Genomic DNA, 71,476 nt, shown 5'->3' on the forward strand with positions numbered 1-71,476 from the left:
TCCAAACTTGTTATATTTTCCAATGACCGCAGATCACCTGTTACATATTTTCTCGTGGGACTTTTGGCCAGGCTGTTAGGATCAAAGGAAAAAGAGGGAGTGAACTAAGTTTGATTGAGTGTGTTGCTTTGACAAATGTGTGCAACAGTGAAGGCATTTTAGGTATGTTACTGATCTGCTGCTATTTTGACAGAATGGGGCTGTTTTGGACTAAATTATTCTAATCTATTTAAAGAGTTTTAGGCTGCTGGGAAACTTGAAAGAGTGAGTGGAAGTCGGTGGTTTGTGGTTTTTTTTGATTGAGTCTGAGGTGACTTCCTGTCCTTTAGCGTTCTGGAGCTGTTTCCTGTCAGTAAGAGCCCCCTGCTGAGGGGCCATGTTGGTTTAAGGACGTCAGGGTCCGGTTGAAATACTGTACACATGTCAAGACACACTCGTCATGTTGTGACACAGTTTACCTCACTCCTCTCGGCGCCCCCGTGTCCGATCACCGACTGACTTCAAATATCTAAGCTAACATGTGATCAAAGGTTTTGGCAAACACGTCTAACCTAATTTCCTCTGTTATTCAACAGTATAAAAGTCATAGAAAAAACACTATTTATAAATGATCATTCATGCAAGAAATACAGTTCAATGTCTATATGGCAAAATCCTGTTTTCATGCATTGTTCTTATATTAAACCATAAACAATAGACTGCAATATCTGTGCTTTTCCCCCTGTTGTTTAACTTGTTGTCTTTGAACAATGACATTAAACTGTTTTTGTAATCTAAACAGTAAGCTATAAGGGACCACCCATGTAGACAATTTCCTCTCCCCTCCCTGTATCCCAGTTGCGTCTTTGTGCACAATACAGCTCTCTAGTATGCATACAGTGATTAAATCATAAATAAAGATGTAATCAAGCTAAGCAACACATATGAACATTACTATTGCAATAGAGATAGTTTCTGTTTTATTGTCCACAAAAATTCAGGATGTCAATCAAGCATTCCTTTGGTCTTCTGTGTAATGCACAAAATGTTCCCCTGGAATTTACAAAAAAAACTGAAGTAGGTTGAACATTATTTCACATGTGAATTTACACAAATATCAATAGAGCTTATGTTCTTTTAACGAAAATATACATCGGCTGTCTATGCTGTTTTCACGCATTAAAAATCACAGATCTATGAAATCTTGTACGCAAGATAACCGCACAAATGCCTGTGGCAAGGTTGTCTTTTTTTTTGAGACCAAGCAGTCATTTGAGTGTGAGGGTCAGACACAGGTAGATATGTTAATGACATATCCTGTTTACCCCGCTGCTGTTGGGTGTGATCGGACTGTTTTACCAGCTGTGGAGGCCAGAACAGGAACATGCAGTGTGGCCATCAAGGCACAGATAAAAAAAAGGGTGCAGTGGTATCTTTTTTTCACCAAAACATATATTTATATGCATTTGCTGATTCAAACTGTGACAATCTAAGAAAATAGATTTCTACTTGAGAACACATGATGGATTTTTTTTTTTCGGTCTTCACATTATCACTCTTGCATTTGAAGGCCTATTTAAAATGCAGAATCAAAAACAGCTTTCAGCAACACTTGAGGAGAAGTAACCCATGGGACAGAAGGAAGGAGACAGAGAGAGGCAGCCACAGCACCTTCCTGCTTAATCACCCCCTGTCCCTCCCTGTCTGTTGTTCCTGATCGTCAGAGCAGCACTGCAGTATTTCTATCAGATGATCTCTCCCTCCTCGTCTGCGGCCCTTATGTTTATGAAAATGATACTCCACAGGAATGCCTCCTGCATGCCAAGATGTCACTGTCTTTCCTCATCGCTTGCATCTACGTGCATGTACGAGTGTGTTTGAGGAGGGGATGGGGGTTGGTGTCATAACTGACTGACTAGCTTTATTTATAATTGCGTGGGGGGTGTATTTGACGTAGCGTATCTTAAGGTGAAGTGTGTGTTTCTGCTGCGGAGCCTTGTTTTCTGCAGCTTTTGTGTTATTGTGAATGTGTTATTGCTATTTCTGTGTGAGCCGTGACTGAGATGTTGATTGTGCGAAAGTGCACCTCCTACCCTTCTTCTTACCCCCCCTTACACCCCACCCGTAGGAATCAATCATGGAACCTAATGATTCTTGTCTTTCCCCACATGGCATCAGCTCACTTTATCAAAACATGAACACATACACACACACACACTCTTTCTTTCTCATATACACAGGCGCTAAACTCATACATTGGCTCTACACCATATGCTATGATTTTAGTTAAGACTTCAATCTGGGAGTATTGTTGTATCTAAATCCTCTTCTTTTTGTATTCTATGGGAGCCTCTATACTCCCATCACCTTTTATTAGCTTGATAAATCACCTCTGTTGTCAGTCAAGCCAGGGAGAATAATTGGATGTGGTTGTCGCCCTGTGTGATGGATTATCAGTCATTGGGGATTAAATTAACAGATAGTGCTCAGACATAATGGTTTTTGTTTTGCATTTTAAATTGCCTGGGAGCATGGCTAGACTATGTAGGTTTTATAGCAGGTGCTTTTGGACTTCTCTCCCCCTCACTAATGACAAATGAACAATAACCTATAGGGCCGCAGCTCTATTATCATGAAATGTAAAACATTTACGACTAAGTTAAGGCACAGAAAGATAGAGAGCCCTCGGAAGGTTTACGAATGTGATAACGTGACGTGAAATTGGATATGGCAATAGTTTGATGAAATAGCGTGACAATGTGAAGAAATATGTGGAGTAAGAGAAAGGTGACCTGACAACTTGGTCAAGCGGTGTGCCATGCTAGCCTGATGCAAGCTGACATCCGTGACCAGCTAGTCAGGGCGAAAAACACATTAACCATCCCATCCTGTCTGGATTTCCTCTTTCAAATGAGAGTCTGACACGAATACCTTCCAGAGGAGAACCAGAAGAGAGAGTAAAGGAAAGAGGGTGTGGGCAGCCGCTTGAGCGCTGGTAGCAGGGAGATATCTCCCTTGCGTGTTTGCCCGAGCGTAAGCGATTTACTTCCTCGCCCCTTCTCCATCCTCCCAGACCCCTCCCTCCTCCCCTCCACGTCCACATTATCATAATTGTGTCCAGAACATGAGGGGCTGGGGAAGTGATCATGTCATTTTATTTACACCCTGCTTGGCCTTTTTTACAAACGACATGCCACTGACTGCCAAGCGGACTGGAGCCCGACGACATCTTTTGATCAGGGCTGTCTGGGCCTATCAGCGGAGAATGGCAGGTAATGGATACCCAGTGACAAACCAAATCTCCGGGAGGACGGAGAGTGGGCTGCACCTGCCAGGTCTCCATTAGGCTGGCCTCTCAGTGAGGCTGCCTGCTGACTGTACCCCCAGGGCCCAAATCAGACCAGCGCCAGCCGCATGGCTGCCTAGAGATTGGCTGTTAGCACTGGAAATGAGAGTTATTTCAGCTATGACATTTTTGTTTAGACTGGACGTGAGTGCGTGGAGCAGGGGGGGGAATGAAAGATTTAGTCAGTGTGTGTATCTGTGTGGCAAGCTCCTCTGAGTATGAGTGCCAAAACTATTAAAGCTTATACCTACAGCTTCTTTCTGTTGCATTTGTCTTAGTTTACAATAATGTCATGTAATGGCCGCAGAACTGTCCACAGGCCATCCGCTATTTTCAGAGATTATTTGTTTTTCCTTAAATTGAGCGGTTTCTTGAGTGAGGTGGACAGGAAATGAGGGAGGGGGGATGATGACACTGCGGAAGACGGGGTTGAGTGGTGGGTGTGTCGGCTCTGGGTGCGTGGATAAAGGAGTTTCTTTTTTTTTTTTGTGTTTCGGGGGGCTAAGAAACACACATGCACACACACACTTATCATATCTCTCCATGTAAACAGTGGGCGCCAACATGCAAAGGGACAGATTTCATATGCATTTCCATCACGTTGATGCTCCGCATTCTCACCTCGCCTTCTTTATCTCTCTTTTCCAAACGTCTCGTTTTTGCCCTCCCTTTTTTAGTTCATTTATTTTGTATGATCATTGAAATGTGTATAATTGCATGACATTTAACACCTTGCTGGAGATCTTCTCTTAGAATTTAGCTTGAGCCTAGTATTGATTGTATTCTAAATATTAATAAACTAATGAACCCACTTCAGTTCAGATGACAAAGTAGGATTTCTATTCAACATGTCAACTTTTCTTCAACAAGAGACATCCTTTTCTTAAAATTCTTCAAGATAGCTCTTTGCCTGTGTGCGCATGTCTGTGCGATTGTGTGTCTGTATGTATGTGTGTGCAATCATAGAAGAGGCAGATGAAGAGGCGTCAGACATATTAACTGACAGATGGAGGTTGATCCAACTCATTTATTACCCCAGAGGAGAATGCCACAGTGAGATTGGGCTTCATTAATTTCAGATTTAGTTTTCATTTCAAGCTGTTGCGCCCTGAGATAAATAAAATGGCGCATTATGTTTTTGCCAAGATATTTCTTTTTTGTTTTCCTCCAATAGAAGGAGTGAAAAGAGGGGAGGCATAAGTTCCGTGTGGCTGGGGTAGTATATAAATACAGGCTCGCCTAGAGGAAAATAACACCTCAACGGTTGATGAGGTGAAATGGGATGACTGTAATTTCTCAGCTCAGCTTTAAAGGCTCCCACACAGATGGCTCATTTATCCCTGGGAGTCCTCGGGCACACATAGCAGGGAAACTTTTTCTCCAGTTATTCTAACATCGCGTGTTCACTCCCTGCAATTCAACTCATCTCTTTCTTTCTCTCTTTGTCTCCATTCTCCTTGCAGCCTATTCTCCCGAGGAGCTGGCAATGCAAACTGTGGTGGAGGAAGACGAGGAGGAGGAAGCAGAAGACCTGGCCTCAGCCCCTCGGGATGACCTTCTAGTGAAAGATGAGTTTGCAGAGCAGAGCGCAGCACCTGCCAAAGAACAGACATCTCACCAGGAATCAGCTGGGGCTGCAGAGCTCTCAGGACAAGAGATGGACAGTGATTCGCATGTCAGCGAGACCAGTGACCGCCTCTCAGACTTCGAGAGCCCCTCAACAAAAGCCGAGGTCAACTTGGTCACAGCACCTGTGAATGGTGGCACTATAACACCTCCAATAGCCATGGACACCTTAGAGCAAATGAAGGTTATCTACTCCAGCTTCATGACCAACCCCCTGTGGTCACCACTGAACTTTAATCCCACACCTCCACAGGTGCAGACAACGGCTCCTTCAGAGAAGCCGGCTCGCAGCAACAGCACTAGTAGCAGCAGTAGCTGCAGCAGCGGTAGCTACGACTGGCACCAGTCTGCAGTGGCCAAGTCTCTACAGCAGCATCCTCCCCAGAGCCGTCACCATGCACATTCTGAGCCCAGCCTCTTTAGCACAGTCCAGCTCCACAGGCAAAACCCAAAGCTGTTTGGCTCCATCTTCACTGGGGCCAGTAAGTTCCGTTGTAAGGGCTGCAGTGCTGCTTATGACACCCTGGTGGACCTGACAGTTCACATGAATGACACAGGCCACTATCGCGATGACAACCACGACAAGGCCGGCAGCGGCTCAAAGCGCTGGTCTAAACCACGAAAGAGATCCCTGATGGAGATGGAGGGCAAGGAGGATGCCCAGAAAGTTTTGAAGTGCATGTATTGTGGCCACTCATTCGAATCGCTCCAAGATCTCAGTGTCCACATGATCAAGACCAAACATTACCAGAAAGTGCCTCTGAAGGAGCCCATTGCCCCTGTGGCAGCCAAAATCATGTCTTCTAAGAAAAGGGGACTCGTAGGGTTGGACCTCGCTGCCTTGCCACGTTCTCGAGAAGGAACCCCCAAATCTAAGCACTCACAGTCAGGCCTGAACGATCACTCACAGAAACCCTCTTCCAGCCCTTACACCACCCCTAATAACCGCTATGGCCACCAGAACGGCGCGAGCTATACTTGGCAGTTTGAATCCAACAAACTTCAAATCCTCAAGTGCATGGAGTGTGGGAGTTCGCATAATACACTGCAAGAGCTGAGAACTCACATGATGGTGACAGGGCACTTCCTGAGGGTGACAAGCTCTGTGGGGAAGAGAATAAAAACACTTCCTGAGGCCACCTCCCCCAACCCGGTTAGGGTCAGCACACCCACTGAACAGAGGGTCCAGTCCGTCCCTCTGGCACCCTCCACCTTCTCTCCTCCACCTCTATCGACTACGACGACTCCCCCCGCTACTTCCCCTCCCCTTAAAGAGATAAAAAAGGAGGAGGTAGAGGAGGAGTGCTCTCAGCAGGAGGCTGTTGGAAATGAGAGGCAAGCTGCCGCATCAGTCGGGAAAGAGGAGGATGCTGAGAAGGAGGAAAAATATGACATCTCAAAGTATAGCTATCTTACTGAAGAGGACTTGAAGGAGAGCCCTAAAGGGGGCTTTGATATTCTCAAATCACTGGAAAACACTGTGGCATCCGCCATCAACAAGGCACAGAGTGGAAATCCAAGCTGGGGGGGCTATCCGAGCATCCATGCTGCCTACCAGTTCCCCAGTGCCCTTAAGCTCCAACAGGGAGGCATGGACAAGATTTCCCCAATGAAGTTCTTGTTCAATGGAGGGGATGGAATACTGTCCGCCCTCGCCAAGAACCGGCCCCTTATTTCCCCACCTCTGAGCCAGTCCTCCCCTTTCCCCAGCAACAACTTCCAGGCAATGGAGGATCTAGTGAAAAAGGTGACTGAGAAAGTAGCAAAAGTAGAGCAAAGGGAGAAGCAGTTGTCTCCCAAGATGGAGAACCACCTCTCTCCCTGTAGTAGTGAGGCTGGAGAATCGCACAGGGGAGGAGAGGCTGACTCACCTCGGGAATGGAGGGCAGTCACCCCAGCCAATAGCGACAGGGGAAGCCATAGCGACAGAGCATCCCCGGCAACAGAACCCAGGAGAGAGTTGACAGTCAAATCCCCGCTCGCCTCTACGCTTAGAAGCAGTACAGCCATTATCACCGGCCATACTCCTCCAGAGCAACCCTTTGTCAACCCTTTAAGTGCTCTTCAGTCAGTAATGAACATTCATTTGGGGAAAGCAGCCAAGCCCTCCATGCCAAACCAAGATCCCCTGAGCCTGCTCTCCAGACTCAGCCAGAGCATGGCTGAGAGGGCTGCTGTGGCCGCCCCCCCCTCACAGACCAAAAAGCCAGAGAGTGTAGTTGATAATAGCTTTGGCCAGCCTAGTGATGATCAGCCCATGGACCTCACAAAGGGGAAAAGCGATAGAGGGGGATCTATTGGCTCGGCCCCCCTAACCCCTTCATCCACAGCCTCGTCTATCTCCCCCTCCTCCCTTGTTACCCCCGCAAAGCTAACAGTTGTCTCTCCCTACACATCCAGCAGCCCTCTGCATGAAAACGCATTGTCGGATATCTCAGACATGCTTAGGAACCTGACGCAATCCCACCATGTCCCAAAGCCCCCCTCACGGTCCCGGGTCGCAGACAAAGCCGAGATCGTGGGCTCCACTCATGACGAAGATGACGCGTCCCTGCATGGACACAAACGTAAAGGCCGTCACTCCAACTGGAACCCCCAGCACCTCCTACTCCTGCAGGCACACTTTGCCTCGAGCCTGAAGCAGACGTCAGAGGGGAAGTACATCATCAACGATCTCAGCCCGCAGGAAAGAATGCATGTGTCCCGTTTCACAAGCCTCTCCATGACCACCATCAGCCACTGGCTAGCTAACGTCAAGTACCAGCTACGGAGAACTGGCAGAACCAAGTTCCTCAAGAACCTAGACTCTGGTCAACCTATATTCTTCTGTAGTGACTGTGCATCACAGATTCGCTCTCCAGCAGCGTATGTATGCCACCTGGAAGCCCACCTAGGGTTCAGAATCAGGGACCTGGCCAAGCTGTCCCCCAAACAGACTGTAAGGGACTCTCACACTCTCACGGAGAAAATCGTGCCCCTGGAGTCTTTCCTTTCTCCACAATCACAAGATGACTCCAGTAGTAATGGGGCAGTGTTTCGCTGCCAACTCTGCGTCCGTAAATTTGCCACTAAGCACGCCATCAAGCTTCACCTCAGCAAGAGCCATGGGAAGTCTCCAGAGGACCATCTGCTATTTGTGAGCGAAGTAGAGAAACACTAAGTTACTCTCAGCAGCAGACGTACTGGGAAACATTTACAGAAAGGCTATTTAAAACAAAAAAACATAGACTTTGAAAGTGTGGTAATGCACAAAGAAGGCATGAACTACTGTTAAAAATGTCAGCACAAGGTGTTTACATCTATTTGGCCAATAAACATTTCTGATTTCTGCGTATTTCAAAAAACATTTATTTCACATAAAAATATAATGTAGGTCAAAGATTTTAAGCCTGATTTTTCGTAAGCTTTGTTGTCTGCCTCACTCTATGTAAACTTTTGTTAATATGAGACAACAGAAGACAGATAATTTCATGGTCATGGTGAATTTCTTGACTAGAAGGTCAGCTAATAACTTGAAATGTATTAATTGTATTTATTTTTGTGAGTTGGATTTTGATTTGCTGGTAGACTGCATGTTCAACACGTTTAACTTTCTACAGTCCTGTCCTGTCCAGATTTTAAAATGCCCTTTCAAAATGGTCATTTTTGTAACACTTTCAAACAGCCAAATGCCTGGTGAAGCTTCTTAAAAAAATCTGCTAAACAGCAAAAGTTCATTGCTTGTTTGTATAGTTTTCTCTGTACAGCCTATTGATTTTCTTGCTGATTGTAAAAGCTGCCTTGTTCTTTATCATTGAGTGAGGGGCACTTAAAATCCAGGTCTGTGTAAAAATGTATATAAAGTGTATAAGCTTACAACTTGCTGTTTAAATTATGCATACTTGTTATATTTCCTAATTTAAGAGGACTATGACTATCCACTGGTGCAGAGCCTTTGAAGAAGATTGAAAAGGACATTGTTTTGCACAATAGTTTTATAAATGTTATTTGATTAAAAAAAAAACACTACAAATATGTTAATGCCTTGTGCTTCTATGATTAAATTGAATTAACTGCTGCATAAAACATTTGTTTTTTTTGTATTATAGAAATGTGTAGATCGTGGTGCAATATGAATTGCTAAATGTAAGTTATAATCTCTAAGACATTCCAAAGAATAACCGACAATGTAAGCATTTCTGGGAAGTTGGATTGTATTTATCCCATTTATGGCCAAAGTGCCACCAAAGAGAATCTGAAAATGAGATTCAAGATTGTTATTTATATAATATGCTAATGAAGAAAAATAACTCAAACATCACAGTTAAGCTCAACATGTAATTCTATCTAATGTCATCTAGTTGTATAACTGGTTTATGGGAAATCCAGACATTTTAAATAATTCCCCCCCTTTCCAATTGTTTTCCCACATTCTGATGACCAAGCAATTACAAATCAGCTGACAAGATAGCCCACAAGGCTACATTTGCAGAAACACTGAGCAGAACTTAAAAACCATCAGCATGTTACCGCTGCAGTTGTCTGCAGCCACAATTTGTCTAGATATTTCTGGTGATTCCTGTGTCGTCGCATTGTTGTGTGGCGGACTGGGGAGGTGCGACGGTGCCACTGCCTGCGAGGCGTCTGGCAGGTGGTGTGTGCTGCATGTAAACCACCAGATGTTTCTGAAATGAGCCACTGGAGGAGGAGGAGGCAGGCGGGAAGCAACAGCAGGCAGAGTGGGCTGATTACCACGGGGGCTTGGATGCCATCAGGAGCCCTGGGCACAGACAGCAGATCTGGCACACACCTGGACCACAAGACTGTCCCTTGGAAAAAATAAAGCAGATCCTATATACGCGCGCTGAGACAGGCTGACAGTGGTGCAGAATGCACAGACAGGTGCTATTCCCTCAAAGCAGGCTTTTGGATCTAACAATATTACTGGCAGGTGTTGATGCTATCAGAGTAGTCACAAATCAGGCTCAGTGCCATGTAATGAGAAAGTTTTTTGTTATGGTTTTCAGTATGCATGATAAAGCCTCACACACATATACTTCTCAGAGTCCACACCATCTACTTCTGTCTTATTTGAAGAAGCCCGGGGACACCATGTTCTCTCTGTTTGATGTTCCCAGGCTCTGCCTGTCATGACTGACTGACTGAGTGACTTGGGGACGGGGAAGTTATCTGGTTACTATGGTGACGGCCATTTGCCCAGCCTCTAACCCTGCTCGCTCACTCAACAGAGGACAGCTCGAGTGCAGCACACCCATTTACTCTCTTAAATCTCATCATCTCGCTTCAGTTCCTCCCACCCGGGAACAGATTAATTAACACACACACACTGTGTCCTGACCCCGTCTTCTCACACAAACTCATTACCGCCTCAGACTCGCTCCCGGCCCTCCGACGTTTAGGATACATTGGGCTAACGTTGTGGGAGAACCCAGTGATGACTCACATCTGACAAGCAGAATAAAGCCCTTAACAAAGGATGATAATTGAAAGATGGGATTCAGACCGGTAGCCATTGATAATGCAAATGAAAAAGGCTGAGCTGCCTTATTGAATATCTTGTTGCGTTTACAGAGCTTACTGAGTCCTCGCAGATATAAAATTATCTCTTGGACATGATCAATTTTTTTCCCAACACTGTATGTGTTGATGAATGCTTTAGGCTTATGGACTCGGGTGAGGGTGGTTGGGGGAGTTAATGAGATAGTTGACACTTTGGGGGTTAATGAGGGGCTGGAGGGAGAGGGCTAAATGATTGGACTTCTGCTTGGATGAGCATTATAGTGGCTGCTGGATGAGAGCAATGTTGAAGTTGTGGTTCTGCTGTAGCCAATTATTTAACATGAACGACACAAAACTCCTCTCGATTGTATTTTTGTGCGATAATAAAGAGGAGATTAGATGTGTTATCCATTGTTCTTTTGTCTTGACTATCCTTGAGGGCTGGGTAGTTATAGACGCCGATGCGCCTCAATGCTCCTAAAACAAAGTCAGCAGTGAAGGGGGAAGAAAGGAGGCGGACAGGACAGGGATAGGATAGGAGGAGAATGAGTCCCCCCACTCCTCCACTCCACAGATCTCCCATCAGCTCTTGTCATCCCTCTAATGAATATCAGTTAAATTGCTCTGTGGATCTGAGGAGTTTGGATGTCAATGTGATTTGTGTGAGTGTGGCGGATGGAGGGGCCCAGACTAATGAAAGGCGAGCCTGGCTTGACAGAGTGATGAGCATCAAGCCCATCAGACCAATCACACAAGAGTGGCTGACAGCACCGACAGACCGACAGCTGAGGAGAAGAGGCTATGTATTTAGGAAAACAAAATGGCTGCCAAAATAGCGGTGGATGTCTTTAGAGCGCATTGAAATATATTACTTCTGTCTCGGCGCTTGTCCAGTGGTGTAAACTGATATGGGCAGCTGTGTTTGTCACATGCAGATATGTGGTTCTGGAAATACATAAATTGTGATTTCAGTGAGATTTATAGCAGCCAGCACGCTCGTGTGGTTTAATGCTTGGTGTTAATCAGACAAAGTCTTAAAAATATCAACAGGTTAAGGGGATAAAATGGGTAAATTGCTATTAAAAAAAGAAACAACAAATCAAATATTCCTCTAAGTGTCTCTGGCTTGACGCTGAATTTGATAAACAACAAACCGTGTCGTGGGCTACAAATGAGCTTCTCCCTAAAACCCTTGCATGCCAAGATGGAAGACAATGTAAGAAGTGTTGTCCACTCAAGCAGCCTCCATAGGAAAGGTGACATGATGACTTCTGACAGCAGTGAGGGAGTCATGGGTAGAGCCAAGTTAGCTTCACCTTGGACCTCTGACCCCTGTCTCTAATGTATGGGAGGAGTCACAAACATATATGACAGCCAATTTAAAGGTCACTGGCCTGTTTCTATTTACTACAGACAGAAAATATCGCCTCTAATATCATTTATATAATTGGCAGATAATATTTAAGCCAACAATAAAATGCAGGGATTCGTGCTTGGCAAGTGGAAAAGAGACGGAAACAGAGATCCCGAGAGGAAGAGACAGAAAGGTAAGGCGGTCTGATTTCCAAAAAGGCGCCTTCACTAGTGAGTGCAGGTTTTCGTGCTGCTGTGTTGCAGAGTGCTGCCGCTGCCTGAGATAGCTGTCAGAGGTATTTTGGTGTGATATCTGACAGATTTGCTAAAGACACTCGTCTCAGGGCACTACTCTATATATCGTTAGTTTAATGCACAATGACATGACCAATTATAGCGAGCTCCATGCTCAAATAGCATGTCAAAACCTGTGTATCAATCCATTAGATCCTGTCTCCCGTCACATTAAGTGGTACCTTTAGCTATCTGTTCGGCACGTAAAGGAAAATGCTGACGGAATGGAAAACTTGCCTCTGCTGTTCACAGAGCTGATGTCTTTTGGAGAGGGAGGTTTCTCCCCCTCTCGTCCTCTTCTCTCTGCTTCCTTGTCTTTCCTTCTTTGTTGCTCACTTGCTCATCCCAACCACGAGGCGAAAAAATGCATAAACAATACATCTAGATAATGGCCCGCATTGTTTACTTAGCTCTGAAAATGTGTTTGTGCAAAACTCTAAAATGCATTTAGGAGGAATCATTCACTGCTTGTTTAAAGCCTTGGTGACATTGCGGTGTTCTCAAAAAGCAGGGGAAGTGTCATAACAATGTCATATATCACCATATCAATTGGAATAAGAGGATGAGATAAGTATTTATTGGAGCGAACCAGTGGAATCGACCAGTAGCCCATATGCCTCTCCCAGTATTTCTGCATCAACCTGCTTTGTCGGCCATGACAGTGGGTGGGAGGAGGTGTGTGATTTAGTGCGGTTGGTCCTAACGACCCCTCTGTCCTTGTGACGAGGACACACAGCCTCGGGGCGCTGGCATGGAGGATGTGCCTTGGACCGCCTGGCACCTCGCCTGGCACCACGCCTGGCACCACGCGTGGCAACACGTCCACAGTCTGCCGCCGCTCTGATGGATTGGCCTGTCTCTGGTGCCACCTTCATGAAATCACTTTTTGATTTGTTGTCATGTTTTTCTCCTTTTTTTCCTGCTTCTTGGGTTTTTCACGGGTAAGAACACCCTCTGGTCAGGTATTACAAGAGTGATTAAATTAACCTTCAATAAATCAGCATAATAGAGCATTACCTGTGAGCGTGCCTGCCTTCCCAACGGTACGAAGGCGTGCGATCAGGAGGTCAACATCAAATGTCCATCCATGACGACTGTATAACACAGACGCCCCGTGGCTGAAGCTGCTCTTTCCGATGTGCCATTTCACAGGAAACACATCAATAAGGCGCGATTACAAGGCTGACAAAATTAATCTCAACTGTCATTTCATAGAGCTCCGGTTTGAGAGTGCTCTGATCAAGTTACATTAGTGGGAAGCTACTGAATGATTTGGAAGGGAATCAAAATCCATTTGACTTCCCTTTTGTTTGCCAAGGGCTTATTATCATCAAGAATCATTTCTTATCAGAAACAAATGACATTTATGAGTGCATTTTAATCTAAGTTGCTGAATTTAATTCATATAATGTTATAACAGTGGATCTTGGTTTTATCAGCCAGTGTAGGAAATGACATTTGGAGACGAGAATCTGTATGACTTTTCAAGTGTGGGTGAACACAAGCTTTCAATAAAAATAAGAGTCGAATCCAAGCTAAAATATGATGGAAGGGATTTTTTACCTTCAAAAATGTAAAACTATCACATTGTGAGGATGTTATATAACACGTTAAAGTCCTGAGTAACTAGATATGGTACGTATTCAGCTTAACTGTTTTCTGAATTGCTAACGTAATGTTTTATGTGGTTTCGAACTGATTTGTTATTGTCACCAGTAACCACGTGTGTCCCTTCAACCAGCTTAACAACTTTAGGTACAAGTATTTATCTAAATAATTATCTGCTCATCCTGCAAAATAAAACCTTACAAATTGGTTGATTATAATAAATATTATTTAAATGTTGTAGCATCTAAATGTTTTGGATATCTTTTTTAAATAATATGAACTGATGCATCATATAAAATCTCAATCTGAAAGCAGTTATAGCAGTGGAAAAAACAGTATGTACCTATGAATTATAAAGTAACATGACATTGAAATACTTAAAGATCACATATTGAAAAAGTCAGTCTTTTTTTATTATAAGATCTAAGGTGAATTTGCTATATAATTACTGTGAACCGAAACAATAAATCCATAAAGAAAAGCACACTGACTTATTTAGAAACAGTGCCTTTAAACGAGCCGCCAGGACTTCCGTAAGGTTATACACTATATAATATTGAATTTTGAATATAAATGTATATTTGACTATATTTTTACCTTTTTTAAATGTCCTTTTGTTGGTTAATACATAGATTAATATGCTTTCAGTAAAAATGGTTATGCCGTACAATGAAGCAGTTCCCAAACAAGCTGAGTTGGCAGACCTGTTTTTCGCAGAGGAACATTGTTCAAGAAGACTGAGAATTCAGCTGTGTGATTTGTAAAGATGAATAAATCCTGAAACATAAAAATCCAACAACTCAGTGCTGTTTCTCATCATACGAGTCATTCCTGACAGAGAAACAAGTTCAACCTCAGACAACTCATTCTTTCCATCTGCGCTGTCTTCAGTGTCCTTCACGAGCAAATCTCTCTGTCTGACAGCTCTGTCCAGAAGAGGAAGGCAAACTCAGGACATCTGCTTCTCTGCTTCACGGAGACGTGGAGGGGATTTTGACACAGGGTGTCAGGGTAATCTGACAAGACAAGCTTCATGTTATATCGGAGCGTTCAGAAATGTGCTGTCGTCGCTCTGGCTCGTGTCTTCCGTACATCATTCTGTCTTCTCCTTGAATGTTATGCATTGCGTAGGTGGCCTTGAAATGGAATGTCCTGTAAAGCAGACAAAACAGGGAAGAGAAGGAAAGATTGGGAAAGAGAGGGAGAGAAAAAAAAGGAGTCCCAACCGTGACCTCTTCGGCCGCGCGATGTGTCTGGAGCTGGCAGGGGACGCAATTGAGAGTGACACTCCTGGTTGGAGCTGCCAAACTGCCACTTCCTGTCCTCTTTATTCACACATAGCAGGAGGACGTTTGAAGAGCAGGGAACAGACATGTGTCTCCTTGTAAAGCATCGCTTCTGACTGTCATTATTGTGGTTCACGACCACTCCATCAACATCACAGTCGTACACCCATCAGTGGAACAAGGTTTGGAAATTGGGGGAAATAGAAGGAAAGCAATGGGTCAAGATATGAGTTTTTTCCCCTCATAGACAGAAATATAAAACTTTCTCTGTCACCATTGCTCCCTTCGTGCAAGTCTTTATGCCTCTTCTGGTGCATCATTGGATTTGGGAGTCCTCAGTGGCTCAGCGCGATCAAATTGCCGTAGAATTGGAGAAATTGGACTCATAATTTTGATGTTTTGTGTTGAATAACCCTTTAACTTTGTTAGGATCAAGTTTGTCACTCTCCCTCTCCTGCTCTCTCCTTTAATGGCTTTGTTTTTCTCCTTTCCAGCATCCCTAATAATGCTTTCGCCTGAGATGGGTCACTTTCACCAATACAAATAAGATTCAAAGTCATGTGTCCAGCTCCAGGTTTTCATTGAATTCTGTCCCCTCAGGTCAAGTTTGTTTTATTTCTCTGATATTGTTGTATTTCATGCCTTTGTCTTACCCCGATATCCATCTTTGTTTCTTCTCTTTTTCTCTTTTGTCTCATTCCCTCTCTGCACAGGCACACACACCCTCACTTGCACACATTATCCTTGGGCTATTACCAGGATAAGTCAATTTGATCCATCCAAGGCAGTGGATGTCATTTTATTCATATATTTTCAAGCCTAGTGACTTTATTAAAGGCTACTGCTTCAATCTATCCTGAATGGATGAATGCACCCACTGATGAAACACAGGAAAAAACGAGGCCCACACAGCCTGAAATGACCACAGCCAATCAGCCTGTCATTTTCAAACATGTTCTCAAATGCTGTGTTTTATATGCAATCGAAAACAGCTTGGTGATTCCGATGCTTTTGGCACAATGTTTTCTATTCATCTGTGAGTGAAGAGACAGAGAGCTGCCTGCCCGCCTTTCAATGACAAGAGAATGGCTGTTGAGACTTCCAGCTTGGGGGAGAAATTAGATGTTACAGTCAGTGGAGGGACAGAGCAGAGAAAGTTGGAGACGAGACAAAAATGTGTCTATTCATGCCAACTGGTGTCCTGACCCTCCTCCAGGCTGCCATTGCCTTCTGTCAGGAACGGGAATTAAAGGGCCATTCTCCAGACTCTTCCACAGGCCACGTCCAGTCCCTCTCACCCTGCTCTCCACTCGCAGGTCAACTCTAGTAAGTGGTACTGACTGAGGAAACTTCCCATCGAGGTTCATTCAAGGGGAAAAAGGATGGTTCTGTCTCTTTAAGGTGAGTGTGGACGGCCAACTAGTCTTCCAGAGCAGAGGGGAAGGTCATACAGAGTTCAGAGTGAAAGGGATGACTGATGGCTGTAGGGACTTTGGTGTCTGCTGCTGCACCTTAAAGACCAGGCTTCACTCACTGGGACCGGACCAAGGACAGCCAGGACTGAACTCAGGTCACAGTGCATTCAGACGGACATTAACTGGACCAACAACTAATGGAGAGCCAGTGTTTTCTCTGCTGAGAAATCAACATTAAAAAGTCCTAGCCATCAGTGACTCAGCTTTTAAAAGTTGATCTGAAAGTTGAAATATACTCAACCTCAGTCAATCCACTTTCACATACTATTTCCAGATAAAAAGTTTATATTCTAGTAAACCTTCCTCTCAAGAAATGTCTCAGGAAAAGTTGGCACTGGCAATAGCAATTTTACTTAAAGGGACACTCAACTAATTTGACAAACGTAAAGTTCGATTCACTCATCACAAACAGAACTATTCAGCCTGAGGAAACGGTTGTGTATTGTCCTCAGTGGCTCTGTAGGGAGCTTTCTAAAGTTAGAAAACATATGATGTCATTAGTGTTTTTGCAGCTTGATACATATTACAGACTGATATCAGGATATCTCTACCTTTGATTATGACCATTCTTTTTTATGTGTCCCTACGGGAACTTTAAGAAGTTCAATACTAAATCATTTGAGGGCCCCTTTAAAGATAATTTTGCTATTTGTAAACTTTTCGTCAGCTTTTGCTTCTGTCTGGTTCATTTGCTAATTAATCATAAATAAGTTCATAAGAAACCTGAACACTAAGCAACAAAAAATAGGATTTTTTTTCCTGCGCAGCAAGGTTTGTTTTTCTGAACTTTGGCATTGGTAATAAAGTCATCAACCAATCACAATGTATGGAACAGATGAATGTACACTATAGTAGTGTAGCGTATATATTTATGAGGATTATAAAACAACAGCACGGAGGCTCTGTGGTCTGAATCAAGATGGACAACTTTATTACTCTTTTTAAGCTTTACAACAACAGCGCATACATGATTCACTTTTTCCCTTATTACCAATCACACAAAACGCCCATGAACAGTGTGGAATTGGAATGTTTTATGATTATTATGATTATTATGATTATTATGATTATTATTATTATTATTATTATTATTATTATTATTATAATGATTATTATTATTATATTTTTGTTTCATTACATTTTATTACCTAAATATGTTGCAGAGATTTAGGAAACGCTAACAAGGAAACAGCAATGTTGATTTGATCAAGAAAAGATTCACCATGACTTCATGTGAGAATTTTGGGCTCTACAAACTGTCCACAGTTTAGGAGGATTTTTAAGTGTTGTATAAAGCTAAAAGAATGAATCTGTTTAAAACCTCTTAAGCACGGCGGTCCTCCCAGTGGACCTCACCCCCACAGTTTTTTTTCGAGACTGTGTCTCAGGGCTTTTTAACATTTTTGAAACTATTAATGTGTAGCACCAGATTAACGGGACGAATCTCAGCTAACTGAAGATATGAACAATTTTTACCAAAACAAAACACAAGGATAATACCAAGCCTCTGAATTAGCACTAAGCAAAAAAATGCTAACGCACTTTAGCACAGAATTCAAAATAAAGATACCCTTATTACTTATCGAAACTGCACATACAATATATCCAATTAAAGCTGAGACTCCACAGATTGTTTAAGTATAGTTTCATCACTAAGTGATCCGAACTCGCGACAGGGGAAGCAAACACAGACATCACAACACGTACCTTTACGGAGCTTCTACGGGAGATAGTCTCACCGTAGCTGTCAATCTGATCAAAAGACGTGTTCAATGGCATTAAAACGAGAAACAATGCGGAATCAATGCTGAATCGGTTGATCCATAGGTTAATAATGTATCTGTGGCTTTGAAGCAATTGTTTATAATCCATAATTCCATTTTTATGTAAAAATCGGAGCAAAAAAGTTAGCTGATGGTAGCCACCAGAGTGTATGCAGCTTCCGGTTTTGGCTACGCTTCACTCTCACTCCTTATTTGTTCATGTGTTGGTGTGTGTAGAACTTCCCCTCGATTCCATTGGCTCTAGCGGTTATAAAGAGATTTCATTCGTCAACATCGACCAAGGGGGGCCAGAGATATGGAAAATCCACCCAAATGACCCCAGAAGTGTTTTTTTTGTTGCTAAATCTCTCTAAAAAGGTCAAATTTCACTTGTTTTGCATCAATCTTGATACACGGTACTTGTTATATGGTGTAATTTGGATTCCTAAAGCTTTTAGTCTACTAACTAACCCATCATCCAAGGGTAGTTTTCACTTTAAGTACAACATCATTTTTGGACGGACACTATAATTTACAGTTTTTTACTATGTTCAATCTGAATTTTCTTTCAAATAAAAAACATCTATATTGATTCTGACTTCTCTACATCCAACTCACAGGTTTATCATTACTTTGAGAAAAAATATTATTAATGTAAACCTTTTAGAAGGGAAGATATGGTCTGTTTTGTTCTGGGAATGTCATTTTCGAGCCTGAGACCTGAAAAACAGGCTCAGTGCTTAACAGGACATGGGGCATTCTACCGAATTAGTACAAAGTGCGGTCCCACAACAAGAAAAACTATTTAACAAAACAATTAAGTATTCAGACATAGATATTTACAAAAAATATGTTATGGTCTATTTCAACTTAAGGCATTACATTAGACAGTGATAAGCTTAATATATACAAAAACATCATGTATAGGGTACTTTCTATTGGGAAGTAGCTGTCCCCAACCCTGACATCTAAATGTCAATTTCTGTAAATAACACTTAAAACATTTTTTAAAATGTTGTTCAATGATCTTTATGATTACATTCAAACAGAAGTTGGAATATTTAGATTTATTGTGGGTATCATTTCTTTATGAAAAAAACTATACTCAAAAAATCATGTCCCCAGTTTTCATGTCACTACCGAAAGGGGTTTTTGTCCAATGGCTGAGCCTGGTTTTTAGCCACACCCCTGCACTTTTGACAAGGCAGTGACACTGCATCCCTGTCCCTCATGGCTGAATGGCATGTAGCTATATCCCATACTTTTGATATAAATCTGTTCCGAATTCTGAAATCGTCGTGTAACCTTAAGAATTGTCAACACATATTATCTTCAATTAAGTAAACTTTTTTGGGGTTTTATGCAAAGTATTAGGTTTTTATGTGTGTAAACCTCTTTAAAAAAGTGTATGCTGGCCATGTGCTTGCTAGCATTTCTTTGCTAGAATCGTCACTACCGAGACAGTCAATACCGAAACATATGGTTAAGTTTCGGTAATTGACATGATCGTTTCGGTAGTGACAAAATGGAATGGTAAGCAGGTCAATCCCACCATTTTGAAATAAATGTGTTTTAAAGTCTGAAAATCAGTGTGTTACTTTAAAGGTCTCTTATTATACTATTGTTAGGCAGATATTATAGGTCTCAGTCAGATATATAAAAAACATGTCTATGAAGTGTTTTGCTCAAATACCAAACAGATCATGCCTTCTAGCCTCATTCCCCTCTATTTCAGCTTGTTACTAAAGTGCTGATTCTGGGTCAGTAGCTTCAAGCATTCACACTTCAACATAAGGCATGTTATGAGTCGGTTGAGGGAATATGAAACAACCTTGAGAACAAAATACTGTGGTCACTACCAAAACACTGGATGTTTTGTAAAAAGTAAAGTATATTGACTTAAAATGATATGATACTGATTGGTTTAATTTAATGTATGTTCAATTTCAACAATCATCAACTCTGGAATCAATATGATCAGTATTATGCATTCTACAAAGAAAGTTTACATTATGGTTTTTATGAATTGTATAAATTGAACTTTGACATTTGATTAAAAATGTACTTATATTAATTTAATTGTGAAAACCCTCAAGAAATATTTGTTAAAATACTATTTAGAGAAGGGAAGGTAAAACAATCTTAACAGGTTAATATAATAATAATTGTATCTACTATTTTTGGTAGAGGAAGAACATTCCAATACAGTCTGAAAATACGATATAAAAATATATGATTCTTTTACTAGATTTGTGTAATTTAGATACGGTACAAAAATATATATGGACAACGTTTTGGGAAGAAAACATACAAAATGTCAAAACATTTCTAACCTGACTTTGGTCCAATTCGGCAGAATGGCAAATCACAAATCCTAAGTGATGGTAAAATGATAAAAAAATCTGAAAATAAGTATTTTTGTATACAAAATAAAACTATATTGACTTAAGAGAGGATTGATATGAACATTTTAAAAGGATTTGTAGAGATCAAACAGCTAACCATGGCTGATGCTTTAAGTGAGGCTCTTTACTTTATTGTTTGTAAGTTGTTTCCAAAAGTAAAGTCAAAGCATTTGTTGTCATATGTACAGTTTGTGTCAAATACACAAAGGATAAGGAATGCTGCAAGGAACTGAACTTTAAAGTTCTGCACCATCCACAAAATGTACTGTGAAAGATAAGAAGTGGAAGTGGAGACACATCACACAAATGTTTGCATCCACAGGGTAACACAGATCACATCAAGCTTTGACGACGTCCTGTGGTCTTCTCACTGCTTTCTGTTTGACTTAACAACACCGAGCGAAAAACCAGCGGCTCCCACAGCTGTATAGAGGAAAGATATGTGCAAACGTGGGCTGTGTGTGACAGTTGCGGAATCAAAATTCATCCCCTCTTGCCTCCGAAAGCCTCCTGCAGCCCTCCGCCACCCCTCTCCACCCTCCTCAACTATCAGAGCTGTATCGTTTTGCAAACCTCTGCGGTGATGTTGTCAGGCTTCTTTCTGTGAAGTGGCCCCAGCCATAAAACAACAGTGACGTGAGTGATTGATCCAGCAATGAAGATGGCAATACTCCTCTGCATCAATATGAAGGCAGCCTGCGGGACTGGAGCCCTTTCAGACAGCTCTCTGTTTCTCCTCAGAGGAAAAATCCATACACAATTGATGGCAGTTCAAAGAGAGGCTTTATTGTGGGATATCAAATAAAACATCAGAGAACACAGAGAGCGGGAGAGAGAGAAATAGAATGAACGAGTACATGTGAGTGAGGGAGAGAGTATGGGTGTGAAAGAGGGGGAGACAGAAAGAGCGATCTGCATTTTTGCTTTATCTCCTTTTTGCACCTGAATGGTAATGAACTGGCTTAGATGAAATGGAGAGACTTCATCGTTTCCGCAGGACTTGAAAACAGCAAGTGGATGTCAACAGTATCTATGGCACAATTACACTATATGATCCTACACAAAAGCGGTATGCAGATACTGGGTGATTTTGTGCGAATGAAGACAGCCCAGATAGGCTGGTAAAGGTGTTAAGTATTTATAGGGTTATTTCAGGGTATAACAGAGAAGTGTAGGTAAGAGAGAGCCATATCAGTCGTTTCCTGTCTGTTCTGTGCAGCCTGGCCTCCGGCAAACCCCGTTATGATTTCATCAGCACTGCTTCTAATCCACTTACTTAATGAAATACATAATTAACACTGCTTAATTGTGGTAGGGACAGTTTTGACTGAAATAATTTCCTGTTCAGAATGTTGCTGTAATTGAATGTGTTTTTCACACTCCATCAAGACCTTTGGGTTTATAAAGAGGTTTGTTGGTTTTCCCTTAATATGCTTTGTTGTCTAATTGTGTATTTGTTGCAAAGCAGTCAGACTTTAGTGATTACATTTTGATTCATGTGTTGATCAATTGCAAAAACAATTACACCGATTGATCAAGGACATTATTTCTTTAATTTGCATGTTTGGCTTTTATTGCTATAATGCCTCATACTCTTTTGCAGTAGCCGAATCTTGGGGGAATTTCTTCCAATTTGGAACAAACATCCACTTGGACTCCAGGCTGAACTGATGATAATGTAGTGGTGAAAAGTCTCACTTCTCTGTGACTTCACACAATACCATATCTCTTGAATATATACACAGATTTTAACTGATTCAAACAATTGTCTCATTGCCTAATTTGATGAAGTATAATATTTTTGACAGTGTTTCGTAACAGCTGATCAGATTTTGACATATCAGTTTTAATTATACTAAACAATCCAGAAAGGAATCCAAAATGACAAGTTAAAACAAGGTGATATAATGAGTCATAATTCCTTCATAGAGCGTTTGATGTATCCTTCGATTGTTTCCACTCCGAATCGCTCCTCTCCCGCTCTCTTTCTCCGTCTCTCTTTTGCTCTTTGGGTCATGATTGATCGATGTGTCAGGTGTGATGGGGCATCATGGCGTTAGAGCGGGTTTGCAGCTCAGTCATGTGACTGCAGCAGATGGCACAGCTGAGTATTAGAGTGGGTTCACCTGCTGTTTGCTCTCCTGCTTCCTGCTTTACTGCTATCAAATACCACCTAGGGAGTGAAGGAGGGAAGGAAGAAGCAAGGGAGGGAAAAGTTGCATTCCAGCCAGGGAGGGAGAGCAGGTTCAACAAAGAAGGAGCAAGAGAGGGGACGAATGGGAGGGATTGAGAAAGAAAAGAGGGAGATAAGATAAAGAGATGATCAGTTAGGATAAGGGAGAGATGTGTGACTGTAAACACAAGGGGTGAAAAACAAGCAGGTGCACTCAAAATGAACGTGCTGTCAATGATTCTCTTATTCTTAATTACCCTCTGCGTTGTTCTCCCTCGTTTCGCTCTCAGCTCAAATCATAAGCTCCTAATGACGGGATGCAGACTAGGATTCATTTAACACCCGTTCCAGACCAGTGGATGAGTGCAGATAGAGGGGCTTAAGAGACACACAGAGTAACTATGACTGATAGCCGAGCCTGGTGACTCCAAGGGACATCCTCTTTGTAATTCTCTTAGTGTAGCATAATATAATTTATCCCACAAATAGACACGTGACCCTGCCGTGCCTGTGTCACTCAGAGTTCAGACCCGGGGAGTGCACTCGAAGGACAGGACACACACTCATAATCACACACGCATAACACACATGCCTGCGCTCGACACAAATGATGCTGCATGAGCACAACTGCACACACACACCGATAAGAAACAACACATACACACATGCTCATTACATATGCATAACCAGCACACAGCGTTGGGGCATTGCTGACTAATAGAAGCACTCTATTGGGCCTGCAAACATAAGCGTGTTATCAATGATGAATTCCACCACACCTTCACAGCAGTCCTCGGCTGCTATCTGCCCTCTACAGCCCTGCTCCCGGGCTGTTTGGGAGTGAGTGGCAGGTGTGTGTAAATGCTGGTGCCGATATGTCACAGGCACCAATCTGCAGTCCCCGGGGATCTACTGGGAGTTCAGCCCAAGTATCACACCGAGGAGAAAACAATTTCTGCTGCCAATACTCCCGCGCGGATGAGAAATGTTTTAATATTTGCCGCTGCTTTATGGCCGCGGCTGTGACAGTGATGGAGAAAATGTCAGCTTTTCCCACCCTTAAATGCCACTCTTTGTCTCAGTCTGTTTCTTTTCATTGATCTCTGCCTCTGCCGCGGAATCAATAAGGTCCACCAAACAGTCGCTAGTCTGAGAATGCATTGCTGCTCTCAAACCTTTCAGCCATACAGGATTTCACACTTAACTCTCTTTGCCTAATTAGTTACCCAATATGGGCCCAGCTTGTGTAAAGCAACATGTACAAAAGGGAGAAAAGAGCACTGTAATTCCACAGCTTATTTAGTTGTCAGTCACTGGAATGTGTGCCCCCCCCTTAAACCACCGGAGAATAGGATAATGCAGACATTTCGGGGGGATTTGTACATTCAATTTAATGTATTTAGCTTTGAGTTGTGTGTTTTGTCTAACTTCAGTAACATTTACTTCAGTAATAGCAGCACAATAAAAGGACAGCAATCCTCTGTTCTCCCCTGCAGCTACTCCAGAGCTCGGCAGAAGCTTGTCGATAGTAACTGACCCAAACTTGCACCCTCATGGGGTGAAGGGTAATTCAGTCAGTGTCGCCAGTCAGCTGCAGTCCCTCTTCAGCTCTCCCCTCTGGTGCTGCCGCAAAGAGGGAAGAACAAAAGAGATAGAGCAGTCACAGTTTAAGGCTCGAACAGGATGGTGGATGTTCTCCATCGACCGTGGCCCTTAGGAGCAGACTGCTGCTGGAGCCCGTGTCAATCCCGATCGGATATCAGTGATGCCAGTTAAATAGAAGCAGGAAGTGATTTAAACAGACGTTGTATCTTTTTTTTCTTTTAAGCCGCATACATATTTCATCAGATGACTGAAAGGTTAGGATGAAAATGTGTGCAACAATAGGTCCATTCAGCTGAATCGTTGATTCTGGGGTCATTCAGGGGACGTCAGGGAGAGTGATGATATAATATAACGCATCACTTCCCTTACATGTCGACAGGACGGACAATTAAAGGTCTGTACTCACAAGAAATGTCTTCCATTCCTGAGGGTTAGAGGAGGAGGAAGAGGACGGGAAATGAAACTGATCCCTCCTGAGACATGCCGGACAATGTATTGTCATTATAGACATGTGTCGATACGTACACACACACACACACATTCAGGGTTCATACTGTATGGCACACACAGAGAATTCATTAGCTAAGAACATGTAACAATAGCGCTACAGTAGGTCCTGTAATTCATCCTTCATTATGAAAGGAAACAGAGGTACAATACCTGGAAGCACCAAATGTTATGGTATGCATGCTGCAGGCAGTCACAGGTTAATGTTTAAAGCATACACACCACTTTAGGGGTTTACAGCTCACTTTAACAATTGCCATGTTTTCCCTATGGTCTACTACAGTTCAATCAATGGTTACAACATGAGCAGCTGTCTCCCAAATCCCTTTTCTGACCTTTCATGTTATCCTGATTGTCAAACTGTACAAGCTAACAAGTACTACCTCTGTAATGACAAAGAGAGGGCTTTTTAACAATAAATGGCTGGCTGGTTTAGAGAGCCAGTGGAGTTTTATACCTAATAAACTTTAGTTTTACCCTTTAAGGAAAGGAATCCTTCTACCGTACATTCACAAAATCCTTTTAAATGAATAATTTGCCTTAAAATAACTGTTTGTATATCAATTATTCACAAAACAGCAAAACTATATCAAAACATCCTGTAATAAACTCTCTTACAACTTGAGCAGTACAATCCAGGTCTCATTTATCAAGCTGTATGCTAACTATTCCGTACACATGTATTTTTGCTAAAATGGTACTATTATATATTTTTTAGATTGGTCTGGAGTCGAACAGATGAATCCCAATGAACTCATCAAGAAAGAGCTTTTTCTACAAGCATACCCATTTACCTTTTAACTTTTCATATTAGTATCAGGAAAGTTATACTTAGTTCAAGCAAGGTGGTCAAAGGTTGTTGCTAGGTCCAAACAAATCTTTAAGACTAATGACCCCACGGGGTCACCATCTCCATATTTCTAATTGATTCTCAATAGAGTAACACAGACGTGGACAAATGACTTAATCTGCTGACAATATGGCTCAATTGAAAGCGAATTGGCCATATCTTATGTGGATGTCCAATTAGTGTTGATGGTAAATGTAGTCGATTGATTTGCAAAATGTAATCCTCCCGCATCCAGGACGTGACATTTGATGTAACTGTGATGTAGTTGGCTGCATGGAAGAACAAAGGTCCTTTCAGACAGGATTTTTAAGCTCTGGGCAGCTATTGAGCGCACTTACTCAAAATTCTGCTCAAAAACAGAGCTTCCTATATTGCTATAAGATCCATTGATAGTTACGAACAACACAAACCCATCATTTCCTTGCTTTCTTAGCTTTTAATACAAACTAGCTTCAATTGTCCAACCGCAAAAATTACTACATTTACCATCAACACTGATTGGACATCTACATGAAAGGTAACACACTTTCAATTCGCTTTTATGGATGTTTCTGATTCTACTGCTTAAATCTGGATACAAAAATTACTCTAAATCTGTTTTTTTATGAATTGATATCATTATAAATTATACTAGTCCTACCTGACTTAAAGGGAGTATGACAGGCAAACACAAAGCCCCAGAGACACACTGCAACATGAGACAACTCCTGGAGAAAACATGAGTAAGAGAAACTGTTGGTGTGTGTACTGGAGTTCTTCAGAACACTTCAGCTGAGGTGCTGCAGCCTGTCACAGCAGCCCAGTGTCAGGTGACAAGGCATCACGCCGCCTCAGACAGAAGTGGCCCAGTAATGTCTCAGCCAATGAACCAAAGGCCGCAGCTTTGTCCCTCCATCACAGCTGAGTCCAAACAGCAGCCTGCTGCTGTCACTGTCTGTTAATGTGTCTCCACATAAACACCTGCCTTTAGCCGCGTCAATGCTTCACTTTCATGTGACCCGTTATCGTTATCGCTTCGTTCCAGCTTTGTTTGGGATCTAACTTTGTGATTTTGATCGGAGTAAATCAATATTAAAATACATATATTCATTCAATTTTTTTATAATTAAAGCTAGAAAGGGGCTCTTCTACATGCATTTTTACTTTTGATACTCAAGTACATTTCTGCTGTTACTTACATATCATTTTGACTACTTACTTGTTAAATGTGTTACATTTTACACATTGTAACATTGCTGAATTATTGAAGTAAAATATCTGAATACTTCTCGGCCAACTACTCGTCATGTTAATTGCTTGGATCAACTTGGTGACGACGCTTTAGGAAGTCCTCTGGGACAAGAAATGCAGCTGTCTGACCATCAGTAAGATTTGTTACAAAACCCACAAGGTTAGCCATATTTATTTGAAAGAGGAAACAAACCGTAAATGATTACTCAAACTGTCTATAAACATCCCTTACAGATTACAGAATGATTTTCAGACGCATCATTGACCCACTCTTCTTGCCGTTGTTAAGACATGTAAATCAGTTCCCTGTAAAATTAAGGGATTTTACTGGCACTCCTGGTGCCCTCATTTTCACTTTTAATTCCTAAAAAGTAAATAGCTGTAAAAAATCTGTTGTGTTGCAGACTATTTGTGTTACGATATGGAATTTAAAAAAAAAATGATCCTCAAAGATAATGACATGTAGGTGGTCTGTCTGTAGACCCTAAAGCAGTTTTTGTTGGGTGTCATCATGACTTGATAGCTCACACACACACACACACAAACACACACACACACACACACACACACACACACACACACACACACACGCACACACACACACACACACACACACACACACACACACACACACACACACACACATAACATAACTATATACACTATGAATGACAATATATTTCATGGATTTAGAAGCTAGAACAAAAGAAGACAAATGCGATCTAGTTGAATCTGATCGAGCAAACAAATCATCTTTTGGAGAAAAGACTAGTTAAATTGGATTGAATGCTGGCATTGTACAACATGCTCTCCTTTGCCACACATCTTCATAGTATTCTGCCTAATCCTCTTTTCCACAGTCTGAAAAAGGCCTTTCAGTCTGTGGCCTAAGGGACATGAATAATTGTTGATACAGAGGCTGTTTCATAAACTCCTAACACTGTAATCACACTCTGACAGATGTAGGCCTACACACACACACACACACACACACACACACACACACACACACACACACACACACACACACACACACACACACACACACACACACACACACACACACACACACACACACACACACACACACACACACACACACACACACACACACACACACACACACACACACACACACAACGACTCAGATTTAACCCCCTTTTTTCTTTTCCCAGTGACTCACTGCTCATATCATCATAATGACCGCAGACTGATCAAGCCCACAGGGGCTGAAGTTTGGAGCAACACTGGGTTCTGAATAAACAATGAATGACGTGTGCGGAGGGGATGGATCTTGCCGTAAACTATAGTCTGCACTAAGTAAAAGGATACTCATAGTCCACAGACCCTGATTTAGAGACAGGCCTGCTGTTGATTATGAGACTGGTCTGATTCTATGTTTTCACATGAAGAGCTATCATTAACAGCATCAGCTGAGGATTATGAAATGAATGACATGTGACCAAATGCAGAACAATAACTGGCAACCTAACCTTTTGTCCCTTGCTAAGTGGCAGTATCCTGGTATAGATTCTGCGACGATGAAGCATGAATAGTAAGTGTTTACCTGCAGTTGGTACAATGTCAACAGACTAATCCATCACATACACCCTGTCTACTTATTTATAGACAAGGGGAATAAATCAGGCGAGTGGATGAAAGTTGAAAAGACAAACACAAGGACACAAATAGGAGTCCCATAGATAATCCTTTAAACATTTTTAATCAAGACGTCAGCTACAGGAAAGATGAATGGAGCATCCATCTATGTGTAATTAAACTTGTGCATCATCATAATGTAGATATAATGTGATAAACAGCCTGACGGTGATATACTGATACTAATAGTGTGGTGAGTGATTTGAGCTTCATCCTCTCTTGAGGTTTGCATTGTAGTGCTGAAGGTAAATAATTTGAGCTATATTGGCATTATGTGTTTACATTGTGAAACTGCGTGCGGATAGATACACACTGTATATCTTATGTATAATTTGGCAGTGGATTATTTTAATGATCAACACAAAATTAACTTTTTGATGAAGCCCAGGCAAACTGCTCCTACCGTATCAATATGATAGACAGTTATCATTAGGATTTTCTTCTGTAAATACATCCTTAATTATTTGGAAGGAAATCAACTGATTGCATCATCCCATCAATGTGAATCAACACTTTACTGGAAAAAGATGTCATAAAATATTCCCAGGATTCAGAAGAAACAGTTATCTCTGTCTGCTACATGTTTATCTTGTGATCCCTCGGACGCCTCACCGTATTGCCTTCCTTGCACACTCAATCTATCATTTACTGGAGAAAAAAATCCCCCTTCATTTGTTTATACACAAGAGATAAGAAAACACTTTGAGTACTTATGAGAAAATCCAGCGTGCATCAATATTTTTCACATGAGCCTCATTTAAAAAATGTAGGAGACATGCTTTGTGTCACTCTCTTTGCGTCTCCCACACACTTTGCTGTCAGAAGGTATTCTCACCCATGTCTTTTTCATCAAATTCAAGGAACAGGAGACGGCACACAACACCTTCCGACACTCAGATGCGCAGTATGACGGCTGGAGAAGGAATGCGAAGAGACAGGAAAACAAACAAAAAATATGGTTAATCTCTGCCAAGTGTGTTTCCTTCACTGCAGATTTAAGGTGATGGGCCTGATTCTATCTGCTCCAAAAAACTCCCTGTACAATACTAACTTCCAATGTCATCGGATTTGCCTGCGTGTTAGGAGGAGGGCGGGGTTGGGGGTAAGGGGTGTGGGTGAGGGTGGGGGGCTGAGATTACAGTGAATGTCACCCTACCTCCTCTCTCAATCATCCACTTTCAATCCATCGCCGTCCCGGGGTTTGCGAGACAGCTTGGCGATGATGCCAGTAAAATGGGATCAATAGCATAGGGAAAAACGGACCAGACAATCTCTTACCCCCTTGAACTTCTGTACCCGTGATTGATTTGTCCCCTGCCACAGCAGAGGAGACATTAGAGACACGGAACATGTGTGTGGCTGCACATGTGTGTGTGTGTGTGAGTGTGTGTGAGTGTGTGTGTGTGTGTGTGTGTGTGTGCACCTGTGTACGTGTGTTGAAAGCATGTTTTTGTACAAATGGGACGTGTGTGTGTGTGTGTGTGTGTGTGTGTGTGTGTGTGTGTGTGTGTGTGTGTGTGTGTGTGTGTGTGTGTGTGTGTGTGTGTGCCAGGTGATTGATGATCTGAAGCACACACACATCATCAGCAAGGCATTTGCGAGGTGTGTGAGTCAGGAGCTGTCATCCCCCTCAGTCTCCCCAAGCAGAGGCCTCGGCTGCTGATTTATAGTAAATCATTAAAATCTGCTTATTATTGCAGCAGCTCATCACCCGCCCCCCCTCTTCCTTTAGTCCCCATAACCGGCCCCTCCCCCACCAAAAACTTGCCACGCCACTGCGGAGACACACAGAGAGGAGATTTCTTTTGACCAGCTCAGCGACAATAACTTAAACACCCAGGTGATGGTCAGCAGGTTCTAGCACATTAAATCCATTTCTGACGCGCGTTTGAAAATAAATATACCAGATGTCTTGTTTCATAAACGTCGGCTGAAGAAGCCAATGAAAGAATCTGGCTGTGTTCCTGAACAACAGCTGGAGCACAGAGGAAAAATAGGATAAAGAAACTTTCTTATGGGCACTCGTGCTCACATGTACATAAACACACACACACACACACACACACACACACACACACACACACACACACACACACACACACACACACACACACACACACACACACACACACACACACACCACACACACACCACACACACACACACACACACACACACACACACACACATACACACACACACACACACATACACACACACACACACACACACACACACACACACACACGCATACACACACACACACACACACACACACCTGCACACCTCTACTGTCTTCTGTCTATGAAACTGAAAATGTGATGTGACTTGAACAATGACAGGTGTGTTTGTCAAGGATGTGGCTGTCACTTCAAATAAATGGACGGGAGCATCTTCCCAGGAGACACTTCTTAGGGTTTGTCTGGTTACACAGCGCTTCAGTACAAGCTGGAGAACAGTAAGTTGTCAAAGTGGCATTCAGGGAACCCCGCTTAGGTGTCATCAAAATCAAAAAAGAGAATCCAAAAGTAGTTGAGGCTTTCATTTCATCAGGAGTATACTAGCCGTTAAATAGTGTCTCGTGTTGTGAGAAAGAAAGTCATTATCAGGGCGTCTATCCATCTGAAGATCGTTAGCATGAACAAATCCGAGGATCAGTGTTTTGGAGACGTACTATTCAAGCAAGTTGTACAGGGCACAGAATAAAATGATGATAATCATTTCCACTGAATAACTCAAGTGAGAATCACAGCTTGTCTATTGTCGCTTTGCGGTGCGTGGTTTGTCAAATGCTTTTCAATTACAGCCTTTAACTTGAGGCACTAGCACATCCCCATGAAGTGATTTTAATGGAGTTTGGTGCAATTGTTTGTTATGCAAGACAGGTCTTACGCTCGAAAGCAGAAGAGCGAGAAAGAGAGGATGCTTAAAACTCAAATGAACTTCGAGTGATAACACGGCACAAGATGCTGAGCAGGGGTGTAGTTGTGGGCTTAAATCTAGTCATTCTTGTCACTGGTGTTTAACTGAACATGTGTATTGTACAATATGAGGGGGGCTGCCCTCTTACATGTACTAAAACTCAAAACATGGGAGCTGGCATCTGATTTGGCAATTACAGAATGGACCTGATTGTCTCCAACACCCCAAATGAGTCTTATAATGTCCCACTTTCCTCTTTCAAACCTCCTCTATCCCCTAATAGTGCAGCCCCTCCCTGACACGTACAGTAAAACAACCTCCTCCCTCCATTCTCCTTCTAAAGCTCCTGGATCCTCGGAGCACAGGTGCAGGACTGCGGGGCTACAGCCCACAGGCCCTGGATGCCGAAACAGGAGAGGCGAGCCGGCACACATGCAGAATTACAACGCCTCCATTTCTCACACTGACATAATCCCCATGTTTTATTTGTCCCCTTGTAATTCTTTTTATATCTTGGGCTTATGTTCTTTGGCATTCATTCAATCCCAGCCTCGGGACACGGGGCTCTACTAGGCCCATATGTGTGCCTTGCTCCAGTTAACGCATATTAGTTCCTTTGTAACTGTGACTAAACTGGCACATCTCAGCAGGGAGATGCACCGGCTTTGACTGACAGGCCATGTCTGGATCCTGTACTTTGAGTCTCGCGTAGACTTGTCAAACACGGGCCCTGTCAAAGCATCCCTCACTCTGCTGTCAGGAACCACGGAGAGCTGCAGAGGGTTCACAGCTCTGACCATATGTCTCTGAATTACCTCTATGTGTGTGTGTGTGTGTGTGTGTGTGTGTGTGTGTGTGTGTGTGTGTGTGTGTGTGTGTGTGTGTGTGTGTGTGTGTGTGTGTGTGTGTGTGTGTGTGTGTGTGTGTGTGTGTGTGTGTGTGTGTGTGTGTGTGTGTGTGTGAAGTAGAGAATGAATATTATCTCACACTCCGCTGTTCCTCAGTATTTCTTTTACCAAAGCTGAGTTTCAGAAGCATGTTGCTGGCGTGTTCCTTCTTTCCCTCAGTAGACAAAATCCTCAGGGTAAAACTAAGTGAAGCATTTTTCATGCGTGCGTTTTGGAGAGATTGCTTTTGTGAGAGAGAAAAAATTGGGACTTTAATACCCTGATCAGATCAGTCACTAAAATAACATCGAGAAAGCTTTTCCAATAACAGCTTGATATTAGGACTTCAGCGCCGTGTTGATGTATGTTGTCTGCAGAGAAAATCTGTTAAGTCTGTGCCATGTAATGCCAACAGTCTTAAATATTGTTTTCACAACTGTGCAAGCTAATTACCTTTAATTTTTCATCTGTGCTCCAAGGGTTGTAGGAGACTGTGATTAGTGATTCATTACTTCTCATTACCTGGCCTGTCAAAGTGTTTCCTTTACTTATTCAAGCTGATTAGCTGTACATGGCCCGCCTCTCTCAATGAGGCTGAGAAAGAGACCTCAAACATGGTCTTCAGATAAGCAACTGTAAACAGTAATAATGATGGGAGGGATAATGAAGAGGAGCATGTCAAAAAAGGAAAAAAGAAGATTGAGGTGATCATTTCCATTAACATCCAATTAGCATGATTTCACTTTTACATGAACATTTGACTTAAAGGGGGCATATCATCCACATTTTAAGTTTCATGTTGTGCTTTGGGTTTCTACTGAATAATGTTTAAAACATTTTGGTTTAAATAAACATAGTCTTTCTCTCAAACTATCTTCCTGAATATACTGGTCTTCCCACTCTGTCTAAAACACTCTGTTTAAGTGCCTGTCTCTTTAAGTCCATCTCTGCTCTGATTGGCTGGTAGAAAAAACTGAAAAAATAGTTAGCGAGATACTCAGACAGAGAGCTGTATATTGAGCTTGTGGGTGACATAGGAAGGGGATACAAATCTGAATAGCTTCTTGATTCCAATATTTCCTGACCAAGGCAGCCCACATAGAAACTAACTATAGTTGTCTTATTAACCAATTTGTGGGTTGGCATGCATTCAAGATACTCAAAGGTACGTGAAGAAGCACTAAAAAGTATGTTTTTCATGATCTGTATTTTCAATTTAAACTGACATTATTCTAAACAGGGGTTGATAATAAAACCCATGCTGACAACCATTTCCAACATAGGCTGACATGTCCGCCTTTTCCCCTGAGAAGAGTTATTTATAGGTGCCATAGAATGAGGATTGATTTACTGCAGGTAAACAGGATGTCATTCTAAGCAAAAGGTCAAGGTGAGCCAGAGCTAGGTGGAAAAAATACAGGAATTAAGCACCTGTGTATTCCACTCATCTGTCAAGCTAATCAGGCTGTGGAGGCATGATGGAACCTGATAACATGCAAACTTTAGATAAAGCGATGACACGATGAGTCCTTGAGTTCAAACGTAAAACAGCGCTGGGAGCAATGAGTAAAAAAGATAACAAAACAGCAAAAAAAACCTGAGTATGACATTGACCATGGTTGTGAGACGTTAACTAAAACATTCATCACCGTTAGGAGTAATTAACAAACTTCCCCGGCATTAATTAAAGGGCCCTGCTTTAAGGGAAACTGTGCTTAATTAAGAAGTTTGACAGGATGAGGCCTTAGGGATGATCCATATCCAGAGGGCTGTTGGAGGGGTGCAAGTGACAGAAATTCCTACATTGCTGAGTTTTTTGGGAGACTTTCCTCCACTTGCTGCAAAACTCTGTGCCCTTGGTCAACTCACAAGATGGTCTGGGCTGGCCTGATGTGGCTTGGCATGGCCCTGAAAAACTATTGACAGGTATGACAGGTCTCCGATTAGCTAGTCAGCTGGAGGCCCAGAACTTGTCACCTGTCAGCCAGAGAGATGAAGGGTGAGTGAGCAAAGGTGCAGCAGAACAAGAGATGATAGAGAATTGTAAGGGGAAACAGAGGAGAGAAAGGATTGGTGACATTGGCGTACAGTGCAAACACATGTAGCAGCGATAGAAAACACATGTATATGAGGCCTGAGTCACCTGTAGAAGTGATGTGAAGAAATCCAGAGGGTTTGAGGATGACAAATGTGTACCCAAAGAATCTGTGATTGGATCGGGGATTAAGGGGCTGGCATGTCTCTGAAGGGAAACAGGCAGGAGACGGACAGACAGAGTGGAAGAAAGAGAAAGAGATGGAAGGGATGGAAGGGGGACAGTAAACGAATGTCAGACTGCCCAGGCTGGGAGACAGAGTGGCAGAGTGGGTGGGCTTTGACAGACACATCTCACACAGGCTGACAGCTCCGTCAATAGCCCCAGGATGGCCACCCTGATTGACAGCTAGCAGGTGGCGCATGAATGGAGTTGTCAGGCCGACTGTCAGTCAAAGTCACATCGCTGTGGCTACAAGGCCCTGGCTGAACAGGCACACAGCTGCCCAAGGTGATCTCTGGATGTACGGGCAGACTTTTGGCACAGGAGGCCGAAGCAGCTCAGATCATGCTAAAATTAACATATAGTAGCTGCATACAATAGCCATGCTGATTGGGGCTATTTCCTACAAGTGGGCAGATCTGGAGCATACACACATTGGTGGTGACACTCAATTGTATAGCAAAAGTAGAGAAAAAAAGGATTTGAATGTACTATCAATGCATCTCTGCAGTTTTTCCATTTCCTTGGTTCCCCTTAATTGAGCATTGTTCCAGCACGAGGGCATGAAGCATAGGAGTTAATGGGCAATAATTATATGTGAGAGAGGCTTTCTCCCTGGAGTGGAATCCAGAACAAATGGAAGCTCCGATGTGCAACATTCTACTTCATTACATCTGCCGCGATTAAAGCCCAAACATCTGGCACCATATCCTGACAGATAGACAGGACTTCTGGACTGGAAGGGAAATCGAGCGATATTTACAAAAATGTAACACAGGGTATTTACTGGATGAAAGAACAAGTGCTTTGGGCAGGCATGGTACATTCTCCCTATCACACAAGTGTTGAACTGATAGATGCATGGAAGCACAAGTAAATCGTTTTGACACTTTTGACAAAATGAACGGCACTAAATACCCTCGCTACACTTTCACATCACAACGGACTTTATTATTATTATAGGCAGCTTCTTTGCTACAGATAAATACATACTGTGGCTCTTCAAGTAAACACTGGAATGTACATCAAGGTTGGTTGTTAACATTTTTTTTTTACATTTTCAATCATCCTAACCCCTTCGAGGTGAAGCTAAAACAATAAGCATGACTGTCTGTATCTGCTGTTGCCATGAATACATCAAGTCCCACAGAGAGATGTCATGCCAATCTGGTCTCTTCCTGCCACATGATTATCTCCCATGATGCTCTGAGGCAATCTGGAGGGCCTCTGTGGCTGGTGCGAGCGTCGCAGGCGGCGGTCGGGGTAGAGGCTGTTGTCAAAGGGCTTGCGGTGGACACACAGGACGTGGGTCTTCAGGTTGCCCTTCTGGGAGGCGCTGTAGGGGCAGTACCTGCACTGGAATGGCTTCCGACCTGGAAAAGACAGAGAAATCAGACTTATTACCAATACTAATTAATGTGAACCAGTCATATTAAAATAGTTTACGGTAGCCCCGGTAGTTTACAGTACGGAAGCCCTGAGAGGCAAGTTATAAAAACTAATTCTGGGGATTTATTTTTCATAGTCTGATCAGAATCGTTTTGGGATCTGTGTTTATGACTAAATAACAGGTGAATTAATGTTTTAAAATATCTCTAAAAACAAGTGGGAGAAATAGTTAAACCAGAATACTTTTTTCTAAATTTATTTTTTCTAAATTATTAATAATAATAATAATAGATGAAATTTGTATAGCGCCTTTCAAGGGACCCAAGGCCGCTTTACATGGTGAACAAACAAACAAACAAACAAACAAACAAAAGGGGCAAATAATAAAATAAAACATTTAATAAATAGCAGGGGGACTGTATTTGTAAATTAAATTAAATAACACGAATTTAACTGAATTCAAGTGTTTGCTGTTATACTTGTTTTGGTCATAAAAGACTGTGGTGCACCACTACCCCATTTCTAACTCACCTGGAAGAAAACAATGCTTTTATTCATGATTAGAATATGGTATAGAGGTGCACTTAAGATAGTTGTGGCTGAAAAGAGTATTACAACAAAGACACTTTAGAGTTATGATCCTTAAATTTGTTTACAAGTCAGACTTAGATCACATGATTTACACCTTTTAAGGCTTCCGTGGGACAGGTTTCTGTTCATGGAACAGCTTTGTGAAAACAAGCAAGGTTGAATTTTAGTTCTGTGAAAATGGTATGGTTATAACTCTTGGCAAGTGATTTCTCTTCTGTATTCGAGACCAGATGTTGCCAGGTGTGAAGTTAAACTTTGACTGAAATGCTAGGGTGGCAAATGAAAACACACAAAGACACTCAAGTTTCAATGGGGCTAAAACAAGTTTCCTTTTAGTTATAGAGTGCTAAACTCACTGTGGTTTTGTTGGAAAAAATAAATAGAAAATAGAAGTCTAAAACTGTGGCCTAATAATAACAATTTGTACTTTTAAACACTAGCACTTCATCAGTAGACAGGTTTTTTATAAAAGGCCAGCAAGTTTCAAGTTATTGTAACATATTTCCCGACCACAACTCAAACACATCCCTACACAGTGTACACACATACATGCACGCACACACACACACAGACAAATAAACACACACACACAAGTGTTGAGTTGAGGAATGACAGACGTCTGCAGCTGGGAGGCAAGGCATGCCAAAACTTCCTGTCTGTCCCCCTCTTTAGCGCCCGCTACAGAACTGCAACTCCAAATAATGTGAAGCTGAATGACAGAGCACAGAGTGTACCTTTAAGATACAAACAACAAAGCAAACCGCTAATAGCTTCCAGAAGTTTAGCTGACCTCAATAAAAATCAGTATGACACCCAAGCCTGAAGGTGTAGCTAAGATCAAAACAAAAACAGTGCTGGATGACTCATCTACCTGTCCACATAGACAGCCATGTGTCCTTGTTCATTGCTGTGCTATTTTTGAGATGTTACCTCATATGGTGACATTCTCTTTTCCTTTCTGTCTAACGCTTTAATGTGTTTTTCTGTGATTCATGGTTACAGTAAACCATTATGTGCTGATGTCATTTGACATCACTTCCCAAAAACTGAGGGCTGTCTCAGCCTTTTTCACCCCACCCTCGCCTCTTCCTCTCTATCATGCTCCTCATCAGAGCCGAGACAGCTGTACGCAGCTGAACACTCACTTTCACATCTACATAAAAAAGGTGTTTTTTTGGGGGGAAAGTGGGAAAACTCACAGACGGTGTGAGCAATAAAAGGTAATGCTCCATCTGTTGGTGTATAATAACCTGATGGCCGTAAAGGACACACACACACACACACACACACACACACACACACACACACACACACACACACACACACACACATATCCACACACACCAGTCAGAGAGAGGATAATGCCTGACACATCTGAATATCATCAGGATGGCACAGAGGGTGTGTGTGTGTTTGTGTGAATGTGTGTGTGCATGCGTGTGTGCGCGTGTGTGTGTGTGTGTGCGTGTGTGTGTGTGTGTGTGTGTGTGTGTGTGTGTGTGTGTGTGTGTGTGTGTGTGTGTGTGTGTGTGTGTGTGTGTGTGTGTGTGTGTGTGTGTGTGTGTGTGTGTTTGTGAGCCGTCTGGTAGGAACAATGGTGAAAGAGAAGCTTTGTCAAAATCCAGGTACAGAGCAGTTTAGTGTTAATCTCCAACCATCTCACTTCACCATCTCCAAACCTCAATCAATGGAAGTGGAATAAACAGGATATAGGAATGAACAGTAAAAGACAAGCATCCCTGATTATGTGCCTCTCTTTAAAGATGAGCATGTAAGATGGGGAGATCTATTTACAAAAACGGAAATAATAAGTGTTTGATCAACTGAAACGGATTTTTGTTTACCACATTACACCTCCATGTCCTACAGTTGCAGAGAACATAACTTGTTTTTTACATTATATGAATTCCACCTAGTTCTCAGAGTCTCCACTGAGTGAGTGAGTGGAGGGGTAACCTATCCACTAGATGCCACCAAATCCTATGCACTGGACCTGTGTGTAACCAATTGTTTGGTCATTTTTGCCTTTATTTGACGGATGAAACAATAAACTGAAAAGAATGGGAGATAGAGATGGGTATGATATTCAACAAAGGATCGAAGGCTGGAAATGAATCTGGGATAACGTGGCTTGCGCTGAAACCATTGAGTTACCATGCAGTCCCTTCTGCATCTCTTAATCTGATTCAATTGCTCTTTTAAAAATAAGCATGTAGGGAACTGGACAAATCCTACTTTCCCACATTCAACTGTTACATTGCAACTTGAATGAACACATTTCCCTCAATCTTGTTCAAATCTTGTAAATGCACTCACAGGACATGAACAATCCTGTAGTCCATTACACTCTTATAACGTCAGTTAATAATAAGCCAAAAGGTCTTGCGTCGACATCAGTCGCTTGTTGCTCTGCTTGTCTCCCCCCCTCCTCTCTTTCGCCTTTCTTTCTTTCTCTCCCTTCTCATCTCCCTGGGTCTGCAGTTCTTTCTTCCCTCCCACCAGAGGAGAGGGGAGGTCCAGGAGAGGGCAACCTCCAAATAAGTTCCATTAATCACAGGCCAAAGTCTAATGTAACTAATATTTTACAATTAGAGGAGACAGCAGTGGGCTCAGAGCCATCCATCTCTTCACCACATGATCTTCCATTCATAGGCTGCTCGAGCCATAGCTTCAGAACAGCCACACACACAATCACACACACACACGCACACACACTTACACAGATGCACAAATAGACCGAACAGGAAATGAGAGGGGTGGGATTGTGTGGTGTTGAGAGAAAGAGTGAAGGAAGAAAAACAGAATGAGTGATTACTGACTTTGACTCTGCACGATGCTGACATTGAACTGTATTAAATGACAGTTCTTGTTTAATAAAACTGGGGCCCTGTGTAATTCTGGGCCATCATTTGCATCTATTATGATAACATTATACTCACCAAAGCAATTGCTGAGATCTGGGAACACGGCAACATCACTATAACGAAGTCAGACAAGAAACACGGGCAGTCAGACAATCAGACAGATTGTAAACAAGCTAACAATACAGCCTGATTATCAGGGGAAAATCACAGGAAATGTGTGTGCCCATAACTAGCCTGTATGCTAGGTCAAATATCAACCAGGAAGGCAGTCTACAAACAGTGATGGATGTTTACAATGGATAGTTTGAGTAGTAGTAGTAGTACTAGTAGTAGTAGTAGTAGTAGTAGTAGTAGTAGTAGTAGTAGTAGTAGTAGTAGTAGCCTAGTAGTAGTAATTAGGTAGTCATTCTCTATCTTAAGCTAATTTGAAACTTTAAAAAGATTTATGATCGTTTGACCACCATTAGCAAATTCACTGAACCCGCCCGCCAGTAGCTCTCTGTAAAACTATAAGGTGTTATTTTTAACAAATTCCTAAAATATGTCTAGCTGTTACCACATTCCCAGGCTTTATGCTAGCAAAACCTTCTCCTGGCTAAGCTTCATATTTATTTGACAGATATGAGAGTGGTTTCTTCACACTACTCCTTAAAGTACAAGGTAGTACCCTTGCAATAAGTAGAGCTGTGACATATAGTGTAGTGCAGTACTAAACATCAAGTAGGCAGCAGTTTGCCCCATTTGTTTTGACCCTGCTGTGTTCAACCCACATTTTAGAACTTTGCCTTCTTTTGTGTGAAAGAACGATGTCAAAAGTTTTATTTTGGTATTTGAATTGTAAAACTATAGTCTGCCCTATAGGTAAGGTGCATCATTTGTTGTGTTTGTACATTTATATGTTTGTACCAGTCTATGGTTTGTAACTACACATGTATTCCAGTGTGTGTGTGTGTGTGTGTGTGTGTGTGTGTGTGTGTGTGTGTGTGTGTGTGTGTGTGTGTGTGTGTGTGTGTGTGTGTGTGTGTCTGTGTGTGTGTGTGTGTGTGTGTGTGTGTGTGTGTGTGTGTGTGTGTGTGTGTGTGTGTGTGTATGTGTGTGTGGTGAGAATGTTGTGTGTCACAGGCTGAGATAATGACCATGATGACAGTGGCGGGGCCGACGGGGGCCAGAGGAGCTGAATGGTGACGGATGACACAGGGCTGAGCTCTGATGGCACACAGACAGTGAGTGATGACTGCACATCCTTCCCAGAGCTCCACCCTTCATTATCTCTATAGGGAGAAGCAAGGCACAAAGGCAGGCCGCGCTGCCCTCTCGCTGCCCTCAAACGACATCTGCTCATGGAGACAGCCGCACTACCGCTCCTCTTTCACCTCGCTGTCGCTCCATCTATCTCCATCTATGGTGATCTTTCTCGCCTCTTTTCTCTCGCGTTTTCTCTCGCTCTCTTGTCACCCTCTCCGCGGAGGGTACACAGAGGTCAGACAATGAGATAATGACTCACCCCTTTCAACCTTTCAAATCAGGGCCTTTCCTTTCTCTCTGCCCTCTGTTTCATTCTTAATCCTTTCTTTATCGATCTTCTCATATTCACTTGTTCTCATGAGCCTGAGGCCTGCTCTGATGTCGCAGAAGAAACAGCAGGCTTGGGTGAACTTGTTTAAAGTTAGATAACACTCTGAACCTCAAGGCATCTGTGGTGCCACACAAATAGTTGCCCTAATTATTCCTGAGAAAAATGAAAGCATGTTAAACACCTGGTACAGGAAGATGTAGAGGCTTTACCACAGCTTAACCGTTAGAGTGGTAAATGTGGCCATCTAGTGGTGGAGTCGAAGCAGTGCAGAAATGGGAGTTTTTGTTTAAAAACACAAGGGAGGGCTCAGTGAGACTAATGAGCATGCAGACAGGTTCAACCAGAGGTCACCATCTGGCCAATTACCACTGCTGGCACATTGGAGCCGACCTGAACTGTCATCACAAACACATCACTCCATGTCCAAACTGCCCGGCAATATGTCACCATGCCACTCGACGTGCCATACAGTATGGTGAGGATGGGGGCAACAGGAGACAGCCCCATGACAAAGCCACCTGGTCAGCACTGCAGACAGGACAGGCTGCCGGGCCACCTGCTTAGTTCAGTTTTGGAGGACGCTCGATGGACTCTCAATGTCACATACTCGTCTCAATGTCCAGTTTGACTGACAGGTGTTTATTGTGTCTACTGTGTCTTCCTCCTCTCAGGGAGGAAAAAAAAATATGGAAGATAATTCTACAGCAATCAAAATGGAAGGGATGCTTTAAATAACTCCAAACCAAAAACTAAAACATCGCTATCATTGCTGCGAAGCGATAGTCACAGTATAATGTTTTTGTTGTTGAATGGAGCAAATTGTCCCTTTTTTCAAAACAAGAAATATAAAACATAAGGTTCCCTCAAAGACGACGACTCAAAACATACAGCTTTTGATCTGATTTGTAATTAAAAATACTTTATACGCAATAAAAGGGTGGAAGAAACATAAACAGCGCAATCTCCATGACATGAGTTGAAGGAGAGGGCTGCTTTTCGGCATATTATAATAACCATCTGTACAATCAAATAGAAAACTACATCTTGCTGTTAGAATCATAAAGAAAGGGAACAGATGTTAATCCCTAATGGAGTTGACAGGCACTTTCCTGTCTTTCACATGAACATATTGAGTTTCTGAATAAGAGGGGGATCAGAGGGAAGGTGTATCATGTTGCACTCATAATACATGCATATCAAAGACCCCAGCTGTTGGATTCCCTCTCTTGAGAGACAGCATTATTAAATCTGCACTCAGCAAGCATATCACACCAGCACAAGAGCTTAAGCCTCTCCATCAGTGGGCTTCCATTGGCTTGGGTGATTTGTAACCTATCACACAAGGAGATTATATCATCCTTTAAAGTGTGGGGGTAATCAGTGCCACACACCTGTGTCTTCTTTAGCCCCTATTTGAGATCAGAGATACGAACTGGGATGAAGGAAAAAAACGTAAGTGCTATAAAGGAAGGGTGTTGTTTGTAATTGGCAGGATTTATTCTCACACACTCACACTCGCTCTTCACACTTACTGTGTCAGGTGAGGGTGGAGATACTGCCAAACACTGTTTTTTGGGGGTGGCAGCATCCTTGTGGCTCACAATGTCATGCATGCTAGGCAGCCACTTATATATACAATTAAGTTAAGCAATTGTATTATTGTTATATGGCCATCTGCAGTCACATTGACATGGGTTGGTACAAAGGATCTGAAAGGAGATAACAAGATGAAAGAAAAAATAATGGACTCGTCTTTGTCCACTAGATGGCAATAGATACTTTCAAATCCGAAGGCAGCCCTGGCTTTACTTCAGTGACAGCTGCATTTAACATACATGATACATAAGCCGATGCTCACCTGATGCAACATCTGTCTCCATGCTCCCCCCATCGTTCAGACTGACGTTGTGTGTGCTGCTCATGTTCCCCTGGGATCTGAGGTAGGAGAGCAGGCCGCCCTGGTGCTGGAGCTGATCTGCCTGTCCTGGAGTCAGGTTCTCCAGAGAGGAGATGGGAGATTCAGCCACTGCTCTGCCCCAAGGTCCCGCCTTCTCATGCTTCTTTTCTCCTGGAATCTGGAATTCAGCCTCTCCCATCTCTTTGGGCTCGAGGATATTATTTTTCAGGACCTTCCACTTGGCAGCATCATCATTTTCATCATCCCTCCCTTGCTCAGATTTCTCAAATTCACCTTCACCGTTGTGACCTGTGGAGCCAGCACTCAGCGCGTTCATCTCTCCCTTTATTCCCTGCACCAAAAGGTCACACTGATATGCGGGCTTCACTCCGAGTTCAGCTGCAGCATTAGAATAACTTTGTAGCCTTTGGGCCAGGGAGGAGGAGAGTCCATTACTGAAAACGCCAGCCATCTGAAGCAGTTCAGCCGGAGACATCCCTGAATGAGACATGACAGAGTCTGGCCTGACAGACAGGTCTAAAGGCTCGTACTGGGACTTCCTGGTTGGAGCAGATAAAGAGGCGTCTACACCTGCGTCTTTGTCAGTGATGTCGGGCTGCTTGTTGATGAGCAGGGCGTTTTCACTGTGGTTCTCCAAGCCAAGGTACTGGGCCGGGCTCCAGCCTTCCCTGGAACGAGGTCTGAGCTTGGGGTTGGGGTTGGGGCTGGAGCTGCTGCTGCTGCTGCTGGTGGGCTGCAGTGGAGAAGAAAGATCCCTGCTGTTTTGCCAGCAGGGGAAGTGGTAGCGATCCAGATGGAAGCTGAGGGAGGCTGTCTGTGCAGCAGTGAAGTCACTGGAGACCGGACACCTGTAGACTTTCTCACCTAACACAGACAAGAACAACAAAGACATAATACAATCCAAATCAAATTAGGAAAGAATGTTTATATGAGGCATATACTGAGCGTTCTGTTCTGAGAAAAGTATGTACCAACAACCGATGTCTAAACATGAAAAATGTTGCAATCCCACACCAGGCTGAGTTGAATGATTTAAGGGCTGCCCTGCAGTAAATCAAGCTTGTAATCAGCTTTCAGCTCCAGTGATCCATCATTTTACAGTATGGACGCCACCAACATGTGCAATAAATACACCCAAAGATGTTAACACCAAACAAGATTCTTCCAGAAATAATAAACAGTCAAATTCAAAGCAACTAGAATAAGGCAGATGTCGCAGACAAGAACCTCATTCCATCAAAACCAGTAAGTGGGTTCCCCAGTCAAAATAACGTCCAACATGTGAGCTGTTCTGATTAACCGCATCACGTACTGTGGCAGAGTTTATTTTTGCTTCATACTTGAAAAATGGTGTGTCGGAGCCATAATTCAAAAAGTACAAAGTGTATTATTGTGGGGAATGATTGAGGGTAATTTTTCTCCTTTTAGCCTATGAAAAATATCCATCTGGAGACAAGATTTGATCTCGCTCACAATAACTTTTAATTAAAGATAATTTAAATCTTCTTCCCTCTGTTTACCTACAGTTTAATCATTAGCTATCACAGAAACTCCCTTCAGGGTTAAACACACTGCATGTGACCATTTTGAGTTAGTGATTGTCTAAGACCTCAGCCTTGCACTGTCTTTAAACAGCCCAGCTGTTTCCCTGCCATTCCAATTACAGTAAAAGTCATCCGACGCCATTAAGCCACAAATATTGGCAGTTTATTGCCCAACACTCTCCTGGCATTTGAAGGTCAGGTCATACATTATACTGTGTCTTTTAGGGATGCGTCTGGGATAGGGAGATAAACCCACCACCATTAATTTAATTCTATGCATATTGATGCCTTATTGTTCTTCTTTAATGGACTAATATCTGAGTTACAACAGTGATTCATCCCCGCCAGAGAAATATCAATTTCATATACCTCAGGATCTGACCCTGAGGCAATGCTCTGAGGTAAATATAAATCTAATGGTCTGTAGTTGTTACTTCACTTTGTTTCCAACTTTAATAGAAAACCCCGCTTTTGTGAGGTGAACAGTAGTAAAAGAAGATTTTTTTTTACTATTTCAAATGCACAAACCCATAAAATAACAGCCACATATTAACTAAATAGAGCTGAACCTAATGAAATTGAAAAATCACTGCTGAAATGGCAAATCCGTGCCCCTGACAGAATGCAGTCACCCCTGTTTGTACTGCATATCAGTTTGTGTGTGTGTGTGTGTGTGTGTGTGTGTGTGTGTGTGTGTGTGTGTGTGTGTGTGTGTGTGTGTGTGTGTGTGTGTGTGTGTGTGTGTGTGTGTGTGTGTGTGCGTGCATGCGTGCGTGCGTGCGTGCGTGTGTGTGTTTGTATGTGTGTGTGTGCATGTGTGTGCATGTTTTATTTAACGTCTGCATACATTGAATGTGCGTGGCGACTTGCGTGGGCGTGCAAGAGCGGGAAAGAGACTTCAACAGTGCCACACCCTCGTCTCCAGTAAGAGACAAAAAAATCCAAACAGCTTAATGGAACTCTTTCAGAAGCACGCCATATATCTAAATGATTCTGCGGCTTAAATTACGATGACATTACCGGCCAGCTCCAAATGCAGAAAACACATATATCTGACCTCATCTTTCAGCGTGGACCCATTTGCCAGCCTACATGAGAGCTGTAAAACAATACAAAGAATGAAGACTCTGCCCTTTTTTTCCCTCTTCATTTGGATGGGTGCCATCTTTGTGATTGCCTGGTTCATGCTAACTTAATCAGTTTAAGATTTACTTACACTGCCGAGGCTCACATTATGTGAGAGGAGTCATTTTAGAGCTTAGATTTATCAACCAAAACTCCAATTACTGCATCATTACAAACCCCAGCCTCTCTCACCTAACACAGAGCATCTAATGAAGTGATGCGTATGAGTTATCCGCCCTTACTGGATGTGCAAGGCAGAGGAAAAAGGTAAATAAATAAATAAATGCTTCAAGTGAGCCGTGTCTTTGCAAAAAGCATGCAGCTGGGCTTGGACGAGTGATTCATTTCATATGGAAATAGGCTTTAAGATTTACAACCATACATCACCGTCAATGCAATCACGGGCTCACATACTATATGCTTACTTAGGCATTTGGCAGGTATATTGTAGATATCAAACTCTACACAGTGAGGTTTTGGCTCTTTCCCTATATGCAATCAGGCACCTGAAAATGCAAAGCACAGATACATGGTTGCTGGTTTGGTTTAAGATGAAACAGAGTGAGAGCGAGAGAGTCACACACAAGACTGGTGAGAAAAACAGGGGCACCAGATGTTCTTTGATGTTTATAATAGCATATATTATTAATATTAATTAGACCACATAGTCAATGACGCATTTGGGACGTTTCCAAGTCAATTAAGCCAAATGGCATTCAGGAGACGGTGGAACAATATTTCAAGGCAGGTGTTCAGAACTCCCTGGGTAAATCTTTTTATCTGCATGCTAGGAAAACAAGCATTTTGAGCTTAATTTGAGCCTCATATCTGCAATAATAATTAAAAAGAGGATTAAAAGACAGAAGTGAGAGTGAGACAGGAAAGCCAACAGGTAATCAGTTTAGAAAACCCAGTCAGAAAGAGTGTGATCTCTGAATGAGAGCAGAATTTGTTAGATTAGGAAATCTTTGGTTATAAAATGCTTTTACTGTCAGCAGTCGCAAATGATAGAAGGATGTAACATCCACATTAAAAAGTGATACTCTGTACAGCAGCTTGCTTTATCTATGTTTCTGGGTGAACTGCTGCTTATATTACCAATCAACCTTTTACAGACGCTTATCATTCCAGGCTCTCGTAGCTGTAACACTTACAGTAAAATAAGTGTAAAAGCATGGAATAAGAGACAAAACACATGTGGGGACAACATCATTACATGGTGTCTGCTCACTGACCTTGAGGTTAAGAGTATTGAATGGGACTAATTAATAACTGTCAGAGCATTTTCTGTTTGTTAGGCATGTTTTTCATTCTGAGCAGGGATCTAACCGGCCCAATGTAGGTCAGAGGCCTCAAGCATGCACCCTTCATTAGTTTATCATTTTAAGAAGACGTCGTTAGTCTTAATCTCAGATTATAATTAAAGTCAAAGTGCATCTTCAAATCTGTCCTGATGAGATATTGAGAGAAGTAATTTGCAACACACGCCTTCTATTGAAATCAAAGTGTGATTTCTAATTTAAGATGCCGGGTATTTGTAGTTCAAAATCTAAATCCAGCACTGTGTCTGGATGTATCGAGCAAAGAAGCCGTCTCTCACTCTGACAGCCACGACTGTACTATATTTGCTATCCATATTGAGAACATCAATAACTTCATGACCACCATAGGCTGACTATGAATAATGCAGCCAGTAATTCTGGACTAATCAATGTTCCTCAAGCTGAACATCTGGCAGTGGTAATTCTTCCTCAGCATCTCCGCTCTCCTGAATTAGAAAACACTCGCTCTCTCTTCCTCCACGTCCAACCATCGAGACAGACAGACTTGATCAGTTACAACCCCCCCCACCCACCTCCGAAAAAACTTATCCCTGTTATTAAACCCTCATCAAGTGGTGCGTGTTCTCCATATGTGTAGGATTTACCTATCTGTCCCGCAGCAGACCTGTGTGTTGAGCCAGGGCCAGCAGCGTGTGATTGTGTTAATTAATCTGTCATTGTGAGCGCAGGGAGCAGCTGCAGAGGTCTCTGGGATATATTGTCAGAGCTAAACAATGCGGTGCTAAGCCCCCAGAGTGAGTCTACCATTACACAAGACTAAGAACAGAGAGGAGAGGAGGAGGAGAAGGGGGAGAGAGAGCCTGCCGGATCCATCATTGACTAAAGCAATGACGCCTGACCTTTACAATGAATTAGTTTCCATGCTTAATATTGACTGAAATTAGAGTCTGATACTGAATGTGCCATCCCAGAACTGTGTGCACTCAAATCCTCAGCTAGCCAGCTATCATAAATGTTTCTGGAAGTGACACCGTATGGTCTCGGAGATAGGGGGAGAAGAGGGAAAGTATAAACAACAGAGCTTGAATATGTTTTTAAAGAGCAACCAGAGAGGGATTTGGCCGTAAACAGCGAGAATTTACATGTAAATATGCAGATAGCTGTATGTGTGTACAATATGGAAACAAAGCATCTAATGAGATTAGACCTGATCCATTTATCTCTGCTATACGGCCATCATTTAAGAGGATGCTGGATCAAATCCCACAAGAGCGCATCAGACTTGGATGTACATAACAGCAGTATTCCAGTGGAAAATAACCATATTGGTAAGCGATGAAAAACAGAACAAAAGTTTCGGCTTGTTTTTCTTCTCTTAACAACGCTGTTAAAGCAGTAATTTAGGCCCATGATAACATGTTAGCAGGACGCCATGACAAGAAAGGCATTTACCCAGAGAGCCGAATCATCCAAATCACCAGGTGGAACAGAAGACTATCAATAAAAATACCAGGTGGTAGATCAAATCATAAAAATCACTGGGTGGTATATATCAAATCATTAAAAACACCAGATGGCATGCATTAACATCTTGTGCCCCCGTAGGCAAGGGGTGGGGATGTGACGGATATAAAATAGAGGGTACTAATTATCCCTACAATTCAACATGATGCCATTATCTTTTAAAGGAAGACAAAGTCCTTGTGGATGACAGTAATATCTGTGGTGGTGTTGCTGACCCTGAGCTGCATGTCCCCCTACACTTAGTGGGAAGAAAGATGAGGCCATAGCTGTCACGTAGCCACTTTATATATTTTTTAAAGAATACATAGAAAGAGAATGTATAAGATGAAGAAATCTTTCGTTGGAAGCCGATTTAGTTCACTGTAATACGGTCTGTCATATTATAAATTCTCAGAATAGAAACATGTAGTCCTGCAAAAAACTGGCAAAATAATAAAGGGGCAATCATGTCATTCAGTTTGATGCTTCTATAAAGTTTAGGGGGGGGCGCAAGAGACAGACTAAGCCATATAAACAATGTTAACTACAACGCTTTGGTTGGAATACAAATGGGGACATTTCTCAACCTGCATTTCCTGTCTGACTCTCGTAAGTCAATTAAGGGCAAAAAGCAAAAGAAGTATGTGAAACAAAAGGGCTGTACATCACATCACCCATTAGTTTGTGGACTACAGTTTTGAAATTTTGCATTTTGACCATTGGTTTTTAGCAGTTGCCATTTTCTTTTTCCGCAACCAGAAATTAAATGAAGCTAAGTGCAACCAAAAGCTGTAAAATACATTTTAAAGAGATAATTAACTTTCACTAGCTGAAAAGTTATTGAAACTCATTTTGAAAGTTTAAAGTTGTAAGAAATAATGAGAGCATCAAGACTCAATCACAAGGTTTCCAAAACCTAAAGCATACCCTGTATTATCGTCTATTTTACTCTAAATGGGACCATTATTTACTGAATGAACATTATGATGTATTGTAGAAACAAATGAGGCCATAAACTAATAAGGAAAATGTGATGTAATAAATCATTAAGAATTAGACCTTATACATATAGCTTTGAGAAGAAAATGTTCTTTGACTGAATTACCTATAGCTGGAGAAGAAGATTGTGGCCGTTGGTCGAGGCCGCTGCCAGAGTGGGAGTTCCCGGTCTCGGTGAGGATCTCTGTCGGCCCATGACGACTCACGCTGCCTGGACTACCGGGCCTGCTGGTGGCCTTGGTGTCCGGGTCGTTCTGACCCACCTTTCCATCGTCAATGGGAAAACATCTCTCCGTCAGGTAGGAGGAACTCTGCTGCTGTTCTTTAGGACAGAACATTTGCTGTTCAACATTCAGCCCTGGGGTCATGATCTGCCAGCCTGGGTAGCTGCTGAGAGTCTCTCTGTTAGACATGACCTTCTGCAGATATTCCATGCTGGTGGAGCTCAGTGGAGGGGGGAGATGATTCAAAGCCAGTAAAGAGGAGCCCTCCGCATCCGTCATAGGGCCTTGAGCTGAGGAAATCATCCTCCCTAGCATCTCCCTAACCTTAATGTCAACGCCTGCTGAGGCCAGTATCTGGCTGTAGTCTTGATGCTCGGCTCTCTCAGCCGTGAGGAACCTGTTGTGAATGTGGGTGATGTACTGTGAGTAAAGATTGTTCTGGTGGTCTTGTGTTAGGCTATTCATGCTAACAGAGGTGTCATGCTCAGCAGGGAGATTACGCTTAGCAGCCAGCTTGTTGAGGTGGACCTTCATGTGGTTCTTCAGAAACCAGGGTTCTTTGAATCGACGACCGCAGATTTGACAGGAGTGCTCAAAAGAGTTCTTATGTTTCCTCATGTGACCCTTCAGGAACCAGGCCTGGCTGAAGGTCTGTCCACACACTTCGCAGGGGAATTCACCAGTGGGCTTTTTCTTCTCACCAGCCCCCATCACAGGCTTCTGCCCTGAGCCTGATTCAGCAGTAATGTGTGTTGTCTCAACATGGCCGATAAGTTCCTCCTCCTGTGAGGCAGCAAACTCGCACAAGGTGCATTTATAGGGCTTATGGAGGATCCTTATGTGGCGTTCAAGCTCCTGCTGCTTTCTGAACTTTCCTTTGCAGAATGAGCAGCGGAAGCTGGCGGGTTGGGGCTGGATGGGATCATCAGGGATGGCAGCCACCTTAGGGGATGTGGATGTGTGAGGTCGGCTCTCTGCTGAAGCAGAGTTGATGAAGAACAGGGGTTGTGTCGGCACAGTGTGTAACAGTGTGTTTTGAGGTTGGTTTGTATTGGATATTTGCTGTTGGCTGATTTGACCAGCTTGTGTCTGCCTGTCCCTTAGTATCGCCCTTTCCTCAAGCTCGTGAAGCAGTCTATTCTCCTCCCTAATTCGCCCACGGCCTTTACCCATAATACCTTGCTTGTGGGTGCGGAGATGTATCTTCAGATTGCCCTTCTGTGCAGCCCTGTGGTCGCAGTATGGGCACTTGAAGGGCTTCTCACCAGTGTGTGTGCGCATGTGAAGGGAAAGGATGCTGTTGAAGCGGAAGCGTTTTCCACACAGCGGGCAGGGGTACTTCCTGTTCTTGCGGCTGTCATCCTCGGAGGAATTCACCTGAGAAACCATGCTTTGATTGGTAACTCTCAAGAACTGGGAAAGCTCTGCTCTGCCGTTCATGCTGCTGAGAATCCTTGCATCCATGATTTGATTGGCCAGAAGTGCCATCTGGCTCCTAATTGGGTGGGTGGACGGGGTAATGAAGCTGTCCTTTCAGGGACTGGCTGATGTTACAGTATGGTGGTCAGGGGTGTCTGTGTGGGACGGTCGGAAGGTTAGCAGTGAACTGTGTGTTGATTGTTTGCACTCATTCAGTTGAAACAGGATGTGGATTCATGCTGTTCAGATGAATCGTCTGTTTGTTGTAGCTCAGGCCTAAAGAGAAAACAAAAGGAACATTAAGTGCATTCTAATTCTGTCAAAACAAATTAATTATTAAAATACATCCATTTCCAGCCAAAGAGCAGGTGAGTATAATGTCAGCGGGGCTCTGGGCTGTCAATTAACAGTGTAAATCTGTACTTTTGCAGCTGCTGTATAATGCCAGAGATGCACCACAAATAGGTCAGGAAATAGAGCAAAGTATGTTCTCACTCTCTTCATCCTGTGTTAATGTATACCTGTGGTTTTAGAATATTGTTGGAGACCGTAAAAACTGCTGATTAAGTCTCACCACAAAGACTTCCTCAACAAATATCTCATCTTTACTAAAGGGTAACATCTTTGTCTTGATCTCATTTTGAACTGACACACAAGGCAACACAAACATCAAAGACTGCTTGCTTCTACTTGCCCTTCCTTTGCATTTCACAAATCTGCGCTTTAAAAAAAGAAAAGATTAAAGTAACAGAGTTAAGCTTTTGCAGCAGGTCTATTGCATATTTGAATAGAAAACCTTTAGCAGGATAATTATGTCACAGGAGTACTAAGGGAAATAAACAACTTGATGATGCAAACATGCAAAGTTAAAGAAGGAATATCAAAATGGAAAGCTAAAATATGCTTCACTTCTTCCCATGCCCAGCTTTCCCCTTCTTTGCCACAACAAAACAAAGCTTCAAATTCACATCAAGCTACAATGGTAGAGGTCACATAAGCGAGCCCTGCACAGCTCTAGTGCAGCACCAAAGGGCACAGAACAAAGCCGGCACTGTCCACACTGAATTAACACAGGCTTACATCATCCTGGACTGCAACCTCAGTCAGTCATGAAAATGATGTACACAAAACCACGCAGATAAAAAGCTGGCAGGCTGGCAGAAGGAGTTGGTGTGTCTCCTCTGAGCTGCAGATCAGAAATCAATGTAACCATACTGACCTAATCATATCCGACAGGAAAACCTTAGTAAATTGTATTATAATAAAACGGATCTACTTCATATTTTTATAACCTGGTATTCCTTTTGCCCAAACAGAGGGGGAGGGTGTAGCGGAGGATGTTTACCCCCACCTCCCCACCCACTTCCAAGGATTACGGTCATTTGAGCTATTATCGCATTTGCCTCTATTAATGTCATTACCGTACTGTAGCCTTGGATGGTAATATTGCACAGTGTATCCAATGAAGTATGCACTAAATCAATAATGATTGATCAAACTCAACGGCGCCGCAGCATCAAATAACTTTGACTACAGTAGGAACATTATGTGCATTTTTTCAAGAAATTTTCTTTTTGACCTGTCTATCCAGCTAGCTGGCTGAAAGTGAGCAGCCCAAGCTAAACACTAGCCCTTTCTATATCATGACACTAGTTGACAAGTTGATGTATATAAAGCTCTTCTAAATGAAATGTCTGACAACTAGTCTGAGCCACATGCTACTGCTGCCTATGGTCCATAGCAACCTCACTCAGTCAAGGAAATGTTGGACACAAAACAACACATATTAAGAGCTGGTGTGCCTGCAGCCTGTCTGCTCCGCTCTGAGATCAATGTAAGGATACAGACCTGACCTAATCAAATCTGACAGGGAGAAAGTGAGCATACACTAGATCCACTTCATATTTGTTAGTGGTATTCCTCTGATTTACTAAGCATAAGAAGGAGGTATAAAACCTTCATCACTTGTGTGTATGTGTGTGTGTGTCCCAGGTTGTGTAGGAATTGTTGGAGATGGGAAGCGGTATGCATGGCCATCAGGTGTTTCTCTGTCAGAGTGGATTAGGATCTTTTTGGTGCAGATTGAGAGAGCGCTTGATTGTTATTAAGCATCGTGTCACTGTAGCGCCTCTTAGGTGTGGCCGCGAGTAGACGAACAAGGAGCAGGTGTGATTTAGCACAGCCAATAAAAGGGGGGAAAAATTGACACATACACAATTAAACCAGCCATGGGAGTGGTGCATTCCGGATGATTTCGGATCCGCCGATATCAAACATTGTTACAGTTGTTTTTACAGCAGTCAGACTAGAGGAATCTGTGCTTCAGAATTTAATCTACAAGAGGGTGGAAGTGTAATCTTTTTACTTTGTAGTTGCAGCATATTGTCAGCCAGGATGGATGGGCAATATTGTAAATCCATAGAGCGTTGACACTGGAGTGAAATTTATAGATCAGAAGTGCATATTTCATATTTCTTTTTAACAGCAGTTAAAAAGCATTAATAATTTATGTGCATGGTTGAGCTGAAAGCTGCAATGAATGCACCACAAACTGCTACATGAGCCTGCAACCAGCAGCTACAGTACAGTAACATAATGTAACCTAAAATAAAGATTATATTAGGAGAGGAGTGGCCGTAAAAGGAATATTCAGTGTGATACTCTAAAATACATATCTAATGATAGTAAACATGAGTTTTAAACATAATCTTTCCTTTTTGTATTGTACAGAATAGAATGATTCAAGAATATTCATTTTTAATGAAATGGGTCAATAAAACCCTAATATATTCTGTTGTACAGAAATCTGAATTGGTGTAAAATTTGTATGCGTTCATGAGGAAGGGTGCAGCATCAGCCAAGGAATATCGCATTATAGTTTGGAGCAGATCCAAAGCATGGGGCAGATATGCACATTATTATTTTTTAAATATGGGGGGGGCATGGCTTTGGCGGAGGTCTGTGCTCTCTTGAGTTCCCTTCTTCCCTAACTGGCTCTTAAAAGTTGTTATATGGGAAAATAATAACAGTACCACCAGATAAAAAGCTTATAAAAATAGAAGAAAGGGGAAATAACAATTGAAAATGTAAAGAAAAATCTATTCCATTGTAGCATGTTACTGTAAGTGTTAAAAAAAGGTAAATATGCATACACGCATACACTCATACACTCACACACACGCACACACGCACACACACACACACACACACACACACACACACGCGCACGCGCACACACACACACACACACACACACACACACACTCACACACTCACACACTCACACACACACACACACACACACACACACACACACACACACACACACACACACACACACACACTCACACACTCACACACTCACACACTCACACACACACACACACACACACACACACACACACACACACACACACACACACACACACACACACACACACACACACACACACATCCAAAGATACAGTATATGGCTGCATTCCTTCTGAATGCATCTTTGTATGACACTTTAAAACAGTTTCATTTATTGATCAAATTACAAGTGACATGTGATGATATTCTCATGAAATCTAACGACACACACATTTATATACTTCCTACACATTAACTAATGATACTGTGCGATGTCATCTGTTGATGTCCCAGATTCTTTGCAACACCACATAACAAGAGATCATGACTTTCAAAATTCCTGGAATTCCCTGACTGTCCCAGTTTGCGAATAACAACAGTTGTATTCATTATTACAGAGCAGGCTGTATGTGCGGACAGTAAAAGCCCCCTGCCATGCATTATGCCCTGTGTTTCTCACTTCACCCACGCGCCCACCCACCAAAAAGCAGCCAGCCAGGCATCCTGCGGACGGCGCTGTCAGGGGATGAAGAGCCAGAACAAGGAAGAGGGCAGTGGTAACACAGCTGCCCACCATGACCTGTACAAAAGATAGCACCCATATACTTTCTGACAGCCAGATTAATGAAACCCTATAGGAGCTCCTCTGTAGGCCCCCCAAAAGCCTGACGGAGACAGAATAGTCTAACCAGCACCATTCATTACTGCGGGAGTACAGAGCACAGAAAGAGCACACACAGCACTGACAAACTAGCTCCTTGTGAGTAATAGCTAAAGAACTCATAAAGGAATACATACACATTTGTTGTGGATGCAGTAAATCTATGCCACTCCTTTTACAACTATCAAAAAATCTGGCCTGTGCCCCGTAAAAATAAATCTGGCGTGCATGTGGTGCAGCGGTGATGTTATTTGGGACTCAGCAAAAGGAGCCTTTCGATTAATTTGGTTTGCTTCATTCACTAATGCAGATCAGTGGCATTCAATGCAACAGGGGGAAAATAAGTGACATACTAAAAGCTACAGGGTATAGGAACTGCAACAGCATGTAAGTGGTGACCAGCTGTGTTTGTACCTGTAGGAGTTGGTGGAAAACCTCACTTTGAATTCACAATAGTTATTTCCTATGAAAGAATAACCTATATTCAGCAGAAACGATGTGAAGAAGTCTGAGTGTATCAAAACCTCATTACAGTGTGTGTGTGAGTCATTTATAAACGTTGCATTCATATGCCTCCCCTGATGCTTTCAACGGCCCTCACACACAAGGAAACACAAACACCGTCTACTAAAATCCTCATACACATGCACAGACACCCACTGTGGCATGCTGTCTCCCTCCAACACACACATACGTGCAGGCAGGCAAACACGTGCATGTAGAATGTATTTTAAATCGCTAATGTGTAAACAGTTGCTCTTGTTTGCACAGACCACCTGTTCTTTCTGGACACAAACAAAGCTTTGGCGTAGGATGGGGTGTGTTAACAGTGAGGGGTGCGGAGGGGATGCCTTGCACTAGAGAAGCCTATCCACATGGTGTAGGCTGCATCAGATGGTTGGGCCCTGCAGGACAGCAGCCAGATCCAAACGGAACTCACACAGATCTTGAAGAATGGAGCTCCTTCATGCAACATACTGACACGTTATGCTTTCTTGAAAAGTACAACTTACCCCCACCCCCCTCGGTGTAAAAACGCAGGCTTGCCAATGCAAACTTGTCACTATATCCTTTAAAAGGCAGGGTAATTTCGTTTTAACATCGTCTTTTAGAAGATCAAATTTGGCAAAGAGATGGCAAAAAATGGAGGAAAAAGTGTCTTCTTTCAGTTGCAAAAGCACTTCAAGGCACTAAAACAAAAGTCATTAAACGAGTCATCACAAAATCACAGCAGGAGTCTGGTAATGCCACTTACAGTATCTCATTAAGCTATGGCATCTCCAAGAAGAAAAAACTGACAAACAAAGAGCATAATCCAAGGCACATTAACTGGGCTGATAATTCAATGAACTCTCATTTGGCAGCCATCTTGCCCTTAAAATGGTTTTTTTTTCAGCCGCAGCAGCCGAGCACAGACCCCTCGTGAAGTTTCTCTCTCTCTCTCCTTCACATACACACACAGACAGACACACAGACACAAACACACACACACACACACACACACACACACACACACACACACACACACACACACACACACACACACACGCACAAGTTACTTCTTCCTCTCGATCCTTCTCTCTCTCCCGCGCTCTCTAAAACAACAAAACATCCACCATTAGACAACGGGGTACCAGCGTAATTAGAAAATGACTTCCTTTGCAATCCTAGCTAAGTAGTTTACACACTGTAATTACAGGGACAAAATCATCTTTTCATCATTTCACTGATTGAGCTCATCAACCCAGTGGGATCCCAGGACTGTGCTCAGGCAACATCTGGGCTAAGAGAATTAGCCCTTAGTTTAGCAGGCCTTACACAGTGGCAAGCAGCGCAGCATGAACACCGGACATGGCCGTGGCACACTTCTCTAATTGAGACAGATTTGTTGTAGTTTGTGTATCAGATTGTAAGATCAAGGCCTTATCAAACAGACCCGTTCATTCATTTGAATACAATATGACACAATTCAGGAGGAAGGCAAGGTCACTGCACAATATATCTCTATTTCCCACACTTCTAGAAAAAAGCCATATCAAACTTAGACTCCCCCTCGGTGTACTCCTGCACTTGTGAATCGAAGCATTGAAGCATTGACCTTGGTGCACGACAACAAGCCTTCTCACTGGGCGCTCTGTTTTCTCTTATTTTTACGCATGCCCCGAGCCTTGACTTTCTAACAAACACATGTGGTCGTGGAGTTGAAGGTGAAGTGCTTTGGTTTCGTCTCTGTCCCGTTGGAAGGGCTCTGACTCGGTGTGTTGGCAACAGAGGCAAGTGTTTAATGTGGCAGCTGTTAGCCTCGTGGATTTTCACTAATCACTCTCTCCTGATTACTCTGATGAGTGTATGATGCTCTTAAATAATCAACCGGCAATGAAAAAAAAGAAAAATAATTATCATCATCTCCCTAAGTAGTGCAGCTGCACCCGCCTGCAATAATTACAACTAGAACAGGGCGCCTTCTCTCGTCACTTACAACCACTTATTATTAAAGATAACGCTAATTGGTGCAGTGGTGGGCGACAATTCTTCATGGGGTTCATCATAAAAAAGGCAAACCTTGAACGTTATGGCACATTAGAGGTCTTAAAGGTAAGGTTCGGTATTAAACATGGCATGCGGAGACACGCCGATAATCTGAGCCAGGGGAGTAGTAGACGTCCTATCAGTAGCCCCTCGGTTGCCTCCCTGCCTTGCCCTCTCTCCACCCCTCCCCCACTCCTGGTATCAGCCTGGCAGACACAATTAACATTTTCATAAAAACAATTCCCTGCCTCCAATAGTCCAATGTAATTTGTTTTCCATCTCTGTTCATTAATCATTGTTTAAATCGGTGAGCCATCCCCTCCACTCTGCCATCTGCACTCAGCTGTGTTACAGATATGACACCTTCCCCCTTAATGGGAGCTGACAGCCAAGAGAGGAGGCCTGTGGAAAATAGCTTCCTGCATATGCACTTCCACCTCACATACTGCCAGCAGGTGAGAGAGGGGTATTTAATGGGTTCTGATTAATCTCAAAGGCAAACAACATTATACTATAATATCATTCAGCATGCAACACTACAGTACATACACAGCAGTAAAGCAGAAAAGTGTGCAAAAGCTATACTACGATAATCACACCGAAAACTCGTGCACACATTCTTTACAACAATGGCGATGCATTCCACATTTTGTCGAAGTTTTTTTTTTTTTCTTCCCCTAGTTAAATTAGTGCAGTGTTCCTACAATATGCTATTGTTTTCCTGGAATTGGGAGCAAGGTTATTAATTATTCACTGTTGTGTTCTCATATGAGGGGGCTATGCTTTTCACTGTATTGCCTCATAGCTCAAATACTTAGGGCCATGGTACTCGGGCAAATTTCATGAGGCAACATCACAGAGAGATATTATTATCACAAGGCAGACACTTAGGAGATTAAAAGTTTCCTGAAGAGTGTTCAATGATTGGAAAGGTTTCGATTTTGATCTGATAAGATATCAAAGTTTCGTGATACCTGTTGGCCCCGCACAGGGAAGACAAATCCAATAACTTTTCCCCCTTTTTTTCCTTTCATGGGATCTTAAGCCTAAATCTAGGTGAGCTTAGGCATTTTGGGGGGGAGAAAATCCCACTCAATGTGGTGCGAAGAGGTTGCCAAAAAGTTCATCTGGCCTGTTGATTTCAGCGTGGATTACAGATATTCAAATCATGAGCCTCGTGTTCAAACAAGTGCCTGTATCAGGGGACAAAGTTGCCAAGCAGGGCTTTGTCATGTAAGCTGTATGAATGTACTGCAGCATAATGAGAAAACGGCTGTGGCGCTACATGTAATACAGTTTCAGCCACTCACCCTCCCCTCTCAGTTAATTATTTCAGATAACCCTCCAGTCTCCATACAGGTTTGGTTTAGGAACAAAAAGATGGAGTCACCTGAACATGGGCCTCATTTTTCATCAGGAACTGTGTCACGGCACACACAAAGTCCCAGTTAAAAAACGCTTCACACAAACGCCCCAACTCTTTTTGGGGTGTTTCTAACAAGGACAGCCGCAGCAGCAGCAGCAGCAGTAAATGATGTGTATATTCAAAGCTGAATATTTCATGTTGATTGATCGAACTGACTGCCACCCACCTGCTCCTCCTCCTGTCCCACCGGAGCTGGCATGAGGAGAATTCAGTAATTGAGAAGAGCAGAGCATGGTCTCTCTTTGCTCACATATGACAGATGGGGCATCATCGCTTCAAAGGAGAGCATTTGGAAACAGGAGGAAGGAGGGGGGGCACAGGGTGAGGATGGCTTTGAAAGTGGCTGTGCCACTCTGTACAGGTGACAGCAACAAAAAAAGGTGACATTTTCTAAAGCAAGGCCACTTTTGGATACATATTGTTACAGCTGTAAAATAAAATCAGTGAATTCACTGTAGACAAACTGTACAATGATACATGCAGACACCTTGCATCAATATTCCTAGTCACAGACAACTTCATTCGCCCAAATGTTCTATTGTAGCTGCTACTTTTTTTATTCTATTTAAATTGTAAGATTTATGGCTCCAAATGGTGTTAAAACAATAGGAAATTAAGAAAAAACGTCATGGTTTTATTGTATATGATATAAAATCGTATTCAATATATTTTATGGAAGATGTTCACGGTCTACTGTACAAACAACATATGTAAAAATAAACAATCAGGAAACATACATTTGCGTTTCTCTGCATTCTTCTGAAAAGCTGTCGTTCAATTTTCTTATGTCGAATTTAATTCCATAGTCGCCTTTTAGCCCTTCGCCATTACTTACTTTTTCACCCCCTAAAAAAAGCCAATAGTGGCAGCTCTAGGAAACGCATGTCTATCAGAATTCGACAGAAACTTAAACTCACTCACTTTTTCGCACAAATGACTCCAGTAAATCTGAATCGGTTATTTATTTGTTTCTTACCTGGCCAGATTGGAGGATGCGCGGAGGACACGAGGTGACAGCTGAAGTTCAGAGGAGGAGAGTGATGTTGAACTGGATGACTGACTGCTGACTGACGGAGTGTATACGCTTCTCACGCTTTATCATAAACGCCCAACACACAGTCGGACCCAGATTCCCGCTTCTTGAACTGTCGCTTCCTCTCTTAAAAACACTCGCACCAGACGCAACCGCAGCGCGCTTAGCTGTGTAGTATTTCCAGTTGAAGAAAGAGGTAATGAAATATTTTTTAAAAATTACTCGGGATACTTCGACATGTCCCAAAGCAGTATGTCTCCCTCATCTGGCCGCTGGTGTGTAAGTGTAACAGACTTGCAACGTGCGTAAAATGTGCACTGCCGTCTCCAGGACGCAGCCCTCATCAATCCCTCTTCTCACTCAGACATGCGTGCATTTGGAATTTAAAGTATTACGTGGTATTATGGGGTATTATGGATGTCAAATTTGCTAAGGAGATTACCTGCAGGAGCATTACTTTTATATTATTTGGAAACTTGTGTAAAGGCATGATGTATAAGGAGACAAGATCTTTATGTTGTATTTTACATGCAGTGGTGGTTGTAGACCAATTGTATTAGTGGGCCATATGACCAGTTATTTTATGAGAGTATTACTCTGCACACAAATGCAGTAGAACAGAGAAACATCTAGTCCAGTATTAAGTCATAGCGTACAAAAAAAAACACTCACAAAAGACCCTGATTAGGGTTTGTTTCAGTAATATAATTTGTTATTAATTATTTTTATTAAATTGCAATTACACAAATCCAAACAAACACATTCCCAGAACTTTGGCTCCAATTACAGCCTAGTATTGGCTTCAACACTATCACAAATGATATTATCATAGACTCTTTTTTCAGTTTTCTTTCAGGGGGGGGGGGGGGGGGGGGGGGGGGCACAGGGGTTCCAAGCTCAGTGTTATGGGGGCACTGCCCCCTGTTGCCCCCTCCCTAGAGACGCCATAATTACATGTTATTCAGATGTTCTTTTTTACACAGGCTTATCCTGTGTGTTGTGTATTATTTCAGATGATCTTTGCTTGACGTACCCATACCGTTTGTTGGCATGTTGTGTAAGGAAAGAGAGGATAACTAAACCTCTGTGATTTAGCATTTTAGATGGTAAATGGCTCTATTAAGGAAGAGTAATTGGATGCATGTAACCTCTCTCACATTTGCACCATCCTGCTGATCTTGACTGTGGATTCACCTCCAACAAAGTGAGAAGAGTTTTCTTACTTTGAATACGTGAAAGCTTTTCAAATATTTTCCTCTAAGAAAAACATTCTTGGACATCATCACAAATAAAGAGAAACATTTAAATGACATCAATAGAGCAACAGGTCCTTGGTTTCGATGTTGTGGTTTTGATTGGTTGTAGATACGCTTCTTTTTGTTTTCTTATACTGGAATTTAAAGCTATCTACAGGTTCTCAAGCTCTATATTTCAAAGATATATAAGGATTAAAGTGATTAATGGTTTTCTACTATTTTCTCAATTAATTACTTCATTCTTTGCTCCATTTTCATAAAAGTGTGGGGGGAAAGCATTATCAGTTAAGAGGATGTCTTCAGATTTGTAAAGGCGGCAAATCCTCTCATTTGAGAAACTGAAAGCAGACAATTTTGACATGTAATGAAAAACTACTTTATAAAATTAGCTAATTATAAAAATAACATGTTACATTATATGACATAACATTAATGCTCATCTTTTTGTCTTTGTACAATATTCTCTTTAATCCATGCTGTGAATTGCTCTTCCAATGAAACACATATTTGTCAACCCTTGTCCAGCCCTTTATTTAACCGGTTATATTGTAGTTATTTCTATTCATATTTGTATATTTCTAAACACATTTATTATATATTTTTTCTATTCTACATTGTTGTTTCTTGCAGTGAACCAATCGACCAAAATCCTTTATATATGTGGGGTGTGAATTCTGAAAGAAGTGGCCAATACATTTTTCTGTCAATCCACTAATACAATACATTTAGGAAAGTGCAAAACAAAAAATCGAACTGATATTTTTAATCTCTAGGTTTAAAACCTATGTGTCATGGACCGACATCGCAATGAATCACCTCAACATTGGTTACTCCTGAGTTCCTTCAGTTTCCTCTTTAGGCCGTGAGTGTAAATGGCGTAAGTGGCTGGATCTTAAATACAATACGTTCAAACTGCAGTTGAGCAGACGTGCTGGTGCTGTTTAATCCATTCCTCTGACATTTGGAGCTAAGTGCAACACTTCCTCTCCCCCTCTCAGGCCCAGGCACCTGTCTGGACAACAATACCTGCTTGAATCCTTCATCACACAACTCTTTAAATCCCTCTTAATCCCTGAAATGTAGATCTCATGTGTGTTTCAGACCGTTACATAGTTTGCATGCAAGATTTCTTTATAATGTAGTTCTGCTGTGTTGCAGCATATACCTTTGCAGCTTAACCTACATAAATCCAGTGATCCGTGTCTCACCAACACAAGTCTAGTATGTTAAGCATTGCCTAATCTGTCTCATGCTACCTGGATTTTCATATTGGAGAAATAATCCTGATGAAGTGGAGGGGGGGGGGGGGGGGGGCCCGAGTCACCTCAGGACCTGTTTAAAAGCTTCTTATCGGAGACCTGCACTCCCACCATTTAACTAAAAAGGGGAGTGATAGCCTTTCAACTCACAAGCCGCAGCTTTAATTAAAGCGGCTTGTAGGGGAGATCAAGTCCAGTGGTGTGTATGAGTTGCCCCGCAAAAAGAATCTAAATTACATCAAACAACAGAGCTCAGTCCGGAGTGATTTCCAAGTATATTACTAAAGAAAAAATCCCCATATTAATCTCCTAAACTCCAAACACACACTGAGTGTACCAAACGCTCAGCAACCAGAGACAAAATTGTTTAAAAGTTATACTTTAAAACGTTTAAATGAGGGGATTTAAAAAACGTGGATCTCCCTTAAAAATAATTACACAAGAGAGCTATGAGAATTGTAAACAGAGCTTATTTTAATGAACCACCCAATATATTATTAAATAATCACATGCTCTTGTATTTAGGGACTTCAAGACAGCACAATTAACTATGGAGTAAAACAAAAGGATGATTTAAGACTGTGTTAAGGTGTTGTTCCAAAAAATACTCAATATGAAGGAATTAGACATTGGGGATTGCGGTGAGGGAGGAACAATATTGATGACAGATTTGATCACTTCCATATTTGTATTTTGGGTTTCTACAACCTGTTAACATGCTTCTGATGTTTTTAAAAAAATTGTTATTCTTATAGTCTGTCTGAATATACCTCTATTTCCTTCCATTTTGAAACACATTGTTTTAACACCTGTCTCTTTAAACCCCCGTTGTTATTGGAGACACTCTGATGGAGGGCGGTATATTCTGATGAGCCTGCACGTGAAAAGATGACCTGCTGAAGACCGTGATTTCCGTCTGAGGCAGCCATGATGTGATTAAGCAAAAGCAAAGATTAGTCACAAAATGTCAACATTTTTTCTTTTCATGACCCCTTCAGATTTATCTTGTCACGGGGAGGAAGATAACTAAACTACCCTGTTTATAAGAAGTAAACATTTCCCCATCTCTACCATCCCCCAAAATGCTATACTCACAGTAATGTGTGTCTTTTAAAAGTACATTTTGGTGTATATACCTTTACTGAAGTAGGAGTTTAAATATAGGACTTTAATACTGTTGTACTGGAACTGGATATGTATACTCCCTATTATGTCAAATCATTAAGCATTTTAACATCCTATATTTTTCTAAGCTCGCTACTGGAACTATGAACTGCAGACTCTAAATCACTCTCTCCTAGTCATCCGCAGTAACGTTTTGTTTTTGAGCCAATGCTAAACTTGATTTGTTGTCAGAGGGTGGTTGGCGTGGGCATTTCCTCTCTCTTATTGAGGCTGCACTTTGTTGAACTTTTGCTAACTGGAAAAGGTTTTCGTGTTCAATTTGCTTTACAGCTTTGATGACATTTTATTGCTTGCTAACAAACGTTGGGCTGCAATATAGGACAGGGATAAAGCTTTACTTAGCTGCTCAAATTTTAATACACGACAGGAGTAACAATAATTCATAAAAAGACCATATTAGCTCATTCAGTGACTGGCAATTTAAATACCAAAACAATTTGCGCTAGGCATCAGGGAAGAAAATGTAATCATAAACATTACTACGCAGTGTGAGAAACACTGAGAAACTCTTTCAAACTTCAGGTAAAGGCCTGATAAAAGATCAAAGTCTGCACAAAACAAATGAAATAAAGATCATATTTTCTTTAAAGGAAGAAAGAGGAAGCAGTATTTGTAGCCAAAATGGTTTATTTTCCTTTTAGTTTCCATCAATATTCTTTTTTTGTCTTTACATAAAGCTTGTCACAAAGGAATACATACATTCATTAGGCAGGTCAAGAAAGATACAAATAAGAGCTAGCTGGCACCCGATTCTGCTTAACAATCAGAAAAAAACAAGGCAACTGCTTTTAAGAGCAGCCTATAGTCCTACCTTAACTGGCTCTAGCATTGATGAACAGAAAAACAAAAGAAAGGTAAAACGATGAAGGACAGAACTGGGTTGCCATTTAAACTTTAATAATGGATAAGCAACAGATGAGTGAGCAAGGGAGTATTTACTAGTGTTTGGATCTTGCTAAAAAGCAGTGTTACACACAAAGCGTTGCTACTCTACTTTTTCTCACTGAATTCTCAATGACAGAAACCCTGTATTGAAGGAGGTGAAAGATGTGTGAAGGAAAAGAGAGATGCTGTGCAGGTTATCGGTTGTAGAAAAGAAACTTTAGTAAAAAAAAAAGACTGACATGTTATTGTGAAAAATTATAATTGATTGCCAACCATCACTTCTGCTGCAATCTGGCAGCTTTAAACTTGGACACCCTCTTCGGAGCCTCCTGGGGGGGGGCTACTTCAGACGCCACCTCCTCCTGCTTCCTCTCCATGATGGTGGGCAGAGCTGGTGGAGCGAGGGTCAGGTGAGGAACAGCAGTAGGCATCGGGTCCTTTTCCACCACTGTACCTGAAAAGGCCTGGAGGAGAGAGAGAGAGAATGATTGTGGTAAAAGCTGGTGTGAAGGTAGACTTAGATAGAGGTACTTTATTGATCCCAATTTGGGAAATGTTTGCGTTGCAGCAGCATAAAAAACAACAAAACAAGGCATTGCACAACATAACATTTTCCTGCATGAAGTTAAAAAATGGACAAGATGTTATAGATTTTTTTCGGTTGTGTGAAATCTTGAAATCAGGGAAACGGTGCTTTTTCATTGGTCAGCAAGTAACTCCTTTGCGAATGCTGTCAGCATTTTTTATACATTTTTAAGCCATATTGTTCCAATTTTCTTTTAGATGTCTCATGCTACCTGGATGACTATTTATTCAACCAGATTAAGGATTTTAGTTCTTGGATGCCCGGATCTTAAATTATCAAAGAAACAAGCTGAGCAAATATAAGCAGCATGTGCTCACTGAACAGCCTTGGAGGAACACCATTTCTTTTTTTTTTTTTTTTTTTAAATGTGAATTTGCTTTATTCAATGCTTTTAGTGTTTTTTTTAATCGCCAGGTCTGCTTGTTTTGGAGAGGAAGAGGCTTCTGTTGATAACGTGGGTCTCGTTAAATAACTACTGAACTTCTGGATCTTAAATCATCAAAGAAAAGGCAGCCCCTACAGGAAAATCTTCGTCCAACGTTGGTAATAAATACAACAGCTCTTCTGATTCCACACTACTTCACGACTTCCCCAACTCCCTCTTTAGTTATTGTTTTGCTTCGGATCCCCAGCGGCAGATAATACGTTTACACATTGTGCGTTTACCGTGGTAACACGTTAATGATGGTTGGAGTTTCAGGCTCACAAAATGCTTCCTACTGTTTTCATGCTGTGATTTCTTCCTCATATCGTCTCGTGTGACTAACATTTAATATCTGTTTGACCGAATGCAGCCCCCGTTTCAACTTAAAGAGGCTTCTGTGGGGTTTTGTTATATCCTCATTAAGGGATTTGAGGCTCAGAGGAGCAATTTAACAACAGTTTCATAACCTAGCCATATTGCAGATCCCTCCACACTGTAACTGAGATTAAAGACATAACACTGAGCAGATCTAAGCAGTAGTGGAACTAAAACTAAAAAACATGTGTATTGCTTACCTCAAACCGACTTGCGGGGTGCAGTGGGACGGCGGTGGGACTGTCCTCCTCCGTGAGGCCGTCGCTGGTGTCGCTGTGCGTCGTGTCGTCGTGGCTGAAGCTTCGACCAATCATACGGCGCTCATCAAAGTCTGCCGCGCTGCTCTCGCTCGTGTCGCTGCACACGCTGTTCTCTCGGCTGCGGGACTTCAGGATGGACTTTCTGGGGATGGGTTCCCCGTTCTTCACGTCCACAAACAACCTGACAAAGACAGCAGACCCGTTTCACCAATAGGAGGACAGGAGCCTCATTTAGCAGAGCAAATGACTGTTTTTTTATTCCTACATTTAATTGTTCATTTACCTGTAAATGTCCACTGGGGTTGTGATTTTGTGAAGTTCGTGATGTCCATTGTTGAGGCAGTTTTTCTTTTTCTTCTTAGAATGCTGCTCTTTCCTCTCGCTGAACTTCAACATGGTGTTCTTTCCTGTGTTTATCCTCACCTGAAGCAAAATACGGAGACAGGGTTGAGAGAAAGTCGCAAACACGGAAATAAGCAGTAAAATGAAAAGTAATGAAGATAAGAGTTCTTGCTATCAGTGATTTATCACTCTGACCTTCTTAGGTTCCATTGTGTGAGAGAAAAGGATGGTAGGCAAACCGTGGCCTTCCTCTTCCTCGTCGTCTTCCTCTGCTATGCTGTCTTTGCACGGCGGCTTTTTACTGTGAGGCGCGGCGGTCCAGCTTGGCTTCACACTTTGTCCGTTTACTGGAGGTGCTGCATCTGCCTCCTTCTCCTCTTCAGAGGAGGAGGATTCCTCACCATTCATGTCACCATTCATGTCCGCATTATCAGATAATCTGAAGAAAAACACATTTCAATGAGACCTTTTTTATTCTGCCTAAGGTAGCAATTATTAAGGTTATTAGGAGAACACCCCTGTGTGTTTTTCTACCTGTCCTGATCATCTTGTTGCTGCTCCAGTTTCTCCAGTTCATCCAACCTAGCCCACAACTCCTCCTCAGTGATGGTGCCTATTCTTCTCTCTGTATCTCCGCCCTCCACTTTAATCTCCTCTTCTTCTTTTAGATCCAAAATGGCATCCAATTTGGGCTTAGAATTAGGTATGTGTGCTATCCTTTTCCTTCCTGTTAAAGCAAGATGGAAAATAAATTCATTAGCTTTGTTTTGCTTAATCCTAATACGAGTTTGTTGTAAAATTAAACTCTCGTTACTTTCTTTCACAAGGCAACATAGATAAGTAAAATGGAGACAGAAGAAAGGCAGACAAAGATACCTTTGGTGACAGCAGCTTCGATGTTTCTGGAGTCTTCTCTAATGTCAATATAGTCCCCTTTCCCCTAAAAAACAAGCAAAGTCAATATACCTTTTAAGTGATAGGTAATATCTCATCTGTGAGAAGACTTGCAGTAACGCAACATACAGACGAGATGTTTTCCAAATCCTTGGTGAGCCCGACTCTGGCTTCAAAGTTTTTCATCGTCTTTGAAAGATCGTCCATTTCACTCTTCACATCTGCAGAATAAAAAAAAGGGTACATTATCATTCAACATTAAGAAAGTTGGAAGCATTCTGACAAAACACAATGTGCAAAAAGACTGGCTGCAGGCTAATGGAGATTTAAATAAAACATTTAATGGCAACCAGCGGCGAAAGAGTTAAAATACTAAACAAGTTGAGGGGGAAAAAAATTGGAAAATGATGACACAAACAGTTCATAATATCTTCTGCCCTGAATACTACTCCGGATCATTAAATCTTGACAACAATTAAGCCCTTTTACTAATAGCAGCAGAGGGCCCTTGTTTCCATGGCGATTGGGAGCCCCTCCAGTCAGTGCATCAACTGGAAGTGAGGAAAGGTCAAACACAGAAGGCCTGACAACTCAGCCGCTGTTTGACACATTTCAGCCAGCTATGTTTGTATTACAGCACTTAGCTCTGCAATAGTGGGGTGGGCCGGGTCAGCAGATAGGAGAGAGGGGGGGGGGGGGGGAGGGGGTCTGTGGCAGCGTGTTTCTGCTTCACTAAACAGCCTAATAATATTCACATCAGAGATCGTTACTTGGGCCCATTTCACTTGATATGAGATTTTTTCAGACCTAGAACGAGCGGCGGGGAAAAAATGCAAGACAAAACACGGCCGTGCATAACCCATGATGGTATAAACACATTTCTTCTCTTCGAAAAGACTTCTCGCACTCGATCAAACAATAATCTTGCATTGACAGGATGGGATTTGACAACAGGAGAGGGACAAAAAGTGTGAACTGACAGAGAAAGATTAACAAAAAAAGCAGGGACAGCGGTGACATGAAACAAGAGCAGCACAGCGCATGAGTGCTGTAGATGTGCTGTGCAGCGTGCAACCCTTTAACCAAATGTGAAATTAAGTACCCGGCATATGACAAAAATCATGCATGCTTCAAGATATCTATGCAATTATGGGAAGCAGCATTACAGTTCACCAAACAGATCCTTAAAATAGACTCAATTTGACAAGTTGTTCCCAAAGTCTTGTGGCAAATAATGGCTCCTCTAAAAGTATGTATATCACTTCAGTGATTCTTCAGTGGAGCTTGGTGCAGCAACACCCTCTGCTGGAGGAAGAGGAGCAGTGCTGAGCCGTTACTTAAGAGTAAACAGTGTCTTTTCAAAAACAGACTCACATTTCATCCTGTGATCCACAATTTTCTGAGCCTGCTTGGTGGAGCACTTGGCGAACCAGTTGTCGCCGAGCAACGCTGTGACCTCGTTGGTGTGCACCAGCTTCCCCGGCATGAAGGCCAGAGGGCCAAAGGGCACCTGTTTATAGCACATGGGGTGGAACAACAGCAACAGAAACAATGAGCAGGAGTCATGATGTGGACGTGAGGATAGGAGTGAAGAAGAAATAAAAATGCCGCAAAAATATGTATATTGAGGCTCAGTTTCTGCAAAGCTAAAACACAGCTCATGAAGCTGCTAAATGCAAAACTTGACATTTACAAAAGACACACAAGTTGTGTAACTGTGTGTGTTTCTCTTGTGTATTTGCAACAAGGTCAGCACTCACCGTGATGTCATAAGAAAGCTGATCTGGAAGAGTTTTAAGCCGGTCATTCAGCGCTTCATAGTCACCCGACACCTTCTTCCTGCAGAAGCACAGATTCACAATGTTAGGCAAACCACTATTCAAATAAACGTTTTTTTGTTTATTTATTTGAAGTCACAGATGTCCTCTGAGCCATTGTTATCCAATTTGGTTTGTTGGACTTATTTTTGAAGGTTAAACAATTGTAAGAACAATTGGAAGTAAAAAATAGCAATTAGGAAGTGCCCGTTTCCCCCTTCAGAGGGGGGCGTAAGAGAAACTAAAGTCGCCTCAAGATGTCCCTGGTATACATGGATTTTATTTATTTTTAGAGAAAATCATGATGATAATACTATGCTATACAACACACTGTCTTGCTGCAGGTAAAAAAAAAACATAGCTATGTACAGTTACTCTAAAAAAAATCTTTTACGATTAAAACCTTTTTTTGAGGCGCCCTACTTTCTCCAATTTCATGCCTGCAGGTGCAATTACAACATTCATATTGAAACAAGCGAGAACTAGTTTGTGATGTTTTATTGCTCTTTCAAACTTAAAAAATCTGTATTCAGTTTACTTGTAAAGAGGGCCTTGCACATGACTGAAGTGCTTTCAGTTAATCAGCCTTTGTTCAGATGTAATGATCGGCAGAACCAGGCTGTTCATTCAGTGCACCAATAAGAATGGTACATTTATTTTGGTCTGTCAACAACGCAAAAAGAAGAGTCACAGAGAAGTCAAGTATGTACATGCCCCCAGACTCACCATCAGCCCAACACATTGGAATACTGTGTTTGAGGTGCAAATACTTATTTTAGTCAAAACTGCAGTGGCCTTTACAAGGTTGCATACTGTATAGTAACGTGTAGTATGCCAGTAATTGAGATATAGTACTCAGTCCTTACATGGGGACTTGAACTTTGACCTTTTCTGCTCATCTGCTGTGCAGAGTTACAGTAAATAACACTACTGCAGACCACTGCTTGCATCAATACAAATACATTTGACTGTAATATAGTTACACTATAGTAGAGCTCCTACATGAGTTATGGTCCACTCACACAGGTGTTTCCACTTTGTATTTCCTCTACTTGTTGTTCAAATCTACTACACTCTTGTGTGAGCTTTGTTGCATCTGTTTGAGTGAATCATTCAAACGGACCAGTGGAAATAATAAAGTTAATGATGGCTTAATTCCATTTAGCTGCTTTCAAGATCCTGGTGTTCTGCAATATGGCTCAATGTCAAGGATCACCGGGACACTTAAATACAACAGAGCCTTGTTCTCTTCCACAAATGTGGAAAACTGTCTTTGGCACATCTGGATTAGGCAATCAGACTAAATACCACTGTGCAGTGTGCAGGGCCTAAAGGTTGATTGTGTTCTAACAATGCTTCTCCTTCCAACTACAAGTGTTCTCGGGATTAAGGATGAACTGGCTAATTATGGCATGCTTGAAACAAATGCCACTGATTGGTCAGGGAGTGTCTCATTTGTAGATTTAGACCACAGCCAGCACTCTAAATACAGAGCATCAATATTGCAAAGAATCAATTCTTGATTATTTGGGAAAGAAAAAAACCTCAAGGCTATTATTAGAAAAAAAATTAGGCAGCTCTAAATGGATCTTTAAAAATTATGATTCGATTAAATACAAACTTTCCTGAAAAGAAGAAGGCGGATGATGTTGAGCAGAACATTTAAAAAATAATCCTCATGAATGTGTTTTATTTTCAGATATGTTTATATTTTGTTATGTATCTCTTTAAGGAACTGTATATTGAACATATGCTTTTTGCTACTTTGTTTATCATCAATATTTTTAACAGTGTATTACAAAGACAAAAAAAAAAGTATAGAAAGATATCACTATGCAGCTTTTGACAAAGTACTGTGATCTTCTTCAAACTTACCAGTGCTGAATCCGACTTTCACAGTCTTTCACCACCTGTTTTAGACAGATAACTTTAATGAAAATTAAGTTGTCCAAAATCGATGGAATTTACATAGTTTTAAGTCAAGGATTGAATAGCCATAACATGTTCTGGTATAATGGCAAATATAATAATTGC

At 42.1% G+C, this 71,476-nt stretch overlaps 3 protein-coding genes across 6 annotated transcripts in view; 1 reads left to right on the forward strand and 2 right to left on the reverse strand.

Moving 5' to 3' along the window:
* The window catches only part of tshz3a (teashirt zinc finger homeobox 3a), a 16,788-nt gene extending 7,772 nt beyond the window's left edge, over positions 1-9,016 (forward strand). Inside the window, exon 2 of the mRNA XM_079679998.1 lies at positions 4,789-9,016. Within this exon, the coding sequence (XP_079536124.1) occupies positions 4,789-8,111 (3,323 nt within the window). The 3' untranslated portion in view covers positions 8,112-9,016. The remainder of the gene's footprint in view (positions 1-4,788) is intronic.
* Positions 9,017-35,648: 26,632 nt separating this feature from the next.
* LOC307039421 (zinc finger protein 536-like) lies at positions 35,649-60,394 on the reverse strand. 4 transcript variants are annotated; one of them, XR_013808219.1, is made up of 6 exons: positions 60,103-60,394; positions 49,623-51,435; positions 43,003-43,926; positions 42,677-42,853; positions 39,644-39,681; positions 36,006-36,097 (listed from the first exon to the last, which is right to left on the reverse strand). XR_013808219.1 is itself a non-coding variant. In XM_079681493.1 (5 exons), the coding sequence occupies exons 2-5, from the start codon at positions 51,226-51,228 to the stop codon at positions 36,038-36,040; spliced, it is 2,628 nt and encodes an 875-aa protein (XP_079537619.1). In that variant the 5' UTR covers positions 51,229-51,435; positions 60,103-60,394; the 3' UTR covers positions 35,891-36,037. The 4 variants fall into 4 exon arrangements, 3 of the variants coding, with proteins under 3 accessions (XP_079537617.1, XP_079537618.1, XP_079537619.1); XM_079681493.1 differs by lacking the exon at positions 42,677-42,853 and having other exon boundaries at positions 35,891-36,097; XM_079681491.1 differs by lacking the exons at positions 39,644-39,681; positions 42,677-42,853 and having other exon boundaries at positions 35,649-36,097.
* Positions 60,395-64,468: 4,074 nt separating this feature from the next.
* uri1 (URI1 prefoldin like chaperone) lies at positions 64,469-71,470 on the reverse strand. The gene is made up of 10 exons (XM_079682014.1): positions 71,318-71,470; positions 69,386-69,464; positions 69,000-69,135; positions 67,755-67,846; positions 67,608-67,671; positions 67,266-67,458; positions 66,927-67,170; positions 66,673-66,812; positions 66,330-66,570; positions 64,469-65,208 (listed from the first exon to the last, which is right to left on the reverse strand). Exons 3-10 carry the CDS (start codon positions 69,109-69,111, stop codon positions 65,020-65,022), a joined length of 1,275 nt encoding a protein of 424 aa, XP_079538140.1. The 5' UTR covers positions 69,112-69,135; positions 69,386-69,464; positions 71,318-71,470; the 3' UTR covers positions 64,469-65,019.
* Positions 71,471-71,476: the final 6 nt, after the last annotated feature.

Source organism: Notothenia rossii (assembly GCF_949606895.1).
Source record: "Notothenia rossii genome assembly, chromosome: 5".
In the NCBI taxonomy this organism is placed as follows: domain Eukaryota; kingdom Metazoa; phylum Chordata; class Actinopteri; order Perciformes; family Nototheniidae; genus Notothenia; species Notothenia rossii.

Excerpts from the sequence above, each read along its gene's own strand:
- LOC307039421 (XM_079681491.1), bottom strand. The coding sequence starts at position 51,228 with ATGGCACTTCTGGCCAATCAAATCATGGATGCAAGGATTCTCAGCAGC. Across the intron at positions 43,927-49,622 it reads ATCTTCTTCTCCAGCTATAG|GTGAGAAAGTCTACAGGTGT; the intron begins GTAATTCAGTCA and ends TGTCTGTGTTAG. Across the intron at positions 36,098-43,002 it reads GGAGACAGATGTTGCATCAG|GTCGGAAGCCATTCCAGTGC; the intron begins GTGAGCATCGGC and ends TGTCTTTTCCAG.
- uri1 (XM_079682014.1), bottom strand. The coding sequence starts at position 69,111 with ATGCCGGGGAAGCTGGTGCACACCAACGAGGTCACAGCGTTGCTCGGC. Across the intron at positions 67,672-67,754 it reads ATTTGGAAAACATCTCGTCT|GGGAAAGGGGACTATATTGA; the intron begins GTATGTTGCGTT and ends CTTGTTTTTTAG. Across the intron at positions 67,459-67,607 it reads CGAAGCTGCTGTCACCAAAG|GAAGGAAAAGGATAGCACAC; the intron begins GTATCTTTGTCT and ends TTGCTTTAACAG.